The sequence below is a fragment of the Quercus robur genome, chromosome 2, assembly GCF_932294415.1.
Source record: "Quercus robur chromosome 2, dhQueRobu3.1, whole genome shotgun sequence".
Taxonomy (NCBI): Eukaryota; Viridiplantae; Streptophyta; class Magnoliopsida; order Fagales; family Fagaceae; genus Quercus; species Quercus robur.
In genome coordinates this window covers 89587810-89659898 of record NC_065535.1, presented here as the reverse complement: position 1 = coordinate 89659898, position 72089 = coordinate 89587810, and the positions used below count along the sequence as shown (strand labels likewise).

Here is a 72089-nt window from a genome sequence, read left to right as displayed (position 1 = left end):
TTCAATAATTATTACATATAATTAGAGACTTTTTTTTTAATATATATATAAAAAAAGATACAATAAGATTTGAATTCATTTCATCAGGTTAGAACACTAATTAAGTTTAATACAGACAGAATTGACTTGTACATCCCTTATTCTGAGAAGCAATAGATTTTATTAGTTAAATTAACTGAAATTTACTATTGGTTCATTATTTTTGTATATGTATAATTTTGTCTTATAAATTATTATGACGCATGAAGGAAGGAGAGTGAGCAATCAAACTGAATGAATGAATGAATGAAGAGGTTTTCATAATACGAAATTCAAGGAATCATGGCCCTAGAAAGATGATTGATTATATGGACAAGGTCTCGGTGGGACCAGAAGAGGTGGATATTTATTATTTAATCAACTTTGTAAGGTTTAATTAGGAGAAAATCTTGTGGGACTAGAGAAGCATGCGTGCCTATTTTCATATCTTCTTGGTTTAAGAGATTTCTCTTTCTGTAACTCTTTTTGAATGAGTCGTAGCTTAATTTGTGGCATTGTTCTATCATGTGGACTGGTGGGACCTTATTGTCAACGACTAAAATTCGGTTCCCCTGTCCCTTTTTATTATTATTTTTTTCATTAATCTTATGGGCCTATGGCAAAGGTATTGTAATTCACTAATTTGTACAGAAGCGATATATATACCATCCATATAAACGTCAATTTGTGAAATTTTTATTTATTTATTTTAGTATAAGAATTTACTTTTTCCTATTTTACACCCTCACTTTTCAAAATATCATGCATTAGATTATCCATTTTATATTATATTTTATTAAAATATCATATTTTAGTTATTTTTTTAATTGTTTATCTTTTTTTACACGCAATTATTACCATCCACTCTGTTCCTTTATCTTTGGAATACATAAAGAAAGAATAAAAAAAGTAAATGTAAAATGAATAATGTCATCATAATATGGTACTTTTTTCTGTTATATAAACACTAAGCATTTGTATCAGTCAATGCAAAATAGAAAAATGGTTCAGTTTTACACATTTAAACCCCAAAATCACTCACATCAGTCAAACTAAAGTTGTGTAAATTTGCAAAATTGCTATAGTAATTTGTAAATTTACACAGTCAATACTCATTTTGCATTTAGTTTTTTATTCTTTCTTTGATGAAAGAAGAGAATAAATGGTGATTGTTGTGTGTGGAGAAATAAAAACAATTAAAAAAAATTATATTTTAATAAAATGTATTGTAAAATATATAATTTGGTGTGGGGTACTTTGAAAAGTAAATATGTAAAATAAAAAATTAAGTTTTTATGCTAAAATAGATAGAAATTTTTGCATAAGTTGATGTAAATGCTCTATGCAGGTGCTCTAATTCTTGTTTCATTTTTTATATATATAGATCATGGCATCCCTTATGTAAGGACTCGATTTGTAACGACCCAAAACGATACTGGGCTCGCACGTAAATATGCCCAAACAATATAATTTGCAGAGTGTGGGTGTTTAAGAATTAGATTAACTTTTGTGGAATGAAAAGGTTCACCCTCACGTATATTGAAGGCTCAGAGCTTGCACAACAATCGTTTTGTTTTGGTAATCGATACAGTTCTTCCGCTTTTTACGTTCTCCTTCTTCAGTCTATGCTTTTCTTTTTTTCTTTTTTTTTTTTGTTTCCCCCCCTCTCCCTTTGCATGTTCTTCTTTCAGTTTATATACCACCATCTGTGTTCCATCCTCACCACACATGTATAGGTTGGGTTCGGGGGATTTCTTTCTGTCCCATCTAGTACCTCCTAGAACTTCCTATGGGCAGCTGTAAGGCTGCCTCCTTACTGTTCAGGTATCACCTCCACATTAATGCGGCCAGAGAGTTGGTTGAGAGATAATTAATGCAGAGGCAGCTGTAGTTATAGATATTTGTTTGCCTTTTCTTTCTCACCCTTGGTCTGTTATCCCATCTTTAGTGGTGACGTAATTTCGAGGTCCGGTTGTAATAAGACCGCGTCCTGATTGTCCTCGGACGCGTACTGCCAAGGAGTATGGCGTCCTCAGACGAACACGGAACTCTACTTTCTTGATATTGACCATCACCCTCTCTCGGTAATTAACCTTATGACCTGACCTGGCCTCCTCGGATGGGCCGCAGGCCCAACGATCCTGACCTTAATGGGTCTGTTGATTGGTTGGCCCCCACAACTTATATGATCATTTTTTTTTTATCATCATATAAAAAATAATTAATGAGTATTATTTTTTTAAATGTAAGCCGGATTTGATATAAAATCGCTTATCAAGTGACAATAAACTTTACCAACTTAACTTAATTTGATAAACTCTCTTAAATTTAATTTCTATTATTAATCTGACTCTTTCTAGTCCATTGAAATAAAATTTTATTTTGCAAGCATACTCAATAAATTAACTTTACCAACTTTTTTTGAGAGACCAAAATAAAAATTTTAAATTTGAAGAACTAAAGTTGAACTTAACTATCCCATATTTCGAAGATCAAAAGTACAATATACCCTATTTGCTTCCATCAAAGAATTCAAAAGGAAATTTCGTCTAACTTAATTGATAAAATATCTTATTATCAGTCAAGTTTTTTTTCATCAAATACAACTTATGTCAATTAAGAGTATTAAAAAAAAAGTAATACTATAGTTATAAACTATTTTCAACATATTTACAAACTATTTATGTGACAAATTCTTACTAGTTCTCATCAAGACTCACCACTAACATAACCTTTTTACTTACCACTAATTACTAACCACATCAGCAATTTGGAAAGAAGTTTGTAAAATAGTTTTTGGCTTTAACATTTTCCTTAAAAAAAATGGCTATTATTCTATTACGAAAGAAGAAAAGAATAAGAAGATCAAAATGACTTTTTTTTTTTCCTCTAATATGTTCACCCAATTTGGATCAAGGATGAGGATGCATAATATTTATATTTTTTCAATGAAAAAAATTGGCAACAAACTTGGTTGTAGTCTAAGATTAAAATTTCATTTATTATCTTTTTACTAGATGTGAATTTTGACAAATCCACTATTGGATTACATTTTATTCTTATATCCTCCATGTTTGCAAAATTTCTAAAATATCAAAGACCAATAACTATTTTATCACTCAAATGTTTAAATTTTAAATTTTTGTAGTATAAAATTATGCATAAAAAATAAGTTTATAGATTGAATAATAAATATAATCCAATGGACACGAAATTTTACATTAAAAGCATGTAGTTCAACGATTAGATTTTCAAAATATGTAATTATATCAAATTTTTAAGTAGGAGTAGTAGCCGTAATGGTGGGGTGGGTTGCATGTTGCTGTGGTAGTGGGGTGGGTGGTGGGTTTGGCGAGGTGGTGGTTGATTGGCAATAGTGGGTTTATGGGTTTGGGTTTTGTGTGTGTGTGTGGGTTTATTAGCTTGGGCATTGTGTGTGGGTATGAGTTTGCTTGGTGGGTTTGCTTGGTGTGTCTGGCGGTGGCACTATGATCTGGTGGTTATTGATTGCTTAAGAGGAAGAGGGAGAAAGAGAGGAAGAGGAAGAGAGAAAGAAATAGTAAAAAATAAAAATAAAATGGAATATTTAAATAAAATGGCAAAAAATAGAGTTTGGGATATTGAGTGTGTCGTAAAATGGTATAATATAATAGATAAAGTAACTCTTAAGATAGTAAAATGAGATATTGTTTTAGAAACCGGATGCTAATACTCTAAAGAACTAATTTTTTTATATATCCAGCAACCAATACTTGTTGGGTCTAAATTATGTAAGAGTACAATCACTCCCTCGCATGTGTTTACCATCACCTATTATCATTCTCAATGGAATTCCACAGTCACCAGTCAATTTGCATCTTAAGTTTGAATCCTTATATGCATCCCATAGTTTTCTAACTGATATTATGAACGAGATAGCAAAATGAAATATATCGTTAAGTGGTTAAAACAATAATAATAATCTAGAAATAATAGCTCGTTTGAATGATTTTGTTTTCATTAATTTATCTGATTTCTTATGAACTAATTGTTAAAACTTTATTTTATTTATATACTTTTGTAATTTTACATAATAAATAAAATAAACAAATTAAGCTAGTGCATTGGAAATAAGATCATCCAAATGAATATTTAGAACCCAACAAAGTGTAGCTCCAAACCATATTGAAATTATCTCTTTCATCCCATTAGGTGATTTATAAGACTATTTATATGTAAGTAATGTAAGTAGTGAGTTCTAAGTAGCTCAACAGGTGTTTTGATATGATGATAACGAATAATTATAAAAAAAACGAACATCATTGATTAAAACTCTGTCTCAAAAACAAATGTGTAGATCATGTGAGTAAAATTAGATATGAATTATCTCTTTAATCAATATGTAATGAATTTTTTTTTAAAAAAAATCTTTAAATTAGTTTGGAATTAAACATTTTTTCTATGAAACCATAAAGGAGGGATACGCGGTATATTAACAGTTGTGTGATAGGAGGTAGGACCCTAAAAAATGTGTGAGGTCCACGTACTGCAATAAAGTATGACATAATTTAGGGTTAAGGTACAAAAGAAGCTGAGGATTGAGAAGCAAAAATCCAAGCAAAGCAAGTGAGCCAGCCGGGAGTCTGCCCCCGTGATTTACGGCTATCCTTGCAAATGACTTGGTGTCAGCAGCAGTAGTACATGGGAACATGGATTTTATGACTAAAATCCTTGGGTCCACGTCTCCAGTCTCCACGTGCCATGCACATCTCAACTGAAAACATTGCAACCCAAATTAACTTAAACCCCACGCGCTTTTAAAATGGGTTCAAGACATGCTCAAAAACATGACAATATGTTTTCACAAATATATTTTCCTTTTTAACTCCCCCTTAAAAAAAAAAAAAAAAAAAATCTATTCCTAAATCCTAATCCTTCTAGGGCTGAACAAGAACCGATCTATGACTGACAAGTTGAACTAGTTTTGCATCAATCAAATTGTAAAACGTGGTTGTTAACGATGGATTGGACGATGGTCTGAGATTTCGATGTTAGTTAGTATGGTACTTGGCAATGTTTCTTGGATCTCAACAATACCAAATCGATCTTCAACATTAGAAATTATATAGACTTTAAAAGTTTCACTCTTTAGAGCATCTACATCGGTGGAGCTAAAAATTTTAGTATTTAACATCTCAAAAAAGCTATTTTATCTATTTTAAGTTTTAATACACAATTTCACAATACAACCTACATCAATTCTCTCTTTCTTTTTTTTTTTTTTTTCATCAGGCAAGCACTATTTGTTTTTTATTAATTTATTTCTCAATTCCTCTCTCTCCCTCTCTACGACGAAAGCCAACTAAGTGATAAAAAAAAAAAAAAATTATGCCTTCTTGCTACGGTGAATTGCTAGTCTTAGTAGTTCACTATAGCAAAAAGGCAAAAAAAAAAAAAAAAAAAAAAAAAGCCTTTGGCATCATTAACGCTAGGCACAGAATTGGAGTTTGAGGTGGTAAAATAGGTAAAAGCTATTTTACTACCACCAATACTGATGCTTTCAATCTATGATCTTTAGTTAGGCCAGATTCTCAATATCTCAGATCTTCATTTTCCTTAGCCTAGTTGAATGTTTCCTCCTTAATCTTCAGTCATCAAAGGTGAATACTCCTAGTTAGATCTCAAACCTCAAATCTTATCATGTTTAGTTTTAATATTCAGATTTTGGATTTTCATATGTGGAAGATTTTATGTTTTGAATCTTTGATTTTTTTGGAGATATTTTGTGGATTCTCTCTCTCTCTCTCTCTCTCTCTCTCTCTCTCTCTCTCTCTCTCTCTCTCTCTTCTCTCTCTCTCTCTCTCTCTCTCTCTCTCTCTCTCTCTCCTCTCTCTCTCTCTCTCTCTCTCTCCTCTCTCTCTCTCTCTCTCTCGTGACGGTGCTCAGTGGCAATTGACCACCATGTCAAAGGTAAATTGCCCTGATCTTACTAGAAAGTCAATTTAACAATGAATGCGGTGGTTGGCATTTGTAGGATTTCAACAATGCTTGTGTAGCTAAAAAAACCCTCTCTAAACTAGCTACACCAGTCGATAAACACCCTTATATCCTACTACTAATTCTATTATAATTACAAATATATGGAGGAAAATATTTAATTTATGTGAAAACTAATATGTGTAAGGTTGAAATTTGGTGACAAACTTTCTAACCATCTTGGATTGGCTTGTAAGTCAATAACCAATATTATTGCATACTTATAAACCTTTTCATTTTATAAAAATGATTTATTGGGGGTTTTTTTGGGGATATCTGGATGGTGAACTCAATTGAAGTCTCAAATTTATAAAATCTTATTAATTTGAAGCATATGTCCATCTTTGGTTATTCATTTATGTTATTTAGGCTAATTAATAACAGTAGAAAGAAGTTGGTTCCAGTTAGCTAAACTAGTAAAGTCTCTAATGGTTGAATAAGAGATTTGGGGTTCAATTCCTACCTACACAAAAAATTTATTAGTGTCTTGGTTTGAAAATAAAGAGCTATCATCAGGAGCAGATGCCATAGGTTAAAACTCTATCTCAAAAAAAAAAAAAAAAAGTAGAAAGATGAGAAATTATTGATTGAAGTCTACATTTCACCTAAGGCTTGTTCATGTATCAATTTGGTAGCCATTTAACACACAAGGTAGAGAGAGAAAGAATTAGCAAAAAAAAAAAAAGTAGAGAGAGAGATTCTAGTGAGAAACTAACTTCCTGAAAATCAAAACTAGTTACCTAGGTGAAATATAAAGTCTAATCAATGGTGTCCACAGTTACATAAATTTAAGCTTTAGTTGTCCAAATTAAACCCTTGGGACCTAATATAAAACAAGGTATAAAGTCTAGATTTTTTATATAATTTTCCCTACATTAATTATACATATAAGCATTATAAATAACTTGAAGATTCTTTTTTTTTTTTTTTCTCCCGTCATTAAACTGTTATATATTCGTTGCTTTTCTTCTCAATAAAATGCAATGATTTTTTTTTTTTTTTTGGGAAGAAAAATGAAATGATTTTTAGCTGGCATATGATCTCTTCTTTGTTTTCATCTTACATCTAAGAAATAATTATTTGAACATTTCTTAACAACAATAGCTTGTTCTACATGATTATTTGTGCTTCTTCTTCTTCTTCTTCTTCTTCTTTTTTATTTTTTTTAATTTTTTTTATTTTTATGACAAACGAAGTTGAATCTTTTTTTTATGAAATAGAAATTCTACCATAGCCTAATCTAAGTGTATATGTATGTGAAAGCTCTCTCCTCGAAATTTGAACCCCGACCCTTACCCCCCACACCCCACAATTACTTATACTTGTGGAGTAACCGTCACACTAAGGGCGGACCCAGGATTTTAAGCTAGTGGAGGCCGGAGTATAAAGGAAAAAATCATCCAAATAGATATCCATATAGTATCAAAATATTATAAATACTCAAAATCGTTGTTTCTAAATACATTAAGATACAATCATTTGCCAACCAAAGCAAACAAAAACAAAATAATATCTTTTTTTAATACTAGGCTGGTTAGGTTTTTTTTTTTTTTTTTTTTTTTTTTTTGAAATTAGAGAATTCACATTGATGTGCTAGAATTTTTAGCTTTTAGCACTTTAAAAAGTTATTTTATCTATTTTACCACATCACTTTACAATACATCCATTATCAAATGTTCTATTTTTTTTTTTAATAACTTCATTTCAAAATAATATAAAAAATTCATTATAATAATAAAGGAAGCTAGAGAATTTGAGTTTTTTAATTGAAGGAAGAGATATAATCTTAATAAAATATGGTATTTCATTTTTAACAACTTACTACAGTCAATTGGTATTTATACTAGTTTACTGTAGTTGCAAAAAATTTAGCTTTAAATTTAGCTTCTCCAATAACACATAATTTTTTGGTTCTTTGGTGGTAAAATATATATATATATATATATATTTTTTTTTTTCTCTAAAATACAATTAGCATTGTGAATATTTTAATTGTTTTTGTTAAGTTTTTTGGTTGGATAGTTGCTATTTAGGTGAGGCTAGTTAGACTTATTGTGGAAAAAAGGGGCCTAAGGTTTTGGAAGGGGGTCTAACTACAAAAATGAAAAATATTATAACTAAAAAAAAATTGGACCCAAGGGAGGCCCGGGCCCCCACCTAGGTCCGTCCTTGCATTGCACTAAAAGTGTGCGGCGGTGACAAACGAGGTTCAATCTTTACTTTTGAAACATGCATGTTTTGCATTTTGTAAATTTTTAATTTTGGCCATAATTTTGGGAAAAACTTAGATGCAATTTCTTTCTTTCTTTTTTTTTTTTTTTTTTGAGAAAAAGATGCAATTTTGTAATTAATGTACCTTAAGTTCCCTAATTAGATTCAATTAGAATCAGTGATGTGGTTTATTGGTAAATACAGTACAACCATATGATTTATTGATCAATACTGCTTCCTTGTAAGTAGTTACAACCATAAGTCAAACGATTTTATATTTAAGATTTTTCCTAGTTCCTACTAGCTTTAGATATTTTCATTCGGCATTAACAGTAACACAGATATTTATACTTAGTTTCAATTAATTAATCTTTATATATATATATATATATATATATGAGAATGATTAAATCCTGTGAAATATTATAATTGTCCGTAAGAAATTCGTAATAATGATATTCTTTTTCTTATATACTAACTCAAACTTCTTCTCTTCATTTTTAATTTATTTTATCTTTAAAACAAATTTTGTCCTTAAAAAGACATTTTTTTATACATATATTATCTTTCAACTTATTTATAACTCTTTTTTTCTTGCTCTTATTAGCATGTTTACTTACAAGTTACAACTCCTAAAAGTTTTATTTCTTTCCAATAACTATACCTTTATTCAATAAACAAAATAAATTTAAGGAAAAAAATCATTCAAACGCACACTAAGTTGAAACTACAATTTCTTAGATTCCTTAATTAAATTTAAGGATGTGATTAAATTAACCAACACACTACATTTCTGAATTTAATTCTTTTAAAAAAATACAATACTTTTATAACGAAAATATCATTTTGGTCCCTATATTTTAAAGCTAATGTTAATTTTATTCATACATTTTAGTAGGAGTCAATTTTTTCTGTTATTTTTAATTTATAATCAATTTTCGTTAGCGAATTGACAATAAATACTAAATGAACTATAAATTAAAAATAATTACTACCAAATATAAAAATAAATAAATTAACAATAACCCAAAATATAAAGTGAAAAATTTCGGCTATTTTTATTGAACTTCAATACGACCACATGGCCTAGGTTTTAGCCTCTTAAATAATTAAGGCTTAGCTATTTCTGCGGTAGAAGAGGAGTGTATCCACGCGTCTTTGGAGAGTAAAGATTGAACAATGGACAGCACATACGATTTTGACAAAGCACGGCAGAAGTATATAATATAATATAAGATTGTGAGTGCAGAGTGTGAGTGTAGAGGAGGTGCTGCAATTAAGCAAAGCCGCACGCACACACAAACACACGCATGTGCACACATGGATGGGACCCACACTGTCCTAACAAAGGTTTACAGCCCCTACAAAGCTTGAATGATGTGGGTTACCCCCCAAAAACACTACCTTTCCTAGGTCCAAAAGTAGAATTCTAGCCCTCGTTGTCAAACAAACCTACCCTTCTCATTGCTTCGTTTTTCAATTTTCAAGGACTTACATTTGAGTTACAAAAGTATTATTTTTTAAGGAAAAAACTGTCTTTTACGCTCACATTTACCCTGCATTCAAAAAATTAACGAGATAGGACTGCTTAATAGGGTGTTTTAAGTAATAATTTTTAGTATTTAAATAATATTACATATTTTTTTACATATTTTTTATAAATATATATTTTAAAAAAATACAAACAATATTATCAGAACAATATTATTAAACGGTTTCTTTGATATTGAAGCAATAGTTTTTATTATTTAAATATTGAGAAGTATGTGCCAAAAAAAAAGTGTTTAATTGGTAGCAATGATTTATTATAGGTGTTTGAGTTACAATTCTCAAATTAAGGTATTTAAATTATGTATTTAAAAAATTTATTTGTACTAATTTTTAGTTTTCAAGTAACGTTGTTAATGACCTTTTTATAAATAAGTTGAAAATTGTGAGACCAAAACTTTTTTTGTTCTTTTTCTCCCACAGGCTTACCACTTTATCATTCTCTCTTCTTAAATAAAATATTATTTTTTTGCTATACAATCATCACTTGTTTTTTTTTTTTTTTTTTTAAAAAACACATACATACCAAACGTACAATTATATTTTTTCACATTTTAAAATATAAGAAAAGTCTCTTTTGTGAACAGTCTCCCACTTACTTTGCACAATGGGAGGCGTTCTTATTGTTGGCTTATTCAAGAATTGAGAGTCCTTTGAATGACCTTCCTTAATAATATGCACTGGGCTTTTTTCTCAATATATATATATATATATATAAAATTTAAAATATAGTACCAAATATTTTTTTTTTCTATTATGAATACTTTAAAAAAATGTTTTCACAACACTTTTTAAATCATAATTTTTACATCATTTTGACCACAAATAGTTAAACACTACTAACAAACAGACCAAAACATTGCTCATTAATTTATGGCTTTATTAAGCTCCATCGTGTTTAATTTATGGCTTTATTAAGCTCCATCGTGTTTACTTTCAATTTTAAACTATGCTTGATTGAGTGGTTTCTACTTGCTGTACCCACTTAAATTCTATTTGGATAGGATGATGAGAAAGTGGAATGATATAAAATATTGAGATGATAAAATTTTTTTTTTGAGAGGATAGAAAATATGTATGCTTTTCATATATAGAATGATAAAAAATAAATTATTATTATTATATTCTTATTATTAAAGTAAAAGAATGAAAAAGTGGGCATAGTTTAGTATATTTTCTTTTTCTCTCAATGTGATTTTCTCTCCTTTTTTTTTTTCTACCCATTTTCTTTCTTCTCCTTTTCCACCTAAACTAAACGCAATGTTAATTATCGTTGCTTGACATGCTTTCTGTTTCTTGCATAACCTTGACAGTTGAGGAACTTGCATTTGAAAGAAAGAGAGAGAGGGATAGTGTACTAAAAACCAGAATCTTATGGCTGGGTAGTTTTGGTGATTTAATGCACTTAAAAGCATAGGATTCCCATGAAAATTTTTGATTTATATGCTTTGCTTGCTAGTACAAAGATGAAAGTTGTTATGCCTCACATCATAAGTCACATCTCCAAAGGTTGACAACTTTCCACTTCGGGTTTTGTGTAAACTATAAGATACAGAATTCAAATTGAGTAATGTATTCGTCATCTGATTTTATATACTCCAGTTATGTATAATTTTTTAAATTCTCAATTTTATGTAGAATTGTACATTTATATATTTTATTTTTTAAACTAAATAAAATTATAAAAAAAATGCATGGCTAATTGACTATCCCAAACCAAATGCAAACTAATTCATTAGATTATTATTTGTCTAAATGCTTGCTCCACAAGATACATTATTAAAAAAAATGATCTTGTTAATTTAGCTATGAAACTATTTTTTTTCTAAATATATTTATGACAAACATTTTCCAATGGAGAGAGAACAATGACATACATGAGTACACTTAACGTACAGATAGGTTAGGTACGTTAATTCTACCAAATGGTGGAAGGGATAATTAGATCCTAAATAGCCAGGGTCAATGAACAAAAGAAATAGCTTCTAATACAAATCAGTATCGGCAAAGTCCATTATAATAAAACATCATTAGCCATGTGAACTAATTAATTAACAGCATAACCATATATATGTAGTCAATATATTATGTAGTTTTGTTTATTGTACGAACTTTACAGCTAGAATTCCAATAAGGATTCATTTGATTAGGAATATATATATATATTATATGATGCCCATAAATCAAGGACTTTGGTCGCTTCTAGCGCACTCTTGGAACACCCTCTTCTTCTTCAAGCAATTAAAATTTAGCAGTCCTCGCCTTAGAGCATTCACACTAGTGAATGCAAAATACAAAATATGTCCAACTTTGTATATTTAAACCCCAAAATTTTTCAAAATTCTTCTGCATCAATTGGTCTAAAGTTGTGTAAATTTACACAATTGCTACAGTGAACATGCATATTTACACGGTTACTGTAATTGTGTATTTCATTATTTTATATTTTTTTCTCTCACCTTTATTCTTTCTCCATCTAACTTCTCTCTCTCCCTCTTCCTCTAAATCGGACAAAACTGATCAACCACCCATCATTGTCCAACCACTGCAACAGCACCACCCACCACTGCAACCTAGCAACACCACCATCACCACCACAACCCATCACAACACCTTATAATTTAACACAAAATTGACCCAAAATCAACAACATATTAAACTAAAATCAACAAAAAAATCACCCTAAAAAAAACAAAAATACAAACCAAATTCAAAGGAAAATCACAGTAGAATCCTTGCCTCAACCCAAAATACTTGTTTTACCTCGACCCAACTTCATCTCGACCCATTTCACCGTAACCCAAAAAACCCATGTTCGGTTCATGGGTGAGATCAAGCAATAAAAGCTTTCAATCCAAAAAAACTTGTGATTTCGTGTTGTTGCTGATTAGATTGAAAGAGAGAAATGTTGGGGTCTTGGCTGGGTCAGATCGAAAAAAAAGGTAAAGGATAGTGGTGGGTTGATGGTGGCTCAAATTGAGAGAGAGGGAGGGTGAGGATGGCTATGAAAAAGAGCATAGAGGAGCAAGATGTTTGAGGTGAGGGAGCTGAGAGATGAGAGGATGAAGAGAGGAGAGAAACAGAGAAATTAAAGGTAAAAAAAAAAAAAATGATTATTTAATTAAAATGAAGCGTTAAATAGACAGTTTGATGTAGTTGTTTTATAAAATTAATTGTGTAAAATAGAAAAAAGTAGGTTTTTAATATAAAATAGACAAAAATTTAAACAAATTGGTGTGGATGCTCTTAGGCAAGAGAGGAAAAAAAAAAAAAAAAAAATCTTTGACTAAAGTAAATTAATTAATCAAAATGGCACAACTGATTTAGCATATATTCAAATGTAAGAGATGGCAATCCTAGGCAAAAATAAAATAAAAATTCAAGAAATGGCATGTATTATTAATTCGTTGTAACTTGTAAGTGTTAGCTCAACTGGCACCTCGCTTTCTTATAAGTACTGGGTGGAGAATGAGGACTTAGACTCATTGATGGTCCGTTTGAGAATAGCTTATTTAGCTAAACTGAAAACTTTTTGTTGAAAATATTGTAGATAAAGATAAAAGTTAGCTGAAATAGTACAATAAGACTTATGAATAGTACCAAAAAGTGCATTGGGACCCATGAATAGTAGCAAAATAAATTAAATAATAAAATAAGCTGGTTTTTTAAGCCAATACCAAACACAACTTGAGTGTGTGTGTAACTTATCAATAATAATAATAAAACTGCCTAGCTGAAAAATATATTGATGATATTTGGATATTTGGGTAAATATAACTAATTTGTGGGTGTTTCTATTTAATAATTTTTTCTAAGTAATTTTTTTTATCACCAACTTTTATTTAATTTAAGTGATATTTTGGAAATATTATCATTCAGTTTGTGGGTGCAATCGAGTTTTGATGGTTTAATTTCTTTTTTTATTCAGTAAGAAAGTACATATAAAGTAGCAATGTAATATTCATCAACAACATGTTGTGATATTGATGACTGAGAAATAATGGTTGAACTTGCTTACCGATTTCTTTATTGTGTTTATCTGTTTATGTCTGTCTGAGATGTGGCTATCACATAATTTCATTTTAATGTAAATTTCTGAGAGGCCAAATGGAATTTGTTACAATATATCCTAAGTCATTTTTTGTATTCTAAGTTTTTCCTATTCTCTCTTTAGTTTGTCTTGTGAATTGTCACCCATTCGGCTTTGAATGGTGTTTTTCAATTGAAAAATTGCATAATGCGGCAAGATAGCTTATAATGGTAATAATTCTCCTTTAGAGTTGAATTCAGAGGCGCAAGCATGTTTGGAAGTTTTTAAATATCTCTTTGTAAGGCTATATGATCCTCTTAATAAGTTAGGTGCCGTTTTTTCTTAATATTAAACAATCTCATTAGTGTCTTGAACCGATGATAATTAAAGAGCATTTTTTATAAAAAGGGTGTTATAAATTCTAACTATATCATATTTATCAACAAAATGAAAGTTGATTGTATTCAATGTAAATGATGAAAGGAGATGAGGTTGCTGCCAGAAAATTAGCCCAATGCCATGGTGTTTTTGTTCGAATAATATTTATGTGGTTAAATTCATCATTTTTTAAAAACTTAAACATTTTGAAAATTGATAAAGGTATCAAATAAAATGGTTATATATATATATATATATATATATATATACACACACACAAACATATTTAGCGCTCATATTTTACTATCAACAATGTAATAATAATAATCAAATCAAAACAACATAGTTTTATGTTTGTTTAAAAAGAGAACCAAACCGGAATTTGACTGGAATAAATTGGAATTAGCCAAAATGATCTAGAATTGATCGCAATTTAAATTGAGGTGGAATAAGCGTGTTTCTCATTTCAATTTTCTTACTAGTAAGGTATTTTCCAGCCCTTCTGACCTAAAAAAAAATGGAATCCACAACAATGGTCCTAAATTCGAACACTATTTATGTTCTACCTTCTATTAAAAAAAAGTTAAATATTCCACATGTTGGACTGCATTTACTAAGGAATATCCTAGACCCACATGTGAGGGGAGTGTTTAAAATAATGGTTAAGTGATTACAATACATTCATATAATTTCCTAAAGGTTTACATGCTTTTTGGACAATTTGGTAATTTACCAATTTTCTCATGCTAATCTTTTGATTTAGTAAATCTAAGGTCTTAGAAATATATGTCTGGAAAGGAGTTTGACAATTGATGCTTGCCCCTCACCCATGGGTTAAAGGGCACCCCATCCATCAGATTAAGGTGGGTATAGCTCAATATCAAATTGGGGGGTTTCGACTTTCAAACCCCATGGATCAATGGAGATTTCATATGAGCTAGTATAATTCATCTACTATGAGTATATTTTGATTATCTCTCATTCAAATTATTTCACTAATACTTATCAATAAAAAAAAAAAAAAAAAAAAAACTTATTTCCCTAATGTATGAATTTTTGGAATCTCATTAATTTTCAAGTTTTTGGTTCCAAGCCCCACATCCCTCTCCATTACTATCTATCCATCTATAACCAAAAAAAACAAACTCACTTATTTATAGTTACAATTATACTTTTTCGCAATTTTCTTTATACAAAATAAGTCAATTAAAATAAACTCATTCAAACACAATCTACTTTTGCTTTAAAATATCAAGGATCAACTTTTTTTTTTTTTTTTGATAGGAAAGGATCAAGTTGAAATGAGAGCAATTCATTATAAAACATGTGAGAGGGGAAACATTTTTGTCGTATGTGTAAAAATTGATAATAAGAGAAGAAATTAAAGACTTACTTCCAGCCATGATTGTAAGTATTGTATATATATATATATATATATACATATATATATATATATATATATATTTATATATCTCACTTTCTCTTTGAATTTATTTAGACTTTAGAGTGAATTGTTCTAGTTTGTTCCTCAAATTGTTTAATGGAACCTAGAACTAAGCTAGAGACTCAATTTTTTTAAGGTTGGCTAAAAGCACCCGTTAAGATGACTCTTCCTTTATGGGAAATGTTAACCTACGCGCTAAGGGCATTGGTTTAGGAATTATTTTTAAAAACATTTTACTTGGAGAATAATAAAACAATAAATATTGTTGACAGCTTTTTATATTTCCCATAAAAGTAGTTTCAAAACTATTCTATTATGGTTTATTAACAAGGGTCATGCTAACGAGTGCCCTTAGGACACTGGTTAAGAATCCAATTAAAGAAAGTTTTTATGGGAAAAGAAAAAAAAAAAAATTAATGTTTTGACAGCTTTTTTCATTTCCCTTAAAAGTGATGTCAAAATTTTCTTTAATTGGATTCTTAACTAGTGCCTTAAGGGCACTTGTTAGCATTTCCCAACTAACAATTGTCCTAAAAGTATCTGTTAACATGACCCTTCATTTATGAGAAATGTTAACCAATACTTTAATGACATTGGTTTAGGTGTTATTTTTAGAAACATTTTATTGGGAGAATAATAAAATAATAAATGTTGTTGACAGTTTTCTATATTTCTCATAAAAATGGTGTCAAAATTTTCATTTTCTATTATGGTTTATTAACAAGGGTCATGTTAATGGGTGCCCTCAGGCAATGGTTAATAATCTATTTTAGGAAATTTTTGACATTACTTTTATGGAGAATAGAAAAATCTGTCAAAATATTAATTTTTTTCCCATAAAAACTAGGATTGTCAATTCGGATTAGCGTGTCAGGTTCGTGTCGTATCGAGATAGGGGTATTCGACTAAATGGCTCAACCCTAACCCGACCCGTTTAATAATCATGTCATGATCCTTCAACCTTAATCCGACCTGTTAATAAGGCAAGTTGACTTGACCCAACCCATTTGACACGCTTAATAAATGAGTTGTGTTGGGTTAACACGAATGTAACACAACCCATTTCAACCTATATAATATTAAATATAGCATCCATCTAGAAATAATTTTTTTTACATCCCAAAAGCAGTGCATACACTTCAAGGTTTCAACCCACATTCAAAATAATATAATTCAACAAAAATATAACATTCATTTAGAAATAAGTTCTTTACATTCCAAAAGAAGTGCATACACTTCAACCTAAATTCAAAATAACATAGTTTAACAAAAATAAAATAATATAATTCAACAAAAATATAATATTCTTGGAACTTGCCAAATGCTAAGTATCAATATTGAAAGAATTGGAGCAAACAGTAGACTAAAGTTTATAGAACAAAAACCTTATGTAGAAAAAATTACTGCAGAATTTTGAAACACCAAGAAAATGGTTTTCTCAGTAAACACATGAGAGAGAGAGAGAGAGAGAGAGAGAGAGAGAGAGAGAGAGCAATAATTGGTTTGAGATTTTGAGTTTAAGAATTGGGCATGAGACTATAAGATAGTAGAGTGAGTAGTATGGCCGAAATAAAAAATAAAATTAGATATTTATAAGAAAGTTTAGAGATTTAGGGATTATAGAGTTTAGAAATCTAGGGTTTATAAAGTTTCAATTTCCAATTATATCACTTGTAAGTTTTTGTAATTACTCACTTTTCTTTTTAAATTTAAAATATATGTTGGATATAAAAGGTATTTGACAACTCTAAAATAAAATGAATATTTATTTGTTATACGAGTTAAACGAGTTGTGTTAAGTGGGTCATTTTGAGTTGACACAAATAAATTGGCGTGTCAAACGTGTCTATTGTGGGTTACGTGGGTTGATCCGCTTATGATATGTTTCTTTTCGTGTCGCTTTCAGATCGACCCGTTTATAACCCAAACCCATTAAAGCCTAACTCTAACCCGCAAAAACCCGTGTCGGGTTTGTGTCATGTTCGCGGGTTGGATTGAACATTGACGCCCCTAATAAAAACTTTATTTAAATGAATTATTAATCATTGTCCTAAAAGCATCGGTTTGCATTTTCCTATTAACAATTGCTTTAAAGGCACCCGTTAATATGACCATTCTTTTATATTATTTTTCATCAAAGAGCTATTGTTTGTTCGTACTATGTAATAGATACATTATGTGATTTTTCATAACATAGCCCTTTATCATTAAAGTCTTTAATAGGCTCAATAGTTATATTTATTTATGATCCATTAAATAAATCAGTTAAAATATAAAATAAATCCTATATATATATATATATATATATGGTCACATCTTCCTATATTGTCTATAATAATTTGGTAGTCGTAATTTCCTTATCAAAGTGACTATAAAATGGAATTGGAATGACATGTATATCAAAAGTTTGTCACAAGTAGCATACTAATTCTGGGGAAGGCAATAAACGTGAGATCCACTCCACACTGACGGCATTGTTTGGGTATAATTGAGGTGTTTTGGTTTTGATAGATTCTATTATTAAGCGCATCTTATCTATTTCAATGGACATTGTTACGTCTTTATAGTTTAGTAATAAACAGAGGTGTGGATGTCATATTCACTGTGAGGAGAGAGGACCACCATCAAATCATCAATTAGAATTCACTCATGTCTTGAAGTGCCATGCTTACGCATGGGGGAAGATAGTTTAAAGTGCTTTTAGAGTTTTGACTTTATGAACTGGAAGGACCAAAACTCAAAACTTTGGGAGAAAAAAAATTTATGTGTCTTTTTTTGCATCCACCATGATGTGAGATACACTGAAAGAATCAACGAATTTTGAAGGAATCAAACATTAATATCATTCAATTATAAGATTCCTAATTGTTTTTCTCTTTAGTTAATCATTAAAGGATAGAAAAAATAACTAATAGTTATATTATAAGGCCTGCTCTAGACTTATAAAATCAGTGGTTTGAGTTTCATCTTCCAAACTAAGGTAAATGATACTATTTTTTTCACTGTTACCCTAACTAATGCATTCTTTGATTTGTAGAAATAAAACACATCATTAAAATTAGTATAAAAAGCCTATCCTCAGTTCAAATTTTGTGGTTTTGATTTTTGCATGATTGAATTAAATTATTTCAAATGGGGGGATGAAGTAATAGATGGTGATGCTACTTTAGTTGAAAGAGATTGTAGCATTTAATCGGATTGAAGAAAAGAACAAGGATAGTTCGTAAAACCAAGGACTCTCATGAAGAGCTTTCATTAATTGCAACCTTTTTCAAATAATTTCTCCTTTTTGGTGAAATTGAAAGAATATAAGTTCTTAAAAAACTTAGAACATGGAGATCACTAAAAAAAAGGGAAAAACTTAGAACATAATCAAATTAATTAGGGGGTCAGTATTAATTGTTACATTCTTAGCATGCACATGGGAAAGGACTCAAAGGTGGAACATAATTGAAGCTAATTAGACACTTGAACCAAAAATCATCACAATATTTTGGCCGACATACCCTAATTAACTACTGGACCTTATCTTTGGGGTAATGTTTGATTGGTGAGTAATGGATGATAATGTCACATTACCAGCCAGTACTTAACCCATCATGTTTTCTTTTGGGTCATGTCTTTAATACAAATGGGTTAGAACAGCAGCCATCAATCAAATCCATAACAACGCCATTTGTGTCATATTCCACCTCCAACAATTAATGGAGTTAATTCAATTGCTTTCATTTCTTGACATTTTAATTTATGTAAAGAATGTCCTTGTGTGTCTCTGCACAAGCATATTACATTGCATAATAAATGAAAGTAATTAGTAATAAGTGAGTTTTTCACTAACCGGGAGTGGATAGCTAGAATGCTACTATGGTCACGTTCAGGTAAAAAAGTTCCTCTTTACCCATTTTTCTTTAACAAAAAAAGAAAAAGAAAAAGAAAAAAAAAAAAAGCAAGTAATTAGTAATACAACAATGAAGAAATGAAGGTAAGGCCTAATCTGCTGCACCTCAGCTATTTCAAATTGTCTTCGGCATGCATTTATGCTAAATAGTATTGATATTTATTGTGGTAGGGACAAAACTTTTTTAAACCTATAAACTGGAATCCCCTTTCATTTGACCATTTAAAAACTTCTTATATATTAAATTTTATTACTTATTAAAATATTTAAACAAAAAACAATTGTGCTCGAGAATTTCTTTTTTTATTTTTATCTTAAGGTAATTAAACTTTGTCCATAACAAAGTCTTAGTTATAAAATTTATAATAAAAAATTTCTAATCCCATAAAACCAAAAACCTTATGCCACCAACAATAAGAAAAATATATCAAATGTAAAATATATTAAAAGAAGAAAGAAAAACCCATCAAGATTCCCAACTTGATCTTTTCGTTTCATCCATCTTCTACCACCAAGCTCATTAGACAACAAGAGAAAAAAAGAGAGGGTAAAATCTTAGCTTTTATTTGCACATACAACGTAAAATACAAAATATTATTCTTGGTACAAGAAGGTAAATTTTAAACCAAACAACTGCATGCAATATCCCTCAGCCTTTCCACTACATCTCTAATTAGAAGTTGGGAAATTCTTGACGAATTGTTTTTGTCTCCTTAGACCCCATATAAAGTGGAAATATTCTTGAGAATATTCACCTTAACTTGTAGTGAGAGAATGTAATTTGCAATCCTTGGAAACAAGGTTTCCAGATCCATTTCATTGCAGCCTGGAATGATCTTCTGGAGCTGCCTGAGCTTTCTTTGAATGGTAGTGTTTACAGCCGTACTGTTTTTGACCAAAGAAAGTCTCAGCCTTTTCTTCTTTCCCCTCATACGCATGGCCCTTCTTCTCCACAAAGTAGAACTCCTTGTTCTCATTCTGACTGTGTGTGTGTGTGTGTAAGAGAGAGAGAGAGAGAGAGAGAGAGAGAGAGAGATAATTTGATCAAATCAAAGAGTCAAGGTGTGTGTTTATATGGGCAAACATTAAGACCCTACATCTCTCACACGTGTGTATGTGTGTGTGAGAGAGAGAGGGGTTCATAATGGATTGGATTATTCCTATTATTTTCGATTGATAAAAGAAATCTATGAAGACTGTATAATACATATTAATACCTAATCTGGATTCTAGCTAATATCAAAATATGAAAGATTTTTTATACATGCATGAATTATTATCCAATTTTCTCTTCCACCATTTCCAATTCAATGAGGCAATGTTTTGTCTTGACCGTACATGGATTTTTGTGGTAAGATCCTTAATGATCTTGGAATTCATATTATCGTTGTGGGACAGATTGACCTTTGGTCTTACCATGATGTCACGTTTTCCTTGCCTGAATTTGTGCTGATGGGAGGAAAGGATATTGAATTCATCTTGATTATAACAGTAGTCTTTCGTATCAAAAAAAGAAAAAGAAAAAAAAAAGTAGTCTTTATTGCACACACTTAAAAAAGTCACTAAAATTGTAAATTGAAGTAACAATTTCAAAGTAAAAATTGTGACTGCAATCACTACTTGTGTTGTTTTTTGTTATTATTATATGTAAATGTGTGTAACAACTTTTATCCATAGTCTATACCTCCCTTTATTAGTGCTCAAAGGTACATAGCATATTTTTCTCTCATCAAAATAAGCTACATTGAGTGTATTTAAGACTAGGTTATAAATGAAGTTTTTATTTTTTTAGCTTTTATATATAGTTTTTTAAAACTTTTTTTTTCTCATTTTTCAAAATATATAAATATTTTAGCATATTTTTAGCAAAAAAATTTCAGCAAAAAACAGTCATTCCAAATGAGAGATTATCTCAAAATAAAAGTGAAATAAAATATAATTGAGATTTTATTTTATTTTTTAGATTTAACCGTATAAAAATGTAATTTAAAAAAAAAATTGAAATTGAAATGTTTTTATAATATATTTGTTATATTTAATCAGAATCATTAATGAATTTTTTTCATAACGAGAGAACCCCTTTTCCATACAATTTATTCCTTTCGATATCACCATACAAGAGTTCACACGTTTTTCATGTTAAAACATTTTTTTTTTCCTGAGAAATTTCATGTTAAAACTTAAAAGCGTGAAAAGTGACAAAACAGCTTAAATTGTTGAAAAAAGAAATCCAACCTATCGACCAATCATACATTCAATTAAAGGGAGAGAAGTGTTCCAGGTAAAACGCGAAAAGAACAGTTCTTGAACGAGTAAAACCAGATATATGGCCACAGATGAAACCCCAATACATGGGCCTGAAAATTTTAGCTTGCTAGGTCTTGCTTTGGAAAAACCCAAGCATGGAGGATAATTGCGTTTCACAATTTGAATCTGTACGACGCATTTATTAACCCATAGAGGGTCTTTTATGGTTTTATTTATTGTTCTTGTACCCATACAGGTGCTTGTCCATACTTTGTAAATCACATTGTACAATGTTATACAGGGAAGGAGACACCATGATTTTACTATACTCAACCACTGCACTGTGACTTCATTCTCAAACATTCAATTGCAAGACGTCAATTAACATGTAGCAAATAGACCGAATGACTGATAAAAAAATACTAATAGTAATACTTGTTCTTATACACAGTTTTGCACACACTTTATTATTATTATTATTATTATTATTATTTATTGAAACTGTGACTTAGAGTCACAATTTTGAAGTTCAAAGTCTCGATTTTAAAATTTTAAATCATGATTTCATTTTAAAAGTAAGATGTGTGTAACAATTTGTGTATAATAAAAGCAAAAAAAAAAAAAAAAAAAAAAAAAATTTCATCAGACAAGAACAACTTCTATCCATCAAACTTAACAATAACAATTTTCTCTACCCAATTACTTACCTATCTTAAAGTTCAAGATCTTCTTGATTTTATTGATAGTTCTAGCCCATGTTTTTGGTCCACAATTTGTGTCAACAATGTTCCGATCCTAAAACTAACGAAAAATTATTGCATAGTCTAAGACTATACTCCCTAGATCTCTTTCTCAAATAAATGAACCCTATGGTAGGTGGAACCCACCCTTCTATGAAAAAGAGAGAGCATAGTTCCAGACTTTGCAATAATAACCCAAATCCAACAAGCCTTTCCTAGATTAGACAAGACCAACTTCTCATGTCATGAGTATTCAAATATCTTCCCTATCTAATGAAATCATGCTACTAGTTGTGGCCTTTCTTCCTCTCAAGAAATATGGACCACTCCGCCCCCAATACCCGTATTTTTCAGATTCATATGCAATTGTGAAGTATCAAGCAAGGTGACCTTTCTGTCACTCAATTTCTGCACAAAGTAAAATCTCTTTCTGATGAGCTCACAGCTGCGGGCTAAGGCTAAGTTAACCACTCTCACCACAAGATTTGAAAATATGTATCTTCAAATGTCTCAAATATGAGTTTTGTGACTTGGGTGTTGCTACTTGGCCACTCGTTCCATACCCCAATATCTCCTTTTCCTGAGTTCCACAATCCTTAGCCATGAATTTCACCATTCAGATTCGGTCTCCTCTATCACCTCAACCCTGATCCCACACCACAGGCTAATCTTGCACAACGTAATTCTCCTTCAAACAGAGGCCATGGACGTGACTGTGGTTGACTCAGGTTGAGGCCATCTTGACACTTGTGGTGGCCAATATTTTCATTGGGACTCCCACATTCACTATTAAATATGCAATGGCCGGCTTCAATCACACCGCGAACACATGTTATCATCGTTACTCATATTCGTTACACATATTAACACATACTAGCTTATTTTTACCCAAAAAAAAAAAAAATCGTTACTCATATTCAGCACCATATCCATCTGCAAATCTTCAACATTTACCCTTCCATGTGGTCCAAAAAAAGAAACAAAAAACAAAATGTCATATGGATAGGGTTAACACAATTAGTTAGAATGATGATTAAATTATTAAATTTATAGCTTTCCGAAAGCTGAAATTTTTAAAAGAAATTACATCATATTATGATATTAGAGCAATTGGTTATAAGTTTAAAGTTGGTCCCCACTATACCATCTTTCTAAGAATTTAAAAATCTCATATGTTAAATCTCACATATTATAAAGAAGAGTTTAGAGTATTAGAAAATAAATTTTTTAGAAAATAATAAATTTAATTCTTATAGATATTTTAGTAAAAAACATTGGACTAAATAAAATAAGTATAATAATAAATAAATAAATAAGATACAACAAATTCCATATAATAATAAAAAAGATACATGAAAACCCCAATTTCATGGACAAAACACACAAACATACAATTTCATATGAAATTACAAATTGCACCTTATAACTTTGCCTAAAATTCAATTCAATGTTGTAACTTCAATTTTATTCAATTCAGTTTTCTAACATTTAGTTTTATTCAATTTAGTCGTCTTCTTAATGCCCGTTAGCCGTTAGGTGACAACCATTAAGTGTCCAAAATGATGTAGTTTTGATTTTTTTTAAAAAAAAAAAAATTCTTACATTAAAAAATCCATAAAATTAATAATAAAACAATTAGTTTTTGAAAAAAAGCTCTCTCTCTCTCTCTTTCTCTCTCAAACTTCATCCATGGCCGAAATTCACTCAACCACTAGGTTTTTTAGCGGTTGGTCATTGTTAAGAGAGTTTGAATTGATAGCCAGGGCAAGGAACCGAGTCAAGCAATTAGTGCTGCTAGGTGTGGTTTGAGGAGGACTAACTCTGGAGAGGGATTTGGGAGAAGATGAAGATCTTGGTCACTTGTGACCTAAATTTATAATGAAGAAAATAAATCGTGATGTTTAGAGCTCATCTTTGTAAAGAGTTAAACCGATAGTCAAGTCAAGTTAGAACAGTTCTGATTGAGATTGTTGATCATTATATCATGTTGAGCATCACATGTGCACTACACATATAAGTCACACAGTGCTTTTCAATCATATGGTAGATCGTGGATGCGTTGAATCTTTGGAGGTAGATGTTGGTCCCAGCCACAACTACCATGCCCTAGTCAGTTTTCCTCTCAACCTTCTCTCTCTCTCTCTCTCTCACTTGCTAAAATAGGAAATCTTGTTCTGGTTCAAGGAAAATGGAAGAAGAGAAATGACAATCTATCTGTGGATTAATCTTGTTTGGGTTTAGGAAAAATATGAATAATATATCAACAATTTCTTTTATTAGAAAAAGGATTGGTAGATAGTCAACTATAAGAAATTAGTTTTATTTATTTTTTGTTGAAATCTCTCTCTATTGAAATGGGTCTGTCTCTAGTTATTAAACTTTCTATTTTTATTTTTTATTTAATTAAATTAATTGACGGTTTGGTTTTGAGCAGTATTTTTTAGGTTTTGCCATTTTTTAGAGGAGAAAAGCTTTTTTTTAAAAAAAACAATTTTTTTCAAAAAATATTCTTATTAGTTATTTGGATTTTTTAATTTAAAAAATTCAAAAAAAAGAAGGAAAATGATGTCATTTTGGGATACTTAACGGCAGTCTCCTAATATAAGGGAACATACGAGCTAAATAAATTGAAGTAAAAAAAAAATTGAATTAAATGAAATTAAAGTTACAAAACTAAATTGAATTTTAGGTAAAATTAGAGGGTACAATTTGTAATTTTGTCTAAAATAAAAGAAATTCACAATGAATTCGTGGACAAAGGACAAAGAGAGACTTATGCCGGTCGGCTGTCATGTGTAGTTGAATTGTTTTACTTTATAGTAACAAAGAATTACAATGAAACAAAAATTTCACAACTTGTTGAGTTAATGAGTTATGATTAATGTTAAAACTTGTCTTTTTACATAGGTTTGTTATATTGATATTATTTTTTATTGTACATTAGTCATATATAGTATACTATCTCAACATTTGTAAAAGAAAAAAAAAAGTTTGAAATTTTTTATGTGACCATTAATCTTATTGATTCAAAAAACATTTAGAGTTGGAACAAGTCTCATAGTTGTGGGGGAAAAGAAAATCACTCAGAAGGTGACCCACTGGACTCAACAATCCAATTATTCATCAATAATGAAGTTATTATTATAGCTAGGTATATAGGCCTGCAAAGCATTTGAGCTCCTGAGCTGAGGAGTTTCAGTTTTCTAACTGCGCAGTGCATGACTGTATAATATTGACACTTAAAAGGTCTTTTTCTAACGTGGGGTTGAATTGCTTGAAAGAGGCCAAGGCAACCAGCCTAGCCCAGATAAAGATTGAGGTGATATATGAGAGAAAGTGAGGAGTCATTTTCTAGGACAGGGTCTAAATTTAATGCCACACACGTGCATGGCTTGATGGCTACTATAACTATATAGTACTAACATCTTCTTCATGGGTCTGAGTAAGTGTAAGACTGTTGTCATAGGGAGTTCAAAAGTGTTTTGTCTTTGGTTACAAACATATATGTGGTCATGCTTAATTTCTCGATCTCTTTGGTTCAAATGCTACAAAGACTTGCATTATTATGGGCAGGAGATTTACTCGAATAGAGAATTTTATACATACCTAGATGTTGTCCTCTCTCTCTTTATACTAATGCATGTTTTGGATTTTCTATCTCTTCCTCCTTTTTTCCCTACACACAACAATTCACCTCTTTGAGTCTCACACTTCTTACTTCTAATGTACAGTATAACATAATACTGGTGGACACCGATCACTTTTTTGGATTTTCTTAGGGCCCTACTTGATCTCTAACTTTACTTTGAAATGACCACTTTTTTTTTGTTTTTTCCTTTTTGAATCCTAATTTTAGTCATCAACGTGTAATATTAAAATTGTTATGAGCCTTACAACTCAACTAATATATTTGCATGTTTTCAACGGTGATATTTAGGGTTTAAATCTTCATTTCCTTATTAAAATTTAAAAAAAAAAAATCCTATATCATTAAATTGACATATTGATGGTTCTTACAATACCATGGGAGATGCTTCCATGAATAAAGCGCGCTAGACTTTTTACACTTTGTGTAACTTTAAGCAATATTATATCACTCAATATTTTTTAATTGGATGTGAATTTTGACAAATTTACCATTGGATTACATTATTTTTGCATATTCTCAATATTTGCAAAATTTCAAGATGATTAAAGATCAATAGCCCTGTCATTAATCAATTGTTTAAATTCAAGTTTTTGTAATTTAAAATAATGAATAAAAGATGATTTATGAATCAAACGGTAAATAACATCCGATTGGCATGAAAATTGGCATGTATGTTAAGAACATATAAAACATGTAATCCAACAGTGAAATTTTCAAAATATGAATTCAATAACAAGATAATTGATGGTGTAACATTACTTAAAGTTTACCTAATAACTTTTTATTAGATTAATATTTCATAAATCACACCATTGGATTGTATATTCTTTATGTACTTAATAAACACACCAAGTTTAGTGTCAATTGTACATCATTTACTATTTGATCTAGAAGCCCCATCTTTTATGCACAATTTTAGATAAAAAAAGCGTAAGATTTAAACACATGACTGATGATATAGTTATCGATCTTATATCAAAATTTTGCTAGCGCGTAGAATATAAGAAGAGAATCTAATCCAATGATGGTTTTATTAAAATTCACATTCAATAAAGAAATACCGAGTGGTGTTACATTACTTAAAGTTACATCAAGTGTAATTCTAAGCAATATTATACCACTCAATAACTTGTTAATAAGTTTGTAAGAACTTGGTAATTGCTCTACCATGTTGCTACCCCCTTTACACATGTGCACATGTTTCAAGCCATTATAGGACAAGCTTATCAATCCGGCAGCCCATACATATTGGCCACAACTTAACTTTAATTAGTCCGTCCATTACAAGTGGAGGGCTTTATCCATGGTAATTCTACCTCCAAAGTCTGACCACAAAAGCGGCAACCTCATTACCACCTATAGCAACCTAGCCGTGCTTTGCCAAGCATACCACATCCAATGAACATAAGCTTACCCATGGTCTGTGGCTCTAGAAATTTTTTCTAGGATTGTCACTATAAAACTTAAATAATACAAAATCTAATAAAAAAATAACTTGAATATACTAACATCACAAAAAAATCCATGCAAACACACGAAATATTACAATTTCCTTCTACTAATAAAGAGAAAAAGAAAAAAATGAATTGATAAGAAATGAAATGAGAACTGAGAATATTGAGATGTGAGTAATAAAGTGAGAAGTTTGAAATAATAATAAAGAAGAGAGAGAGAGAGAGAGAGAGAGAGAGAGAGAGAGAGAGAGAGATGATACTACCACCAGTATGCAAGCCGAGTCATTGAAGAAAGCAAAATTATTGTGATTGCAAAACCAAAGAGTGCATAGCTACTGCCACCAGCACTACCAAGGAGAACTCATGACCATAATATTTCTCTTTGTACCATTTTTTTTATAGGAAAAATGAAATTAGTGATTATTTTTATGTAATTGATTGAACAAGTTACAAATTTGAATGATTAAAGAATTTTATTTTTATTTTTTGTTTTTGAATAAACTTTTTGTTAAATAATTTTTTCACTTGTTATTTGGCATAGTCTTGTTTTTGTTTGGGTTAATAGTTGTTTTTATAATTTTTATTGTTATTATTTAAGATATATTTTGTTCTATTTAAGGGGTTAAGAATTATGTTTTGGAGCTAGGCTTATTTTTGGAGTAATATTATGTTCACAACATTTTTATAACAAATTTTAAGTGACAAATTGTCATTGGTGAGTAAAAAAGCGATGTCATTATTGGACTCAAATTAGGATCAGTAACAGCTTACCATATAGGATTTGTTATGAAATTTATTGTGAAAATGTTGTGTATGTACCATTACTATTACCAGTGCAAATGTTATCCACATCACTCAAAATAGCTTGCAACCTACTAGGCCAAGACCATGGGTCCAATATAAACATAAAGCCAACCATCTAGCCCCAACTCCACCAAGCCGGGTAGGCATGCACCACACAGAGACAACATAGCCTTCTATTACCCTCATAAACTCTATATAAAGTTGTGATTTACTTAATTTGTTGAAACTGAAAATTTTTTGCTAAAAGTTTTGTAGATAAAGGTAAAAGTTAACTGAAATAGTATAATGAGACCCATGAATAGTACCAAAAAGTACAGTGGGACCCATAAATAGTAGCAAAAATAAACTGAATAGTAAAATAAGTTGGTAAAATTAATCATGCCAAATGGATACTTAATGTAAGGGTTGTATGTGAGAGATTGGTGAAAATTTTGTTAAGATGAAGAATTCGCAACTAGCTCGCGAGTGCCAACCTGTGAAAGGATCACATGAGAAGCACATATTGGAATTTGAAAAGTTTTTGCTAGGATGGATTTTGTGAGTCATTCGTGACTCATGCTAAGTCGCGAGTGTCCTGCAAAACTTTCTGCCTGATGATTTTGAATGCGTTTTTTCACATACCTTTACCAATACTATATAAATCCTCATTACCCACAAAATTGTAACAAGGAGTTTTTCCAAGAAACTTTTGAGAAAGAAAATCCTAGCCAAACACTTGAGAGTTAGAGATTGTTTACCCACAATCCTCTACATCATTTTCTCTGAAGTTTCGTTTACTTCTACCTTTCCATTTACACATCGTTGAGAAGTTCTTAGCCCAAACACTTACCTCACTCATTCTGAGTGTTGAGAGAAGTTTTGGTGCATATGGGAAGTATTGGAAGAAGCCATTGAGTGGCGGATGCAATTTAGAGCTAATTGTGGGATCCAGACAACTAATGAAGACATGGCTCTGTGAAGCTCATTGGTAGTAGGACCTTAGAGGGTTCAAGTACATTGGATAGATTAGGCTTGGAGGGTCTCTTCGTTATTCATCTGCTCCAACTTTATTCACTAGTGGATTGATTTCGGCTTTGAGGGCCGCGGAGAGGTTTTTCATTGAGTATTTCGGTTTCTTCTTCGATAACACGACTTGGTGTTATCTTGTATTTGTATCTCTCTTCCCTACTCTTTAAGATTTACATTTATTGTTTATTGTACTTGCTTATGCCATAGAGTAATGTTCCGGTTTTATTATGTATTATTCACTCTTGTTCTGCACTTAAATAAGTTAAAGTAAAAATATTTTAGCTGTAAGTCTTAAAATTGAGAGTTTAAATAAGTTATAATGTTTTATACTATTTGAACCTTCAGTCTCAAACCATCATGCTAAGTCCATATAGACATTAATTTGTGTGGCTAATATGAGGGCAAGATACCACTCCTCTCAATGTGTAGTGGATATATACAAAGTCTTGTCATGTGTTCTAATAGTCAACTTTTGGCTGATTGTTTGCTAAATTGTTATTTTATTATTATTATTATCATTATTATTATTTTATGCTCATTTCATTTGCTACCTCTCTGCTAGTTTATGTAAATAATATTCTTTGCAAATATATTGCTTGATTGTTAAGTACATCCATAACTTAAATTTAGTGTAGAATCTAAATCAACCAATTGGGAACCAATTTATTTAAATCATACTTGCTCCAAACACACATTCACTCTAATTTGTGAATAATGAGAAGCCTAACCTTAATCCAGCTTAAAAGTTCTACAGCCCGAACAAAGCAAATTAGCCTTTTCAAATTTCATTCTCTCTACCCAATGCTTTTGAACTCAAATATTCTATTTCATCCTTTTCGACCCTGTGATTCCTTCAACATATAAAGTATAAACAACCTACCAAATGATGAGACGTCTGGAATTCAGTGATATAGGATTCCATTTGAGCATCATTTTCTTTTATTCTTTTTTTGCTGAATCTTTTCCTTTATTCTTGATAGGCCAAGAATGTATTGACCTCTTGCGATGAATTAACTAATTAATTAGCCAAGTTAATTAATTAATTCAATTTGCATGCAATAAGCGTGGTAGCACAAACAAATCACCAAATAACTAAATGCAGAGGAAATTAAATTGACACGGTAATTTGTTTACAAATGGAGAAAATCTACACAGCAAAAACCCCCATCGAGTGATTTTAAAGTCACAATTCCCGAGAATTCACTATTATCACAACAAGCAGTTACAAGTAAAGGAATTCCAGTACCTTATATTAACATACAGTTGAACCCTTACCCCAATATCTAATTGGACTTATTCTGTAGTGACAATCTCTTTTTTTAATGCATGGCTCCCAGTACGTGATTAACCAATTTGATGCGCGAATCCCAGTACGCGACTTATACTTACCAACTTGAGAAAGATGTTGGCTACAAAGTCCTTCAGTTTATCAACACGATGAAGATCATGAAACTCCTTGGTTACAAAACCCTACGGTGTACAAATACAACAACTTCTTGAATAGAAAGATGAACTAGGACATATGTCTCCGGTTCACAATATGTTTGTGAAAAACTTTTGCATTGAGTTGCATTTGCTATTCATGGATTGGAGTGAAATCAGCTCTGAAAAACTGATTTATAAACCTCGATAGATAGCTTATCCGTCAAGAAGCTGTCGAGCATTGAGTTTCAGCAGCCTTTTAAACCTTGATAGATACTAGTTGATGAGTTAGTTGTCAAGTTGTCAAGCTTTAAAATCCAGCACTTCTTCACTTGTTTCTTGGACAGACTTGCATAGCTTTAACACTTGATTTTGAAACCTTATTCCTTGAAGCATTAAATACATCCTAGATCAAGTAAGGTGTATTTTGTCAAAGGATTAGCCAATTCTATATTGACATATGTTCCTAACAATGAATCACATATGTCCTAACAATTCTCTCATCTCATCAAAATTTAAGAACATGTATTTTCTCTCATCAGCTTCTGCAATGCACTTATCATAGAGTGACACATACAACAAAGCCTACAATGGCGAAACTATAATGCCCTTATATTATATCAGCCTTTGACGACAAAAGAGTGGGACACCAGAATAAACGTTAAAATTGAATCTTAGTAACCAAAATAAACCTTTTGATTCTCTATATTATGATCATAAAGTTAGTAGAGTACAAACTGAGTTGGACAACTTAGAAACTCCTCTAAGTCTTGTCAAAGTCATTGCAATGTTTACATGTAAATTATTCAAATGACATTCATTTACAAATGCATTATTGGTGAATATGGAAGATATGACATTTGAAGAGACACACACGGTACTTGGTACGTGCAATGAATGTAACATGCAGTGTTTTTATTCTTTTCCTGTACATCTGTTAGTGAGTTCTGGACCAAAACCATAATTGGCAAAGATCATAGACATGATAAGAAAATAATGACTGGCATAAGTAGAACCTTCAAACTGAAGGTAATCACTAAACCATTGATAACCATGCTAGATACGGAATTCTTCCCCATTTGGCACCAGAGAACTAGTTAAATTAAATAACTCTTCAATTGACTTTACACTTTCTAAGGATCCATTACATTGTAGAAACACTGAAGTCACATTATAGATAAAATTCACTAAAACTATGGTCAACTTAAAAAGGTGGATGATGGTTTTTAAATCCAAGGTCCACAGACACTTGACAACGAGATTTCGCAACTTCTAGATCAACTAAAATGACTAATCAAAAGTGAAGGCCAAAACTATTTCATGTAGTAGAGATAGGGTTATCCTCAACAAGAAAAAAGCTGAAACTTATTGAAGAGGGCCAAATGTGACTGTCTAAACCTTCACATCATTGCTATCAGAACCTACATTGATCATTATAGCATGCATTTCTGTTTAGTTCTTGCTTATTTATGCAGTTCAGAACTTCAAATTTCATTCCAATCTCTAGAAGTTGAAAAATACTGAACTAAAGTTAAAAGTCTGATGCAGACCACACGAACTAACAAAACAAACAAAGGACTAAAGGGTAGGCTGCAGGTTACATCGATCCTTGACAAGTACGACTTTACATGTATTAATCTCATGCCATCTTTTACATCTCAAGCTCATTTTCCCCCCTCCTTCTCAACGCATTGCATGTGTTGTCAGTCAGAAAGATTATAAGGCAGGCACACAATCAACACATATTAAACATTGCCTTATATCAAGGAAAGGACTCAATCAGTCCATAGTTCATGTCACCTTGCAGTTCAGTCAAATCACCTAAAGACATTTAAGCATGAAAGGACATGTTCCTTTCAGTCCAAGATAGAGACATGCTTAGGCCCCAATACATGATGTCTCGTCGTTAAGTTCAATCATTCAAAGGATCGATCCCAAATCTATATTTTCCAAAAGATCCAGAATTTAATTACTTTTACATTTTCCTTTCCTAATCTTGTTTTAAGCAAACCTATCTAAGTCAGAAATTGCTATAGTTGTGCAACAAAAGTTCAATTTGGAATCTTCACCTAGTATGGGGGATGAATCTAAGGCATTGATAATTAAAAGACACATGGCTAATTATCTTCAAAGTTGCCTTATATCAAGGAAAGGACTCAATCAGTCCCTAGTTCATGTCACCTTGCAATTCAGTCAAATCACCTAAAGACATTTAGGCATGAAAGGACATGTTCCTTTCAGTCTAAGATAGAGACATGCTTAGGCCCCAATACATGATGTCTCGCCGTTAAGTTCAATCATTCAAAGGATCAATCCCAAATCTATATTTTCCAAAAGATCCAAAATTTAATTACTTTTACATTTTCCTTTCCTAATCTTGGTTTAAGCAAACCTACCTAAGTCAGAAATTGCTATAGTTGTGCAACAAAAGTTCAATTTGGAATCTTCACCTAGCATGGGGGATGAATCTAAGGCATTGATAATTAAAAGACACATGGCTAATTATCTTCAAAGTTGCAAGAACCATATCCAAAGCTTACCAAGTTCAAAGATAAAGCATTGTAATAGTCTTAACTATTGAGAGCAAGAAATTATACAAACTCATGAACAACACACAGGCATAAGTTTCACCAACAGCCTCATTATCCCACTTACAACAAAATACAATAAATAAGTATAATAACTATGATATATGCATCTAAGTACATGATGCATGTATATTTCTAATTACTCAAATTGAGTACACTGATGTACCAGTTTTTCGGTCAACAATGAGCTTCCTTAGCTGCAAATTTGAGCGTTTCCTTTCCTGTGACACAACAAAACCATCTAAATTACTTTCAGAAACCAGAGCTCCTCTCAACCTTGAGATAAAGAGAGCTGCACACAGAAGTAGTCTTTTGGTTTAAAAAGAACTGGAAATAATGCTGGTATAATATTAAAGAATATTCACAAAATCACTTAACAACCAATTTGTTTAAACTGAGACTAGACACAATATATATAACCCAAATGTTAATTGCCATGTGTACTGGTTGCAACAACTCATTTTTAATCAGAAGTCCTTCAAATTACTACTAATCTTCTATTAATTTGGAGGAGAATTTTTATTTAAGTAATTCTGAAATTTGTCTTGATGATCAGGAGGTAAACATGCATCAACATTAACTGTTTGAGCCAAAGTCCTTTTATGCTCTTTGCCAATGAGATATGTTACAAAGAAACAAATACAGCACTGACTAAAGAAAAAGATAAATATCTTGCAGTAATCTAATGTAGGAAAAAGAAGTAACCAAAAAATTAACCAAGGGACTCAGACAACAGAGCTTTTCATGTGACAAGAGTGGGACCTGAAATGGATGTAGAGCGACAGTTTTGGTAAACCATGTGCTTCACCATTTTTCTGTGCCCAAGAGTTTTTTCGGAAATGCTTGTTTCATGAAGCAAGTTCTTGGAACTTTGATCCTTAGCTACTTTATTTGAGGACCGATCTGTTGGTTCCTTGTCTATCATGGTGATTTTCCTCGTTGAAACTGCTGTAGTGACCCTCTTGATGTGCCATGAAGGTTCTGGAATTTAATAAACCAAATATTTAAAAAGATGACATTTTTCTAAAACAAAAGTAACACCGCAAAAAAAAAAAAAAAAAAAAAAAACTCATTACAACCATTTCCATGATTAACTTATGTTCCCCATAATCAATAAGACTACTGGCAGTGGAGGAAATAAGGTAGTGGAAAGTAAAGAAAAAAACAGAAGTGTAAGGACAAGAAGAAGATCAAACCATGATATCTGCTTAAATGAAAATTTAAACATCACCTCACACATGTTCTTGTAAACTTGGACAACTATGGAAATTATCAGACTCTTAGCCCTACATTTTCTTTAAAAATTCATTTTTATTATTTATTTTCTCTCTCTTAATTAAACAAAAGCTCACAGAAATTGTGTTAATGGTATCAAGAAAACCATATCCATAAATTTGTTTAAGTTAGTTCTGGAATTGGACTTTATATGTCTTCTGAGCCAGGAAAGTAAACCATGTACAGCACTCTACATGTCAGGGAGACATGAATTCTGCAAACTCTTTAGTACTGAACAAAAAATGCAAAGTAGAATTACTAGCTTAGAGAGATGATTCCTCTTGCAGCCTGGATTCGCCACTTGTTACTTTGTAACTTATAATTAATGTCACATCTTATGAATTTTTATATTGTCTTCATATTCTTTTTCCTTCTCCAATGGATACCATACCCCCTTTCAATCCTAAAATCATTTCCATCATTCTAGAAAAATTATCAGGTTACTAAGAAGAGAAAAATGAAGGGAGAAATAAGATTTTAAGTAGAGGCAAGTTTCAACCTCAGAATGAAACAACTATCATCAACAGAGTCTCATTGTGAAGCCACTTTATATAAAGCATTCATATGCACGTTTGAAGATAATATGAAATTCAATAACATGAGGGAATGAAAACCATGTTCAAATCATGTTGCCAAATATAAGTAGACTTGCATGGACAAAACCTGTGCATTATTTGGCCCAACCCTAGGTAGACAAGGTGGATAGTTATAGCAATTTATCCAACTCACATTCATATATTTCATATAATTCATCAGATCTGGGTGCACTGTTTTCACATTTTGTCAACATATATCACATGATATGAATACTAAGGGAGAAAAATTCTTATTAACAAAGGACTTCACATTCTAGATTATCCCTAAATCCCTAACTTCTGTGTTTGAAAATCTGCTCTTTGCCTAATATGCTAATGCTCGGGTTGCAATTAGTTTTCATACGGTATAGTTTTTATGGAAGCACCTAAAATCCGACCAAATTTAGTATTTTCCCAGATAAAATCTTGTTTCCTTTCATTCTTGAGTGCCAAGCTGTCCTTCCCTCCACCCCCCAGCCTTTAAATTTTTGTGTGTTGGGGAAGGGGGACAATCTATTTTGTGAATATATATCCAAAATCCTATTTCTAGATATTCTGGGAAATTACAGAGCCTAAAACTTATACTATATGCTTGCAAATAATGAAAGCTGAAAGAAAAACCTGAAATACTGAATATTTCATTCTAGACATAGGAACAATTGATGCAATGTGAGACCTCAACAAAGAACAAATTCCTTGAACCTTTTTTTATTTCATTTAGCAGAAAATTTTCCATATTTTATTCATTCTTCTTATTTTACATTTACTTCTTCAATATCTTGGTTCAAATTACATCAATCCCACTACATAAAAGTTCAATTCCTAAAAATATCAAAGTCAAATCTTTCAACGTATTCATCAATCATAGCTTTTACTAACACATATTGAGCATAACATTCAGTATGGATTAAGCATTCTCAAGATTAGCAACAAAATCAGTACAAGCATCTCCAATTTTCCAAACAACTAGAATTGGAGTCTTGGATCCAAAAGTAACACTGCATTCAATACATAGCTCTCAAGACATTAGCGAACATAACCCCAAATATTTGGATAACACTCTCCGGTTCTCTAAAGCTCTGGTGAGTATTTTACTAACCCTTACATCAGGTTTGTACCGAAAGCCAATGAAGTGCATCTCTGAATGTAAAGAAAGAAGAGCTGTAGAGGTAACCAGCATTAAACACAAGAAGAAAACAAGTCAATTGGTATGATTTGGTCATGTGTAGCCAATACTGTTGAATTGGGCCAGAAAGCTGAAGATGTATGGTTCAAATGGAAGTACGACAAGGACAGAAAATGCCTAAAAATAGAACAAAAAATCTAATAAACATAAGAAATTCCAACCACTAACTTTGCCAAGAGCTCTAGCTCAAACGGGACCTCCCCTTGTAAAAGGAAGGTGGAGGGTGAGATCATGAGCTCAAGACCACCAGGTGTGCGTGTGTGTGTGTAACTACCAATAAAAGAAATATTAAAGCTGACCCAAGCAGAAGGGGGCGCCATTTAGATTTAAAAGGTGAATGGTCACTTATGTAGCTACATTCAAAAGCGAGTGCTCTGTTGAACAAAGTTGTTATGCAAAACCATTTTCTAGAGTATTTGGAAAATATGCATCTGCAGAGACCTGGAATGCTATCAGAGAAAAGCCTTATGGAAATTAGTTTGGTTCTCCATGGCAATCCCGGGACAAACCCTCATGCTTTGGCTAGCATTTAATAACCGACTGTCTACAAGAGATATATATCAATCCAATAGGGACACAATGGTGAAACAGCTTGTGTGTTCTGTAGAAGTTACTTAGAAGTGTAAATCATCTCCCTTTAGAGTGATCATTTACCAGAATAATGCAGAAAGAGGCAATGAGGTACTGTTTGCTTTGCAGGCATTATATGGAATGGGATAAAGTGGTTGAGTGGGGGCTGAAGATCTGGAAAGGTAAGATCCTGAAGGCTGTAATTGGCAAGATAACTTGGGGGAAGGGGGGCTGTTATGTATCAAATCTGGACTCAAAGAAACGTGAAAATTCATGGAGGTCAAGGGAAAACAAAAGAAAGTATTTAGAAAGCTGTTAAATGGGAAGTAAAAGCTAGGATTACTACAAAAGGAAGCCTCAAACTCCACCTAGCCTCCATAGACTCACACATTCCTTTGGACTATATGTGGTATATAGCAGCAATCCAAGCCAATTTGCTGATACCCCATTCTACAATGTCTGCGACCTAAAACTAGGGTTGAGAACCAGTGAACTAGACCGCTTCATGATTTCTTTCCAAAGCCTCATTGTGAAACAACATTCAAAAAACAGGTGATCCTGTCTCTCAACTCCATTTCTACAAGAAAAACACAAGTAGGATCTCCCTGGCTTTTGATAGTCACTAGTCAGTAACTATCATAGGGTATTTTGTAATCTATCTGTTTGTTGGTTGGTGTCAGTATACAGCTTGAGGTTTGGTATTACTTTTGGTCAGTAAATAAAAGTATTTGTTGTTTAGTCTCTTTGTTGGGACTTGGTATGTTGGTAGTTGCAGCTGCAAGGCTGCAAGTTTGAGTTGTATTGTATTTTTTCCTTAATAATATTCTCATTTATCCAAAAATAAAAAGAAGTTTTGAAAACTCAGTTTTGAATGGAGCTCTATGTTGTTCTTTTTGGAATTCCAATTTCAATTTTTTTTTAGAAGTATTTCTAATTTCAATTCTTAACAAGGAATCTAAGAAAATCTCTTGTTAGTAATATTGGTCTTGGATAATAGAATGTTGAGTTTGAAGTGTAGATGACCCTCTAGAGGTGTACTTTGTTATAAGGCACTCTTGTAGTCTATTGGTCAAGAAAGTCTTGTTCATATGTTTTACTGACTTGTAAAGTGGTGTTATAGTTTGATAAAATTTCTTGCTTGCTCATAAAAAAAATCATAAATGACATCTTGTATCAATATAAAATGGCCATAATGTGTTTGTTAATTCAAATATTCAATTGTCACAAAAAAAAAAAAAAAAAAAAAAAAAGGGAGAGAGGGATTCAAACCCTGGTTCTCATTACACAAGAGAACAGGCAATGTCATTAAGCTACAAGGCTACTATTGGCAGCCATAATGTATACCTTTGTTTCAAAATGATTCACCTAAAAAATTAGATTGTACTTCTATACAACGAACTAGTTTCATGTACAAAGGCCAATCCTAGCTGACACTCTTCCCCTAGCTCTAAGAGATACTTCTTCATGGTTAGTTGCACTAGAAAATCCACAAATACAATAGAAGCATTCCAAGATTTCCAAACTCCAACCCAATCATACAGCTTCCTTAAGCCCGTTACTCACTCATGCCTAGAATGCTTTGCTTTATAGAGATTATATTCCAATACTAAACCATTAGTTGAGTCACAGAATGTTCAAATCTACTAATGGCTGCACAAATGTGCAGAAACCAGCATTACATCATTCTATTAAAAAACAGCCAAAACAAACTCTTCTTAACAAAAAATGTCAAAAAAAAGCATATAATTCTTCAAGGACATATTCAAATCCCAAGAATTAATATTTTCAACTTACATTCAATTTAAAATTTAAAAAAAAAAAAAAAAAAAAAAAATTGGAAGGAAAAGTACCTGTAAGAGTAACAATTGATTGAGGAGCAACCAAGGAAGCATACATGTAATAATCAGAAATCAGAAACTCCCCAATCTTCTTGAACACATTCTTGTTGTTGATTTTCTTGATGGGTTCTCTAAATTCCACTCCTAAGAACAAAAATTAAAGCAAATATTGAAAACCCACCAGCGGAAACATGGAGTAAAATCCAAAATTTAATTGAAAAGAACAGAAAAGAAAAGAAAAGAAAAGAAAGCTAGAGTAATTACTTGAAGAAGGAAAAGTGTTGGGTTGGGGAGAGATGAGAGGAGCAAAGAGGTAAGAATCGGAAATGAGATAGTCTGCCACTTTCTTGAGCAAGTTTTTCTTGACGCGCTTAATGGGCTTTCTCTTGTGTACTCCCAGCAATGATTTCTTCTCCATTTTCAGCTTTGGTTACAGATAGTGGAAAATGAATTTCGGAAACACACTTCATGTTGGTGAAAGAGAGAGAGAGAGAGAGAGAGAATTGTGGCGGTTGGGAACGTTAAGAACAGGTGTTCGTTGATGAGAGTGTTTCGTGTCGTTTTGGAGGTAAGGTTTCAAAGACACTGCGACATGTGGCAGAGTGGGAAGCCTGTGAGCTGTAACCGCCGGTTATTTTGCTTTAGCACTAGAGCTGTGTTATGCTACATGTAAAATATTTTCTTTTCAGGTGAAAATATTTTTGGAAATGGAAAATATTTTCAAATATTTGATTGTATTTTGAAGGTTGATTTGAAAAATATTTTCAGGTGTTTGGTTGTATTATGAAAATGCTATTTTTTTACTAATTTCTCACATTTTCTCAGCTTCCAAATAAATTTTATAATAGAAAATTTCAAATATAAACTTAAAGAAACAAAACCATTCATTAAAACACTATCATCCTCAGTCAAACTCAGAGAGAGAGAGAGAGAGAGAGAGAGAGAGAGAGAGAGAGAGAGAGAGACATGGGTGGGTCGATTTAGAGGCAACAGTGATGAGATCATGAGGAGATGATCTGACCCAAATTGTGGGGTTTGCATGTACAACGACAGGGTTATGGGTTGAGGACGATGATTTGGGCTTCATTGGCGACCAATCTCTCTATCCTTCCACTTGGGCTTGCATGACTCATGAGTGATGAGAGTGAGAGTGAGTAGAACAAAATTTTTTGGAGTGTAAATGGTTTTTTAGGTAATATTAGTGTATAAAATATTCTGCAAGTGTGGGTGGATTATTTTATGGTCATATGCATTAATTTTTAGTTTGACTTTATTTTCCTGATTTGCTCGTTTTTCAATTTTCCTTTGCACTCAAAACAAACATAGCCTTAATTTTATTATGTTTTTTTCAAAAATTAAACAAAATCTAGTACAGTGCAACTACATTCTTTTTGCTCGCAGGATCAAATAGGTGACATCTTCGTACAAATTAACCTCCTCGACCAGGCAGCTTCGACATTTTGTCTTTAACTCAAGTTTGTCACATATCACCTAGCATGAGCTTGAGGGGAGGCCATTAGCATACAAGCCCAATAGATGTAAGCCCATTATACTTTCTTTTCTTTTTTTTTGGGAAAAAAAGGCCATTGTACTTTACTTGACTATACGCTCGTACATGATATAACTAGTTATATTAAGGAAGTTTCTTATACAGTTTTGCGCAGAGTTCATACATAGACTTTCCGTCTTTATCGTAACAAAAAGTAAACCTTCGTCATTTTGATTTCATACTTAAGTTAAACCTTAACCCAACATTAAAAAAGCCTTAATGTTGGAATTGGTATTTGGAACAGTGGAACAACAACAATATACTCTAAACCTTTAATCAGATGTATCCGTTAGATTGGAACAGTGGAACAACAGCAAAATAGGTGAAGCCCTATCAATTTTGAGAGAGTGCCACCTCGTCTTTGTTTATCCCATTACTAAATATACTAACATTCAGTCATTAATTGTAATGAAGTTTATCAATAATAATTAATACTAGTCTGTCTATAAATGGAAAGGAAATGTTAACAAATGCTTTAAAAATATTAGTTTATAAACCATTTAAAAAAAATACTTTATAGGAAAATGATAAAACAATTGATTTTGTTAATAGTTTTTTATATTTTACCATGAAAGTGGTGTTAAAACTTTCTTATTATATTTTATTAATAATTGTCATAAGAGAACCCGGTAACATAACTATAGGGATAAGGGCCTAGGATCATATGTTGGGCCTTGGGCCTTGGGCTTTGTTCGAGGATGTTGAATGGTCCAAGGAGGAACAAATAATTATTAAGGGTTCCAATTTAAAGTCTTATGAGTAAGGAATGAATGGAAGGTGGGCCGAGGAGGAACTCCTCCTTGGATATGATGAATGCAGCTCAAGTATTTATTCCAGCAATTAGAATGATCTTCCAAGAAACTCCAATGATAGGGACGTGTCTCATGAACATATGAGAAGGAAGGAAACCCAAAAATATCTAAGGAAAAACTGCTACCACCGCATTAAATGGACTACAACTACTTTTCTCGCCATATTTATGTGGAGAAGACCTTTGAACAGTGCTGTCTTGGCTACTACAGCTCATAGAAAGTCAAAGAGGGTGTCTGATGAGACAGGTACTCAAGTAATGACTCAGATAATCAACAAGTGTAGGATCAAGATGATCTAACGGGAGTTATATAATGTGAAAGACCCTCCATGAGAATGGGATCAGAAAAATAGACAGAGAACACTATAGCAATCCAAATTGTCTTTGTATCCAATTGTGACTAATTTATATAAGTATGACCTCCTCGGACTGAAAGTTCATTGATATCAGAATCTCTTGTTTGTGTTTGATTGTCATTTAATTCAGTACTAGCCATTATCCAACTCATTAGGGCCTAGTTCTTTGATCCATTCTCTACAAATTTATTGTACTGGGCTCATTGGGTTTGGGCTGTAAATCGTGTCCTTACAATTGGTACTGTTTGTGAAAAGAACTTGTGTGATAATGAGTACAACGTCTAAATATGGTAGAATCAGGTTCTCATTGAGAAGAATCTATGGATTCTAGGCAATAGGATGACTTCCTTAACCTTGAATGCAAGCGAGATTAAGAAGGTAGCACACACACCACACATGCTAGTAAAAGTCATTCTTGGGTTAGGAGTCATGTCTCTCAAGAGCAGAATGAAAAAGCCATGCAAAGGGAGATTGACGATTTAAAGAAGAATTTGCGCCATGCACAATGGAAACGAACCCCTTCTAGTTCTGACGTCTCCTCCAATGATGAAGAGGATGCTAATTACAGGCAAAGGTCAAGAACTCCACTAAGCGAGTCTTTCTCCTACGATGAAGAGCACCACCACAGGCAAAGATACAAGAGCCCACCTCGTAAAGGGAAACAACGCTATGATTAAGGCGTCGAATCAAATCTCCAAATCACCTTTCACGCGCAAGATAGAGAGGGCAAAAATGCCTTGCAGTTCCATCAACCCACGTTTACCATTTACAACAGTCGAACGAACCTTGTAGAGCATGTGAGCTAGTTCAACCAGAGGATGGCTGTCCACTCTAAGGACGAGGCTTTGATGTGCAAAGTATTTCCTTCCAATTTGGGACCTTTGGCAATGAGATGGTTCGATGGTTTGAAGGCCAATTCTATAGACTCCTTTAAGGAATTCACCCAAGCCTTTGGCTCTTGTTTTATCATGTGTAGTAGGGTACCTCGGCCCTTGGACTCACTACTGTCTTTGTCCATGCGAGAGGGAGAGACCCTGAAAACGTACTCGAATAGATACTGAGAGATGTATAATGAGATAGATGGTGACTTTGATGACGTGACCATCAGCACTTTTAAGGTCGGCCTCTTGGCCGAGCATGCTTTAAGGAAGTCTCTAACTAGTAAACCTATTACCAGTGTAATCCAACTCATGGACTGGATTGATAAGTACAAGAGGGTGAAGGAAGACCAACAGCAAGGGAAAGGTAAGGCGAATGTTATCCCTCAGGAGATGAGGGATTTTAGGTCAAACTGATTCCATAATAACCGACCTCGGAGAGATTTCGCTGGACACCAACACCCAGATAGTTAATGCGGTATTCCGAGAACTGGTGCATCAGGTTCTAGAGAAGATTAAGAACGAGCCGTTCTTCAAATGGCCGAACAAGATGACTAGAAACCCCATGAGGTGCAACCAGAGCCTTTATTGTCAATACCATCAGGACTAGGAGCACACTACAAAAGATTGCAGGAATTTGTGAGACCATCTGGACCAGTTGGTTCGAAAAGGGAAGTTGAAGCAGCTGTTGCACCATTCTAGTGGCCAAGCGAAGCAGACAAGTTCGGATCCCCGGAGAGACGCTTCTTCGAAACCTCCTCTGGAAACGATCAATGTCATCTTTGTTGCTCCTAGTAGGATCGGTTCTTATCCCTCCAGAGCGATGTCTGTGGTGCGGCTATCCACCGAGGACAACAATTCGAAGCAAAAAAGAGCTAGAGTAGAAATGCCATAAGTTCTAGGCTTCTTGGACGAAGATAAGATCGGAACCATCCAACCCCATGCGATGCTCTGGTGGTCACACTCAGGATATGGGGGTATGATGTGAAGAGAGTGTTGATAGACTAGGGCAGTGCTGTCGAGATAATGTACCCCGACCTGTATAAGGGGCTGAATTTGAAACCCGAGGACTTAACAGCGTACGATTCCCCTCTAGTAAGTTTCGAGGGGAAGACTGTTATTCCAAGGGGTTAGATTAGATTGCCCATACAGACTGATTCAGACGTGGTGGAAGTGGATTTCATTGTGGTGGACGCTTATTCACCCTACACAGCTATTGTGGCTAGACCTTGGTTTCATGCCTTAGGAGCCGTCTCTTCTACCCTGCACCAGAAGGTGAAATATCCGTCAGAGGGCCAAGTTAAATAGATTGTGGGGAGTCAGTCCATGGCTAGGCGGTGCATGGTGACTGCCATCTTACATTGGCCCAAAACTAAGTCCTTGGCCTTTGCTGAAAAGGGGCTTATAGTAATCAAAAACTCTAGTATTGCCCGATAATGGATCAACCGAGGAAGCGAAGTGCGAAGATCTAGAAAAGGTTGTTGTTGGCAATGATCCGAAGAAATTCTTTCAGGTCAGATCCCAGCTACCTCCCCAAGAGAGGGAAGAGCTAATTGAGTTCCTTAGAAAAAATGTGGATGTATTTGCGTGAAGTGCTTATGAAGCTCTAAGGGTGGACCCAAACTTTATTTGCCACCATTTGAATGTCAATCCATCTCTTACCCCAAAAAAAAAAACCTCCTCGACGCTCATCTAGAGATCATTTTGATGTTGTCAAAGATGAAGTGACGAAACTTAAACAGGCTGGGGCTATCAACGAAGTTTTCTATCTTGAGTGGCTGGCCAATATTGTGGTAGTGAAGAAGAAGAATGGGAAATGGCAAGTATGTGTGGATTTCACGGATTTAAACAAGGCTTGCCTAAAAGATCCCTTCCTTATGTCTTGAATAAACCAACTGGTAGATGCCACTGTAGGCCATCCTCGGATGAGTTTTTTGGATGCATTTCAAGGATACCATCAAATACCATTAGCTCTAGATGATCAAGAGAAGACAACTTTTGTCACTCCAATAGAAAACTACCATTACAAAGTGTTGCCCTTTGGCTTGAAAAATGTGGGATTCACCTATCAAAGGATGATGACTAAGATGTTTGAATCCCAGTTGGGCAAGAATATTGAGGTCTATATAGATGACATGGTGGTGAAGAGCAAAGTGGTGTCTGAGCATGTGGGAGACCTCGAAAACATTTTTGAAATTTTTAAGAAACACAAGCTACGTCTTAATGCTTCCAAGTGCTCTTTTGGTGTGGGATCAGGCAAGTTTTTGGGCTATATGGTGATTCACTGGGGAATCGAAATTAATCTCAACCAGATTAAGGCGATAAACAGTCTACAACCACCTCAGAATCCCAAAGAAGTTCAGAAGCTAATTGGAATGACTGCTGCCTTGGAACTGGTTTATTTCTTGGTCAGCAGACAAATGCAGACCCTTCTTCCTATTGATGAGTAAATGGAAAGGATTTGAGTGGACCAAGGAGTGTGCTTTGGGCTTTCAGCAACTTAAAGAATATCTATCTCGGCCACCTATCATGTCTAGTCCTAAGGTAAATGAGGTCCTATTTGCTTATATCGTTGTGGCCCCTCATGCTGTAAGTTTGGTGTTGATATGAGTTAACAGTGGCGTACAATGGCTAGTTTATTATGTGAGCAAATTACTACATGAGGCGGAGGTTCGTTATTTACCACTAGAGAAAACCATCTTGGCAGTGGTGCATGGTACACGAAAGCTCCCTTATTACTTTCAAGCACATACAGTTGTCATCTTGACTCAGCTTCCACTTAGAGCTATATTTCGAAGTGCTGACTACATGGGGAGGATTGTTAAATGGAGCACGGTCCTAGGGCTTTTGACATTAAGTACATACCTCGTACCTCTGTCAAGGGCCAGGTCCTCATGGACCTGGTAGCCGAATTCGTTGAACCCTCATTAGAAGAAGTGACAGAAGCACAACATATGGATGGAAAATCGGTTGGCACAATCTCCCTACAAGAACCTTCTTTCTGGAAGGCATATGTTGATGGAGTAGCAAACCAAAGGGGATCTAGAGTAGGGCTAGTTCTAATCTCACCCGAGATGCTCACCATTGAGAAATCATTAAGATTAGGCTTCTCTGCCACAAATAATGAGGCTGAATATGAAGCTTTGTTGGAAGGAATGTCCATGGTTCAAAGAATGGGAGGAAAGGCAGTAAGGATATTCTCGGACTCAAGACTAGTCGTCGGCCAAGTAAAGGGTGAACTAGAAGCAAGAGATGAGAGAATGCAAGGGTACTTAAGCCAAGTTAGGCATTTGGAATCAGGATTTGAGTCCTTCATCCTATTGCACGTCCTTAGAAGTGGAAACACACATGCTGATTCCCTAGCCACGCTTGCAACCTCCTCAACACAGAGCTTACCTCTGGTTATTCTCATAGAAGACTTGTGCAAAACCACAGAGGTAAAGTGAAAGATGGTCCATGTTTACTAAGTCCGAGTTGGGCCTAGTTGGATGGATCCCATAGTACTATGCCTGAGAGAGGACATCTTCTCGGAGGATAAAATAGAAGCAGACAAAATACGGAGAAAGGCACCTTGTTTCTGGCTATCCGAGGACCAAAAATTATACAAGTGCTCTTTCTCTGGGCCGTATCTACTTTGCACTTATCTTGAGGCATCAGAGCTACTCCTTGAGGAATTACATGAAGAGATCTGTGGAAGCCATACAGGAGGTAGATCTCTATCTCACAGAACCATCTCTTAGGGCTATTAGTGGCCAAATATGTAGAAAGAAGAGTAAGAATATGTGAGGAAGTCTGATCAATCCTAAAGATTTGCACCGAATATCCATCTACCAGGAGGAGTCCTTAATCCCTTATCCAGCCCTTGGCCTTTTGCTCAATGGGGCTTAGATATCGTTTGCCATTTCCCCAAGGTCGTAGGAAACAAGAGGTATTTGCTGGTCGGCATAGACTACTTTACTAAATGGGTTGAGGCTGAGCCCCTGGCAAATATCAAAGACGTGGATGCTAAGAAATTTTTCTAGAAAAACATTGTCACCCGGTTTAGGGTCCCTCGCACCCTCATTTCGGACAACGGTCTTCAGTTTGATAGCAAATCTTTCAGAGGATATTGCTGTGATTTAGGAATTACGAATAAATATTCTACACTAGCTTATCCCCGGGGGAATGGACAAGCCAAGATTGTTAACAAGGTCATAGTGAATTGACTTAAGAAAAGGTTGGACGATGCTAAGGGAAAATGGGTGGAAGAGCTGCCACATGTCCTGTGGACAAATCGATCCACACCTTGTAGGTCGATCAGGGAAACTCCCTTTTCAATGACTTATGGAGGCGAGACTGTTATTCCTTTAGAAACTAGCTTCCTAACGCTAAAAACTAGCTCATTCAGTCCAAGCAGTAATAATGAGTTGCTAGAAAAGAGCTTAGACTTTGTTGAAGAAAGAAGAGAAAGTGCAATGGTTCAATTGGCATACTACCAACACAAACTCAAGCAAGGCTATGATGCTAATGTAAAGCTGGGGCCATTAGTGTCTGGTAACTTGGTATTGAGAAAAGTTCTAAGTATTGTAAAGAACCCAGTATGGGGAAAGTTAGGGCCCAATTGGGAAGGACCATATTGCATCACCTCGGTAGTTGGTATAGGAGCATATTTTCTAGAAGATTTAAATGAGCATGTAATACTACGCCATTGGAATGTAAACAACTTGAAAATGTATTATTATTAATGAAAGTTTCCTTTATCAATATGTTCATTTGTTGTAGATTCATCTGGTCGTTTAGGACATCTACACTCCTTAAGACTCTAAACATATTGGGAGCGCATTGATGGGGGCATAACCTGTGGTTGAGCAGGTAGTCTCTAGTTATCCTACCCATGGGAAGTGTCATTCCTCCCTCTATAAAAACTATCATTGGAACGACAACTTCACCCACCTCTTTATTTGTGAGTACACGGTCTGAGTGACAATATTGAAGGCCTACTCCTTGTGGGATATGGTATTTGGCCCTAAAACCCTCCATGCCAATTGGAGAGTCAACTAAGTGTTTAAACCTACCCATTTGAACAAACTAAGAAGACACAAAAGAAATTTTTTGGAAAGAAAGAAGGCCGAGGGATTAGCCGAGGAGGAGAAGAAGAATTTAAAGAGACAGAAACTTACAAAAGTAAGTGTATTAATCCTGATCCTTTAGAAATGATCTTTCGAAAAGCTTCTTAAGAAAAGAGTTATGGATTCTTAGGAATTTAGAGTGTTTTATGAGTTGGAGTGCTGAGATTCTTTGGAACACTTGAAGATTTGTGAAGTAAAGAAGAAAACGAGTTCCCTCAAGGCTTTATATAGAGGGAGAAAATGAGTGGGAATACTCTCGTTCAAAATTCTAGGAAAAATATCAATCGTTGGATTGGTGCCTCATCATTGGATGCGGGGAACATAACGCCGCTTGGAGCAATTAATGATGCCTCGTGGGTTATGAAGCATCAGTAGCAATTATGAGGCGCGTAAAACCGCACTCCCACATATGTGAGTCAAGGAATCAGTTGGTCTTATCTTTTAAAAATTAAACCCCTACTTTTTTCTCCTCGGATGAGAGGGAAAAACCGGAATTTTGAGGGGCTATTGTAGGGATAAGGACCCAGGATCATATGTTAGGCCTTGAGCTTTGTTCGAGGACGTTGAATGGTCCGAGAAGGAACAAAAAATTATTAGGGGTTCCAATTTAAAGTCTCATGAGTAAGGAATGAGTGGAAGGTGGGCCGAGGAGGAACTTCTCCTTGAAAATGACGAATGCATCTCAAGTATCTATTTCAGCAATTAGAATAACCTTCCAGGAAGCTTCAATGATAGAGACATGCCTCATGAACATACGAGAAGGAAAGAAACCCAAAAATATCTAAGGAAAAGCTACTACCATCTCATTAAATGGACTATAGCTACTTTTCTGGCCGCATTTATGTGGAGAAGACTTTTGAACAATGCTGTCTTGGCTACCACGACTCACAGAAAGCCAAAGAGGGTGTCTGATGGGATAGGTACTCAAGTAAGAGCTTAGATGATCAACAAGTGCAGGATCAAGATGATCTAAAGGGAGCTATATAATGTGAAAAACCCTCCTATAGCAATCAAAATTGTCTTTGTATCCAATTGTGATTAATTTATATAAGTATGACTTCCTTGGACTGAAAGTCCATTGATATCAGAATCGCTTGTTTGTGTTTAATTGTCATTTAATTCAGTACTAGCCGTTGTCCAACTCATTAGAGCCTAGCTCTTTGACCTACTCTCTACAAATTTATTGTATTGGGCTCATTGGACAAATTAAGATCCCATACATCTTGGGTTTGGGCCATAAATCGTGTCCTTACAATAACCATAAATTGAAATATGCTTATGGATTATAATAAAATGAGTTAAAGTGGAATTCATGGTTATCCATTTAAACCCAAACATGGAGTTTTTTTCTTGTTCATCGTTCAGTAATTAATTTTCATAAAAAAAATTGTTCAGTAGTTAATTGTCATTAATTTTCTCCTAAATTATTTTAAGTAAATAGAAATATAGAATATACTAGAAAAAGGAATAAGGAAAAAAGGGCAAATACGAATTGCTGCTTAACTTCCTCCATTAATTAATGAGAGGGATCAATTTACTTGGATATGGTAATAATCATTTTTGGATTCACGGACATATATATATATATATATATATAACTAAACCATAATTCACCACAAGAAAAAAGGCATAATACAACGAAAAAAGTTGTTGCAATAACAATTAATGTTGTTGTAATAGGTGTTATTGCAATGACAAAAAAGTTGATGCAAGCCGTTGTAATAAATTTTGAGGCAATAAGTTTATGCAACACTAAATTTTCGTTGTAATAAATTTCACATATTGCAACAATTTACTTTGAAAATCTCATTGCAATAGGTTGACTAAAAATAAATAATTTTATAAAAATAATTTAAAAATAAATAAATCATTTTTTAAAAAATAATAATTTTTTCATAAACCATATCTAGGAACTATACTAACAAATTAAAGATATGCATAAAAGATGAAAAATTTGAAATACTTCATTTCAATATGTATGTCAAAAAACACAAATATATACCCAACTTGTTGAGTTTACATTCAATCACATAGTTTCAAAAAGTATGCAAAAATCAATACAACATGAAAGAAAAGTTTCTTCCCGAAGGTATTATCCAAGCATGTTTCACGACCATTTCATTGACTTACCACCTATTTTGGAAAAAAAAGAAAAAGAAAATAAGTATAAAGTTGAAAAACATCATATATACAACACAGTGACACCAATATACACCATCATTGATTCTAAAAAAAACATATATAAAACAATACAACTTGAAAACTGTGCAATTAAATAAAGAAAAATCAAATTAAAATTTAAAGAGAGCCAAAAGATTACCTAAAAGCTAGAGAGAAAATCTTTAAATCAAGAAAGAGTCTCTCCAAGCAGGGACAGAGGCATTAATTGACCAGCCGCTCGCCGGGGGGGGGAGGGGGGGGGGGGGGGAAGCAATGGCCCCCCTTAAATTTTTTTCAAAAAATATATTAGTATATATATGTGCATTAAATTTAGCAATTTTATTCTATAAAATTACATTTTGCCCCTTTAACAATATCTTTGATTATTTTTAGAGTAACGTTACAGTTATAAACTTATCTACAACATTTTTTGTAAACGGTTAAGGTACAAATTCTTATTGATTCACATCTGAGCCTATCACTTACATAACTTTTTTACTTACTAATAAGCACTCACTATATCAACAATATATCTCTAGCACTTTCATCATTTTAAAGGCCATTAAAAAAAATTTATAGATCTAAAATTTAAAACAACATATACTAGCCCAAAAACATTTGTGCAACAACAAAAAATCACCAATCCCAAAGCTAAAAAAAATTAAGTCCAATTAATCAATTTTACTCAAACAAACAACTGACCCATTAAAAAGTTTTAAATAGAATAATTTTGCCTTTACCTAGTGCACACATCAAAAACTCAAAAAAAAAAAAAAAAAAAACCCTCAGCGACTAAGAAGCAGCTGAGCTAGAGGTCAAAGTCGCCCTTCTTAACTCAAAGTCCTGGCTCCGTCCCTGTCTTCAAGGAGACTATGAATCATGAGAGACTAAAATTTGAGAGAGAAAATTTAGAATTAGTAGATGTGAAAGTGAGATAGAGATTTGAGAGATAAGTTTTGTAGTTAGTAGATGAATTTGAATTTTGGGATACGCTTAAGAGAAAGAGAGAAAGTGAAATGAGAAAAAAAGAAAAAAAGAAAAAAAAAAAAGAGACGGGTGTGGGGAGAGAGAGAGAGAGAAATTGAGATGAGAAAAACATGGAGATAAATGTGGGTGAGAGAAAGAGGGAAACTAAGATGGGAAAAAAAGAGAGGTAGGTGTGAGACAAAAAGAGAGAATTTGAGATTTTTTTTATTTAAAAAAAAAAAAGAGAGATAGAGTTAGGTGAGATAAAGAGGGAAACAAAGATGGAAAAAAAGAAAAAAAAAAAAAAAAAAGAGTTTGGCGTAGGTGATAGTTAAATTTGAAATGAGAAAAAATAGGAAGATAGATGCGGTGAGAGAAAGTGGGAAATTGAGATGAAAAAAAAAGGAAGAAGTGTGGGTGAGAGAGAAATAGTGAGATGAGAAAAAAAAGGGATAGATATGGGTGAGAGAGAGGAAATTAATGAAAAAAAAATAGCGCTAATTTTCCAAATTTTCCCGCTACTCAATTACTCACCTCTATTACATCAACAAAATTTGTTGTGAAATAAAGATTTAATGTATTATAACAATATAGTTTGATGTGAAATAAAATATTATATATTGCAACAATAAATCTCATAAAATAAGTTTTACCTATTACAACAACACATTATTGCTATAATCTCATATTGATGTAATAAATTTAAATTACTATTACAACAAAAAACAACCTAGAGATGCAATAATATATATATTACAATCTCATATTGTTGTATTATGTCTTTTTTCTTGTAGTAATAGTATATATATTACAATCTCATATTGCTTCTTTCTTTCACTCAAATATTTCCAAACTGCAATCAAATTAAGTTTGGTTGATGCAGCAGAGGATCTTAATCCTGATTATTCACTGGCTTCAAACCGTGTTTTAATGCAGCTTTCCAAACTAGATCAATTCTGTCAACATCAATTGCTCCAACTTCATGGTGAGTCCAACCTTCAAGAAGATGAACCACACCTCCCGCATGGCATGCATGGACAACTCCTCTACCCATGGTGTACTGTTTCAGCAATCATGAAAAAAATCAACCAAATAATTAGGATAACATAAATGATAGCTAAGTTCCTCATATAGAACAGGAGTATGGGGTCTCGTCTGGAAGTGGGTAGGCTGCTATTATGGTCACGTCTAAGGAGAGAAGTCACATTATTTGCTCCTCTCTACCCATTTTCAATTACCAAAATAAAATAAAATAAAATAAATGATAGCTAAAAGAGTTTGAGAACTCCCTGGAAGTCCTATATTTGTAGGGTCATGTTAATGAGTGCTCTTAGGATATTGGTTAACAATCTATTTTAATAAAGTTTTGATACTACTTTTATGGGAAATGAAAAAAACTGTCAAAACATTAATTGTTTTTTTTTCCTTATAAAAATTTTCTTTAAATGGATTGTTAACTAATGCCTTAAGGGCATTCGTTAGCATTTCTTACATGTTTATAGGAAAATGTTAACTGATATCTTTAGGGTATTGATTAACAATTCATTTAAAGAAAGTTTTTATGGAAAAATGAAAAAAAAAAAAAATTAATGTTTTGACAGTTTTTTTCATTTCTCGTAAAAGTGGTGTCGAAACTTTCCTAAAATAGATTATTAACTATCGTTCTAAGAGTATTCGTTAGCATGACCCATTTGTACAACCCCTTCAACTATCCTTGACGTGCAATGCCTTCTTTTGAAACCCAATCTTGAAGACAAAAATTTAAGGGAACTAGTGCAAATGTTTTTTATTCCAAGCAAGAGAGTTAACGCAAACGTTATTCCCTCATCTTTTTATTTTATTTTCTGCACAGAATGCTACCCTACAACGTGGGCATTGTAATTACTTATTTGTATGAATCTGCCTTTATCCGGGATATTTTTTTTAAGGAAAATAATCAGAATATATGTTTAATATTTTTTGCTTGAATAATAAAGTTTGGTGTGGAATTACTAAGCCTAAAATGGTTTCTAGAAATTATACTAATTTGTGAAGAATTAACCATACTATCACACTAGATCACACCCATAACGAAGTTAAGAGTCTTATAATTCAACTCGTTGACACCTCTTAGTTTCTCCAATAAAAACATTTAGGATATATTTCCCCTCTCTCTCTCTCTCTCTCTCTCTACAATTGAATTATCACCAAAAAAAAGACCGTGAAGAAGAATTAAGACTCACCTCACAACATCCAAGCCCCTCGACGTCATCAGGTAATTTCATAGCTGCAAGCTCACCATAAGCGCAATCTCTTCTAAAGGACAAGATTGGAGGGACCACGAATTGATGAAAATGTGTTCCTGGTGGTGCCCAACTTTGTTCTCTTGGTGTGATCCATTTGCCAACAATCCATGTCTACATTTTATTGAACAACAAGGATAACTTAAATTAATTAACAAATAATTCAAATTAATTATGAGGCAGATTTTTTAGTTAACACAATGTAAAAACATCACAAATCATACCTGTGCGACCTCTTCAATTAGTAACCCTTGTGATGTAATTAAGTGCATGTAAAATAAACACTTGGGCATACCTTACAGTTTCGTGCTGCTTGGTATTTTGTCACTTGGACCAGGTAGCTCTGAAATTCAACTGGGGCTTCCTTCTGAATTTTTTCAAATCTTTCCGATGATAAAGTCAGCATCTGTAATTTTTCTTTATCTTATCAAAATTTATGGAATAGATAAAAATGTAGCACATTCATACATCTTGTCTTAGTCATTAATGTTGATTTGTTTTTAGAGAAATCATTAATGTCGATTTAATTATTATGTCTCTGTCTTCTGAGCCGAAGAGGCAGCGAAAAGATATTCCAACAATATATCTTTAATGTCAAAGGGCCCCTTCTTCTCAAAAAAAGAAAAAAAAAAAAGAAAAAAAAAGTCAAATGGCCCCTAAATCCTAATGCTTTAGTTTAAAATTCAATTTATTTTCACTGTCAATTTAGGTATAACATTTTAAAAATTTTATATTTTTTCAGTCACATCAATGTCACATATATTCTTTATTTAATATATTTTTTAAAAAATTAATAAAAATAAACCAGCCAGCTAAAATAGGCTACCCACACATACACCAGTTTGTCATTATATTAAATAAAATAAACTTGACTTAGGTACGATGGCTCGAGTCCAATTGACCCGATCTTTGGCAAACAAAGTAAAGGGTTTTATCTTCAAAAAAAAAAAAAAAGTAAATGGTTTTCTTTTACTCAAGAAAAAAAAGTAAAAGGTTTTATTTATAAACTCTTTATACAGCAATCCACACACTGAGCAAATGTAGCATGGAGATTGAGATCAGATGTAATATTTAAGGTATTGCTCTTTATGTAATTATTATTAATGGTTGAGATTAATAATTGTAAAAAGTAACTTTTAATCTCAATCATTAATTAAAAAAAATTAAAAAAATAAGTTAAGAAAAATAAAAAATTAAAGTAAAAAAAGTAAAAAGTAAAAAAATTCTGTGAAGGAAATAAGTGAATTATACTCGTGCACCGCATCTTAATCCATATGCTGATAAGATGGGCCAGTCATATTTTCAGAGAGGAGACAGTGATAGCTAGCTAATAAACAGTTACCAAATTAAGGTTCAAGATCAAGTCTGAAATTGACGTTACCAAATGATATGTAGGGACCATTAAGAAGAGAAGATAAAAGATTTACTTATTAAACCAAATGCAGTATCAATATGTTTAGCCAAAAAAAAAAAAAAAAAAAAAAGGCTGTATCAATATACCTAGATGGATGGCCATTCACATGTTGGCAGCCATGTGACAAAATAGAGGTATTCGACTGGAAAGGTGTAATTAAACACTATCTATATATTTTCTCAAAAAAAAAAAAAAAAAAACACTATCTATATATTTTTCTAAAAAAAAAAAAAAAAATCTATATAATAATTATATCAAAATTCATGAACCTTAATAGAACAGATTTATTAAGCGAGGGTGGACACAAAGATAATCAAGTTCAACTCGTTAAAAAATGTCCCAAAACGATTAACATGTTATTATATTTTTTAAGTACATTAATTTTCATTAAAATAAATTATAACCTTCATTTCATTTTTTAATTTCTTTGTTTTGGGTAAAAGAGTGAGGGATATTATATTTAAAATTTAAATTTACACTAGATAATATATATATATATATATATATATATTTATATATGGGTTAAACTAGTTCGTTTCCAAATGAAACAACCAGTCTTAATTAACACAAATAATGAACTAGTCAATTTAGGTTGATTGCTGGATAAGCAAGTCAATATGAAATTGATCAATTTATTAATCATATTAAAATGGACCAACTTAATTTAATAGACACTTTGAAAAAAGTTATATGGTATTTGTGGATTGAATGAAACAATGTCATCCTTAGAGCATTCTCATTAAGAGTTTTAAATTTTTTAGCATTTAGCACCTAAAAAACCAATTTTATAGCATTAAACACATCACTTTACAATACACCTAATATCAAAACTTCTATTTTTTTTTTTACCACTTCATTAAAATATTATTTATTTATCATATTCTTTTTGAGAGAGAGCAAGGAGTGAGATTTGAGGGGAGAGAGAGAAGGGGAATAAAAAATAATAAAAAATGAGTAGCAACTAGTTACAGTAGAGTGTTAGTAATAACATCTTACTGTAGTAAGGTGCTAAAAAATTTTAAATTTAGCACCATTGATATAGGGGCTTTTTTAGTGATTTTGTTGCTAAAAATAGCTTTTACCATTTATCCCACCTTTGATAAGAATTCTCTATACCTACTAGTCTACAGCATTGCCTTAAGTCTATTAGTAGCATGTCTGGCTTATTCGTTAATTGGGAGTAAGCTAGGGTTTGCAATTTGAACCTCGTATGGCTCAAATGATCTATTATTGTGAGGGAAATAATATCACCAATTTGTCCCACTGCACCCTAATGCAAAGTCTTAAATCTGCATTGGTATTGTTTTGGATTTATAAGTAAGTATAAGTTATATATTTACAAATTCAATATAATAACTCAAAACATTGCCTAGGTTATTGTTCCAATGTCTTCCACAATATGCATCATTTTTTTTTTTTTTTTAAATTTTTATTATTTTGGGTGTATGGATCTGACGGTTGTGTATGAGAGGAATTGAATGCATGGCTTCTCCTGCCACATCTACTTTGTCCACCCAAAGTAGGTGACTTTAACACTTTATTTGTTTATATCGGTGGAAAATGGAGAGAAGGTAATAAGGTGATAATCCTTTGGTTGGCAGAAGAGAAAAGTAATTGATAGAAATGGAGAGAGAAAATTTATTTCTAGGCTTACCATCTGAGATGCCATCTCTGGTCTGTCCAGATCAATAAGTCTAGACTTTAGAGACATGACAAAATTTACAAGAATTTCGGATGTAACAAGTTGTTTGTAGTGAGTAATTTGAGTAGGGTCAGTAATGGACTATGGACTAACATGAGAATTTTTTTTTTTTTTGATAAGAACTAATATGAGAATTAATAATAATTTGCCAAATTGGATTAAAAATGCTATAAAAAAAAAGGTTAAAAAATAGATTGATTCCTCACCTTTTAGTTTATCAATTTAAATTACTATTTTTCCCTTATTTTACTATCACGTATTAACACTTGGAATTTTTTTTATTTTTATTTTAATGATCACAAGGGCATCAAAATCAAAATATTTCATTTTCTTATCCCTTCCCTTATAAACCAAACAAGGGAAATTTATGTTATTCTATTTTTCACTTTCATTTCCTCCTCACGACCAAACACATCAACCAAAATTTTTTTTTTTTCATTTAAAAAAAAAAAAAAAACGCTTCTCTTTCCCTAGAGCAACCAAATATATTGTAGAATTGTAGACAACACAACAGATGCCTTGGGCCCTTGACTCCCTCAAACTTCATGAGTTCGGGTTCTACCTACCCCTTTGATGGTGACTACTGAGTTGACTTCCCTAAAAAAGAACCATTACCACCGAGTGACATTTACTTAGCATTGGGGGTTGTAAACCCCAATCGCTATTTTACAACCCCAAAGCATAATACTGCAAGTTGTTGAAGGTGACACATAAAGTATACTTAATTTTTTTGTTTTTTCTCTCGACTTAACTTGGGTTTAGTGTTTAGTTGTGTTAGAACATGAAGATGATAATACGTGTCCAAAGGATTTAGTTCAATTGAACATTGGACAAAGTCTCAACAAACACATATTAATCAAGTATATTAATAATGCAATTGACACACTATTTGTTATCAATTTTTTAGCTTTTATCTTGTTTTCTGGTATTAGGAATTTTTGTTAAGATAATAAGAAGTAAAAGTGATGGAAAAAAAAAAAAAAGTTTAGTGTGAGAGTGTACTTACTAGGACTCTGACTCTCTTTCGACAAAGGTAGAGGGCAATTGCTCTACCGAGCTTGGAAGTAGCTCCAGTTAAAAATACCTCTTCCACATCCTTAGGTAGGTCATTGAGAATAACAGCAGCAGTTAAGGTATTCCCATGGACAACTCGAACTCTAAGGTCCGGGTGCTTGTTAACAAACAGTGTTCCACCCCCATTGAGAGCTTCATTCTGCGCATGGAAATAGTAGATTACATCGATGAAACATTGTGAATTTAATCACTCAACAATTTATTGTCAAAAGTCTACATTAAAACTCATGCTTCGTGTTTTCTTGTTTGTTTGTTTGTTAATAGCTGTTCTTGAGAAATATCAAAGCCATTCACCAATTAAACGCAATGATATATTGTTACTGACAGTGAAATTGATGAGATTGACAGCACAGAACCATAAATATTAAATGTTTGAGCTTGATTGGTGTAATTGAATACGAATCAATTAATTGATGGTACTTTTTGTTAACACCTAATAATTTTCCTTCATTACAAAAGTGTTTGGACGTGGAGGTTTCACGTTCATGAATAATTCTAATTTCTTTGCCCTTTAATGATATTGTCGTATGAATGATAGAATAATACAAATTTTACTTGCATAAAATTTGCAAAATAAAACTAATTATAAAAAATAATTTATTTATTATTTTGTTGTGGGATAGAAAGTAAAGTGTATAATACGAAAATAATTATTTATTTCCTTCTCATTTGTTTTAATGAATTACTAAACGCATGAGCAAAGACAAAATCATATTCCTTATGTTGTATCTAATATGAAGAGAGTACATGCAATTTTTGGCAAAACATAATTCCCTTCAGGAAAAGCCTATCATATATACTCTCTCCCTCCCATATTATTGATCCTCCATTCAATATTGGGATATCCAAACTATGATCATTTAAAAAAAAAAAAAAATCATAGAACACAATATTGATAATTTTCCTAAATTAACTTTATTTTTAAAAAACAACATTCTTGTTCCACTAAATTTTAAATTAAAGAAGGTAGTTTTAGAAACTTATATGTACTTTGAAGTTTGAAAATGAAAATGAAAGTGTAATACAAATTTAACTGCGCTAGCAAACTCGCACGAATGTGCAGCACTCATACGAGCGCAGGACAATTTTCATGTTTTTGTGTCTGAGAGATCATAGATTGATCTTTCAGATAAATGATGACACAGAGTAGAGTCCAGTCCAGTCCACAATAGTGCGAGAAGTGAAAGGACCACCTTTTCATTATAGATGTGGAGAGCAAAGAAAAAAAGAAAGAAAGATTAGATGTGGAGCAAGTCTGATTATAAGCGTCTACCTACCTTTCAATTTTCAAATGTTAAATCCTCAACCAACCATGGTCAGTAATCAAGGGCTCCATTAAACTTATGAATATTTTTGGTGAATAAAACGAAAGAAATAGAGTTGTCTAGTTATAGTAGTTAGCATTTAAGAACATAAATAAGAATAAAACAAGTACCCACCTTATTTAATGCAGCAAGACTAATGACTTTAACTCCTAGTCTATCAGCCCTGAGAATGGCCTGCTCAATGTGCTTGTTAATGCCCTCTGTTGCAAATGGTAAGAAATACTGCCAAAGATGACAAGCACTGATGAATTTAACTCTCTTGCAATATACTAGATGAAATAAAAACATTAATTTTAGCAATTAGCATTGGCTATGGCTAAAACTTTTAATGTAAAGTTGTAAGCAGACCTGAAAGCCAAACCTAGGCACAACCCATGTTTGGTGCAGCCGACCTCTAAGTTCGTAGAATGAGTAGACAAAGGTTTTAGACCAAGCCCACATAAGAAGTAACACCACAAGAGTCGCTGGCCATAGCGGTAACAGGAAGATCTTCGTGGAAAATGGCAATGATGCAAATGTTCGGAATACGAATGGTGCATGTAAAGCCGCGGAAACATCCACCACATGGGCTAGGAAAACAAAATCCGGTACCCGTCCATATTTTTCTGCATTTAATGGCCCATGTAAAGTTAGGAGAAAATAAATTTGAACCCTAAATATTTAGGTTAGGAACATAAGTTGGTGCTAATTGAGTTACAAATTTTTTTGCAAATATTCCAAGAATTGGAAACGTGTGAAAATGAATGCTGGTGGTGTGACAATCTTTGTCAATGTTATAATGCAATTGAGATGTCATTTTTATGATTTCAAACTTCCAATAATGCATTGCCTCTCAACCACATAATTTTAGAACGTATAATTGGTTCATTTTGATGAAATTAAACTCAACACACCTTGATTTGAACTTATGCTCTTGTGTAATTCCCATGATTTCCCATTGAGAGTGTTCCATAGTGCATCAAATAGAGGCATGAAGAGGCAGAAATTGGTCCCCATCTCTGTGTGGTGCAAACTGTGGTATCTGCTCAGCATGAAAAAGAAGCAAATCAATGACTTTCAGCACATTAATAACATTCGTAAATATAATTACGAAGCAACAGCTTCACATTTTAAAAGAATATAAAATTGGTTAATAATCTTGTAATTTAACTAGTTGACACATTTTGGTGTTATCAATAAAGAATCAAATTTTCATTTTCTAGTGTAACTATTGAATTATGGATAATAATGAAAAATATGATTCAATAATTCATATTTAGCATTTAGGTGATTTTTTTTTATCATGGATGTTACATAAAGCATTCTCTAACTACCATATTCATGAAGATATCATTTTCAGACAAATTGCACCTACAAACATAATTAGGACCTCTCTTTTGGTAATTAGAACTGGAAATTGCAAGACAACCCTATGCTGGGTCAATTATGGAGTTTTTAACTGGCAAGAGATTTCTAATCAAGGAAGGATTTGCCGATTTGGGAATTGGAATACACTTCAAAAGTATACTTTGGTTGCCCTTATTCAAAAAAAAAAAAAAACTATTTTTGTTTAAAAAAAAAATACCATAATGATTGATACAAAATATCATGTTGATAAAAAGAAAAATTATGTTACCCATCCAAAGTGGCCTGGGTGCAAAATTATTAATTACTTACGTTGGTGTATAGAGAAGATATCTCAGGAAAGGAATTGTCTCGAAAATTTGATGAGGAACAACTTCAACATTGCAATGCCCCAAGCATCTCAGAAAATCAAAGACTAAAACATAGCCATAGATCAAGCATATTGATGCATATCCCATTAGAGAAGCCCCGAGTATCGGGATTCCAATAATCACTGTTAATATAAGATGCTCCAAAAATGTTGCATATCCAGCTGAAGCAAAATAGAAAAACAAGTTACATTAATTTAATCCATAAAAAATATGTTAACCAGTACTAATTTTTGAATAAAAATACTCTATCTTTTGTATTCTACTTTATACTCCATTAATTATAATATGTATGTTATGCATTTGATTTTTCTTTTTCTATTCTAAACAAAGGAAAAAAAAAAAAAAAAAGAAAAAAAAGAAAAAGAAAAAGAAAAAGAAAAAGAACGCTGGAGTATAAAGTGAGAATTCTTATTCCTAATTTTCAATTTGAAGGGAGAAGAAGACAAATTTATGTAGAGATGGCTGTATTAATGTCACCTGTAAAGACCTGGGGTACTGGAGATGAATGGTGAAATGAATGGTAAAGGTTAAACAGATGATGGTTCCCATGGAAGTGTCTGTGCACCCAGTAATAGAGTGGTTCTGAAACAGCCATATGAAGTGTCAGAACAGCAATAAATCCTTTTAGGTTCCAGAGGGGAAGATTTTCAATAAATGGAAACATATAAGACGCCATAAAAGCTATTAATGCTTGTAGTATGATGAAATTGTCCCTGCAAATTAAATACAATGTCAAAAGTTAGCTAACTGATCAAATGTCATTGAAAATTGAGATATTTTTATGGTTCTTGAATCTTGAAAAGAATATTGTACCAGTCCCATTCTTTGTCAATCTGCTTGAAATCAACCCCTTGTCGAAGAATTCGACGATTTCGTGTTAGGAAAAGCATGTTAGTGTAAGTGCTCCATAGCTGATGAACTAAACCTCTAAGTGCACATAAAATCAGAACATGGAGACACAAAATGGTGCTAGCGTTTAGGGCTTCCTCATGAAATCTTGAATACAAAACTTTTGCAACAAAAGGTCCATATAGTAGATACTGTTAACACATACAAGAAAAACCCATTTCAGCACCGAGTAATGCATAAATGAATCACAATTTTAATCTTAAAGAACAAGGAAAACATTAGATTTTCATACCTTGAAGCAGCCCAAGTTCTCCCAAGGCCAACCTGTCGAAGAATCAACCATTTTCCCCCCACAAAACTAGAAGCTCAAATCTTCTTTTTGCTTCCTAGCAAGCCTTTGCCCTTGTCAAATATTTACTTTATTGGTCCTATATGGTTTCTAATGTCAAAACCAGTGTAAGCTGCTAATATATATATAGGCTAACAAACGAAGCTAAAAGGAAGCCAGGTTATTCAAAAGATTGACAAAGGGTCCTGGATTTAGGGAATGAACCAAGGCACAAAGCATGAGAGAGAGAGGGTGAGGTTGCGTTTCCTAATTTGCTTGTGGTTTTTACTACTTATACCTCGAATGGCTAAACCATAGAGAGAGAGATCCTTTATAACGTGTTTCTCTGAATCCTAAAGTCACCTACTTTTATAGTTCACAGAGCATCCAAGTGTTGCATCAAATACACAGTCAGATAGGGCTCTTTCATGTGTCCCTATCTCTATCTCCTATCTTCATAACTACCATATATGTACGTGTATATTATGGGTTGTTGTCTTTCATGATTAGAAAAGTTGCATCCTTAAATGTGTGTTTGGTAAAAATTAAAAAACTAATTTATTTTATTATTTAGCTTATTTTTATTATTATTTTTGGATCTTACAGTACTTTTTGATATTATTCATAGGTCTTACTGTATTATTTCAATCAACTTTTATTTTTATTTATAGTACTTTTAGCAAAAAAAATTTTAATTTCAGTAAAATAAATGAATCACAAACAAAGTTTTGTTTTGATTTTTGATAGTTTCAACGCGTTCTCATTTTTTATTTTTCCAACCTCTGCAAACAGCACAGCTGTTAGGAATGGGCTAATAGCCTAATACTTCCCCCCAAAGAAATTAAATGTCTTGTATGGTTGGGAGTAGGGATGGTATTCCGTGGCAATGGGGGGTCCAATAGCAATTCTAATTTCGTTTTAAGGTCGGTTGCCCCTTTTTTTTTTTTTTTTTTTTTTTTTTTTTTTTTTTTAAGTAATAAAATTGGGCTAAGTAAGTTCGGTTGCCCACAAAAGATGTCATGGCATTAATGGGTATTGCTCAAGTTGAATTAATTGGATACATGGATTAGGTTTAGGTTTAGATTATGGTAGATGTAACTTTAAGTAACGTAACATAATTTAATAACTTTTTATTGGACTAGTATTTTGAAAATCTCACCACTAGATTATATGTTCATTATATTCTTAATACGCATGCCAAATTTTGCATAAACTGAATGTTGTTTACCATTTGATTCATAAATCAATGTTTTACACATAGTTTAAAAAAATAAAAATAAAAACTTGAAATTCAAAAATTTTACAGTTGACATAGATATTGATTTTTTATTATCTTGAAATTTGATATATTTGTTAAGAACATGATGAACATATAATTTAACGGTGAAATTTTCTAAATAATAATCTAATTATAAAAGGTTATTAAGAGATGTAATATTGCTTGAAGTTGTCATTGTGTAACTTAAACTCACTTCAATATGTAATATTTATTTTATAGTTAAAATGGGCAAAGGAATTTAAACCTAGATGATTTCTGTTTAAATGCTAGAAGATGTTAATTGAGCTATAAAGCTCTTAGCAACTTATTGGATACTTGGATTGGATCTAATTATAAGCTGAAGCTTATATTATTTAAAATAAAGTTAAGGCAAAAAAATAACAATTTTTTTTTAGAACTTACAAATGGGGGATAATTTAAGTAAGCGCACACTTATTAGCTTGAACTAGTATGTAACTTGTGCTTACGTACGAGAATGATCAATTGTAGTAATACTATTGGTCAATTCACTTTTATTTTTTATTTATCATGCAAAGGATACCATTAGATAAAACAATGGAAAAAGAAGAAGAGAATATTGAATTTTATTATTTAAGTGATGCTATTGGTTAATATATATATATATATATATTTGGTTTATAATACGGAGGATAGTATTAGATAAAAAAAATAAAAATAAAAGAGAGAGAGAGAGAGAGAATATTGCATTTTATTATTTAAGTGACAATAATGGTCAATTTTTTTTTGTTTTTGTTTATCATACGGAGGATAGCATTAGATAAAACAGTAAAAAAAGAAGAAGAGAATATTGCATTTTATTATTTAAAATATATAAAGGGACATTATTATATATTTTATTGTTTGACAATCTTAAAAAAACATTTTCACCAACTTAAACATTTCAAGATCGATGGAGCATCTCTTGCATGAAATCACAAATTCTTCATAACCATAAGGTTTATGGTTCATCACAATTCCAATGTCCCATTCCACTTTTTTGGCAAATTTGAAAGTTTGGACTTTGATACATGGCAATTCTAGAAGCAAGTAGTTGAAGTGTTGTTCGGCATTTTAGAAGTATATGCTTCCTATGTTCATCATTCAACACTTCCAAAAGCTTACCTATGCCTTTAGGATTTGATTCAGAAAGTAAAATGACTCCATGAATATATGTAGTAATCAAATTACCACATGAAATAACCTCTTCAGTCAATTTTTTGCCTTCAATGATTTCTTGATTCAAAAAGTATTAGTATGTTCCCATTATGAGTAGTGCATGTTGATTTTTTGCTTCATAACATGAAAATATCAAATTTCTTGTATTGTCATCTAGTAGGATTGGGTGACTAAAATACGAAGCCTGACACCCAAATTAAAAAAAATAAAAAATGGACACTTAGTTCATGATTAAACCACAATTAGAAACTAATTTGAATAATATTCTTTCAACTAATATTTATATTAGTTTTGTTGATAAGATTCATTGAGAAAAAAGAAAGGCAATTAGCATTGTGTTTGTTGGAGAGAGAGAGAGAGTTGGCATTAGCCCAAACCACAAGGTAGGTTAGTGAAATTTACCCTTAAAAAAAGAAAAAGAAAAATGGTATACATCTTATATAATTTATTGAGTCCTAAAATTTTCTCAATGAATAATAATCTCTAAAGTCATAGACTACTCATAGATGTATAAGTTAGATGTTGAGGAATGGTAGTCTTTAAAGTTATAGACTCATAGATGCATAAGTTAGATAAAAGATAGTTGATCAAGCTAACAATAAATAATAATTACATACATACCTAAATGTCTAATAGTGTACTGCTAAAGTTATTGTAAGCAAATAAAACATTATATAATTTGTAAAAAGTAATTGGTATGAGCTTTGCCTCCTTCTATTCTATCATCTAGAATGCTACAATAACATGCTTTTTACCATCCGTATAAAAGACATGTCATGTAGATATTAGCCAAGGAGGTGGCAAATTGGAATTTGTGTAGTTAAGAATATTTAACTGAATGAGATAGTCATTCGGTTGTTGCGTTAGTATTGTAATAGTCAATTGGTAAAAAAAAAAAAGGAAAAAAAAAAATACTCTTAGTGTAAAATTATATGATTAGATATATATATATATATATATATATTGAGAAAGTTTCAACCAAATATATGATTAGATATATGATTGTGTATTTTTATGACTCATTTTTGTTGGACTCCTCGTCTTTTACATTGAATGACTCACTTGGAACGAAAATTCAAAAACTTAAATGAGACACATTGTGCAAAATTAGACTCTAATTGAAATCATATTTGAATTCTAATTGTAATGATTTTGCAAGATGGAATCTAAGATAAAATTGAACAGTATGAGAATGAACCTCAAAAGAGAAAAATGTTTAGCTAATTTAATTTTTAAGATGTCTATGAGTGTTTTGCTAGTGTAACTTTCATAGAATTTGTAAGAAGATTTTAACAATTCTTTGTTTCTTCTTTTTCTTTGATTGCAAATTAGGATTACTATTTCAAAAATTCTTAATGAATAAATGGAAAATATCAATTAAACAAAAATTTAAACATTAGGATTCCATTTCCTAATATATCCTCAATGATCTTCCATGCAACCTTACTCCCTTCTCTTGAACAATGTACCTCATCCCTTGTGCCAGCTTCAAAGTTCTGACCATCAAACTTAAATATTACGTATGTGCCACCAAAACACAATTAATTAATACTAAAATATTACGTATGAACTATTGGCACAATGACTTAATGACAAAAAATATATGCCACCAAAACACAATCAATTAATACTTTTGTGGGCATTACAATTTGCTTATGATGAGAACCTTGAGAGAATCACCAAGGGAGCTCTTGATGGTCCTTAGTTTGCATCACCCTGTTTAACAATATTGCATAACTTAGAGATCTTTTGTTTGCTGTAATTTCAGTTGGCTCAAAAGAAAAGCAAATGAGTTAGCTCCTGCATTGGCAACCCTTTTTCCTTAAACCATGTGATGATGATGTAACACGTAGTTCTTTAGCTATAGTCAACATTTGTAGAAAATATTAGAGAAAATGAGGAATATCAAATTAGAATGTGAAATAAAAATATTTTCATCAGATTTTATAAAGGTGCCATTTATCTTGCATACAGACTCACTTACAAATTTTAGGAGTTGCATATAACAGCATGTATAAAAGAAAGCGAGTTGGACCACAATATTTCCACCAGAGCAAGGGTAGCAAAAATAGAAACAAAGACAAACTTTGATCAAATTATAGATTGATACAGTATAAAAGTTACAGTCGCAGTCATGCACATATTGAAAGGGTAATTAAGCCCATACAATTTATTGGTTCTTAAGAATTCACAAGGTTGACATTGGATATTCTTGCCATGTGCTAAATATTGTTTTTAGTAAAATCTACAAAAGGTAGAGGAGGAGGGCTACTATTCAAAGTATGTCACACCAAATAGGTTGAAAGCCATCTTCGTGCAAGATTGATATCTGCAAGAGAAGTCAATTATCAAGCAAGGACCAAAGGATTTCAAAAAATGTTAATATTGACTCAGTGTAGGCGCATACACACAAACCTGTCACTATATCAATCAAGGGAATCAAAACTAAATGAAAAAATCACACAGAAAGATGAATCTTAGTGAGGATGTTTATCCAAAAGATCCATCCACACTTTTGAATCTCAATCTCTATTGGTGTAATTGAAATTCCATAGCTTTAAAAAAAAAAAAAAAAAAAAAAAAAAAAAAAAAAAAAAAAAACATTAGAGTTTTAGTTTTATGATGGGTCATTTTGTAACATGACGGGCATTTGTGTGAAGAAAAAACCTTTGAAGTTGTATGGCTGGAAAAAAGAATTCTCTTCAATCTCTTTTTTTAGATTACGTATTAAGGGTAACGAGAGAGAGAGAGAGAGAGATGGGTTTGTGCGTGTTTTTATACATGCTTCACAATTGTATTATCACGAAGCAGGTCCAATGGGTTTAGATTGGTACTACCGATTCCCAAAGTATGAGTGTTTAATGTGTTATTAATTTCATCTCATTGGCTACTACACTTGACAGCAAAATTAAAAATAATTAGACTGTACACGTGTATAGTAAAATTGGACTCCAATTTCATATTCTAATTGAACAATTGGAAGGATAATTATGGCGTAGTCCCTATATAAATCTAGACACATGACACAAAATTGAGATGCTAATTTGAGTTTCTCTCTGCTTCACCTATTAAGGTCGGTTGCCTTTTTTTTTTTTTTTTTTTTTTTTTTTTTAAGTAATAAAATTGGGCTAAGTAAGTTCGGTTGCCCACAAAAGATGTCATGGCATTAATGGGTATTGCTCAAATTGAATTAATTGGATACGTGGGTGTGGGTTAGGTTTAGGTTTAGGTTATGGTAGATGTAACTTTAAGTAATGTAACATAATTTACTAACTTTTTATTGGACTGGTATTTTGAAAATCTCACCACTAGATTACATATTGATTATATTCTTAATACGCATGCCGAATTTCACATAAATTGAATGTTATTTACCATTTGATTCATAAATCAATGTTTTACACATAGTTTAAAAAAATAAAAATTTGAAATTCAAAAATTTGACAGTTGATACTTGACGTAGATATTGATTTTTTTTATGATTTTGAAATTTGGCATATTTGTTAAAAACATGATGAACATATAATTTAACGGTAAAATTTCTAATTAATAATGTTATTAAGAGATGTAATATTACTTGAAGTTATCATGGTGTAACTTAAGCTCACTTCAATATGTAATATTTATTTTATAGTTAGAATGGGCAAAGGAATTTAAACCTAGATGATTTCTATTTAAAATGCTAGAAGATGTTAATTGAGCTATAAAGCTCTTAGCAACTTATTGGATACTTGGATTGGATCTAATTATAAGCTGAAACTTATATTATTTAAAATAAAGTTAAGACAAAAAAATAACATTTTTTTTAGAACTTACAAATGGGGGATAATTTAAGCACACACATTAGCTTGAATTAGTAGAATTAGAACTAGGTTGGTAGGGATTAGCCAATAAAGTTTTCTTGCATGGGAAAACGGGAAACGCAACGCTTTTAAACGAAAAGTGTTTAGTTTGGATACAAAACGCATTTGCGTTTGTGTTGGCATTGTGTTTTTTGTGTGGAACTTGTTCACTGTTTATGAGACTCATAAGTACGAATTTTAGCAAATTTTTATTTAAAATTGGGTCACACGGCACTATTCACACATTTAAAAATTATTTTGCTATGGTATTTTCAGTTTTCAATAATAAGCGGTATCCAAATAGACCCGCGTGAGTTTGGATACCAATGAAAAATGAAAATTATTTCACTATTCAGCTTATTTTTGCTACTATTTATAGGCCCTACTACACTTTTTAGTACTATTCATGTACCATATTATACTATTTTTGCTAACTTTTACCTTTATCTATAGTACTTTCAGTAATAAGTTTCAGTTTCAGCAAAATAAGCGGTATCCAAACAAATCCTGAATTTCATGGGCCCCATTGAATCTACGTTCCTTGAGATTCTCGCAAATAATGAATGTTTCTCAAAACTTTCCACAACGCCCCTCATATCTTCATTCATTCCTCCCCCAAAATAACAGGATATGGCTACTGGAATGAAACCCCAAAAAACTGGGAATATGGATAAATAGTTAAATAGTCAATGTGACTATAAGGCCATTGGCTAAATATATAGCTAAGCCTCACTAGAGGTGTTTAGTGTTCACATGTTGAATCAAATCAGGTTTGAGATCAACCCAACAATTGCAGGGATATGAGAGTTGAGAGAGAAAGAGGAAGAAAGAATCTAAGAGAGATAAATTTGAGAGACAGTAATTCGAGTGGGTTAATCAATTCATTTCTTAAAAAAAAAAAAAAAAAAGGGTGATGCTAGTAGAATTGCAAATTTATCACAGAAACCTTACAAACTGATTGTTTCAATTTTCAAACACAAATTAAAAAAATTAATTAATCAAATTAGTTACTAGGCAATTTATGTGAACTATTCACATTCATTATTAGGTGAATTTGCAAGTTTCTTTTATAATAAAATTAATAATTCTTTTAGTATTTTCCAAATTAAAAATTAAAAATTCTTAGATTGCAACCTAAATATGCACTCAGGAAAAGTAAACCCTTATATCCGTTTATGTTTTCCAACGTTGAAACTTAGGGTAAAAACTGATTTCTTGATAACTAAGATATGATCAACCCAAATTGCTAGAAAAATAGGAATATTTGGATAAGCAAAATTTTAACCTAAACAAAGCCCGAGTAAGCAGTCTAAATGGAAACTACAATAAGTGACGAAAAAAGTTGAAGGCCATAGGGCACCAAGAAGAGCAAAAAAAATCCTAAAAAATCTAAATGGTATCCAAACTATATAGAGGGCACCAAACAAGTTGAAGGCGGCTCCTCAAATAGGTCACCAAGAATGAGCAAAGTGTTTAGATTTGGTCTCACTCATTTGTTGATTGCATATTTATATCATATCATATTATTATCTATATATATATATATAAAACCGAAGCCTCTGCTGGCATCACAATTTTCCACGTTAGCATAATATTTAAAAAAAAAAAAAAAAAAACATTATAACACCTCAAAACCCTAGCAACCTTACCTCTCTTTCAAGTTAAGAAATATAAAGCCCACATCAGCACAATATTTAAAAAATAAAAATAAAAACATTATAACACCTCAAAACCCTAGCAACCTTACCCCTCTCTCAAGTTAAGAAATATAAAGCCACAATTTCTGCAAACTCTCTCTCTCTCCAAACGTAAATATCAAATTCAACCCCTTTAATTTCTCTTTATATTTGGCTTCTATAGAGTTATAGTGAGTTATGCTAATTTTGTTTTTTGTGTGTGTGTGTATAGATGGTCATAATACTTCGATATTCCAAGAGAAGTTTGTGTTTTCGTTAATTGAAGGCCTTAGAGAGATAAGTGTTGCAGTTTGGAACAGCAATACAAAAGACGATTTCATTGGCAGCGGAAAGTAATTACTTTGTTTCATATTTTTGTTTTTTGAATTGATTTTGTGTGCTTTTTAGACCCTTTTGGATCAATTTTGTTAATTGGGTGTTTTTTTTTTTTTTTTTGATAGGGTCCAATTGGGGAAGGTTCTTTCAAAGGGTTACGACGACCACACTTGGTGTCTGTATACTAATAGTGGGGGGTAAGTGCTATAAATTACTAACCCTTTTAAGTGTATAATCTGTTTCTAAAATTATCTATAATATTTTGTCATTCGAAAATTTTATCTCTTTAATTTTAGTATATTGTGTTTCTTAAACTATAGACTGATTTTCTTTGTTTCTTATTTTCAATAATAAATCATTTTATTGCAATACCGGTAATTGTTTGAGAAATCCAATATGTTCATATCTCTATAGAATAGAGAATAGTAGAAGCCAATTTTATTACAACTACTTAAATTGAGTTGACTTAATTCCGTACAATTACAAAGTATAGCATGAAAGATAATGAAATTAATTGTTGTAATTTTTATTTTCTTTCCATGTTTTGAATTTCCATGTTTTTATTGTTGATGAGAAATTAAGGCTCAATTGCACAATATGTGTAAATTCTTCAGAAGGCTACTTTAAATAGTAAGTCAATGTGTCTCTTACATTTGGGTATTAGTTAGAATTATTTTCAAATGATTGTACCAATAAAAGTGAATGTGTATAAATTTTGTTTAACTATCCCGTGCATCGCACGGGTTAGCGACTAGTTATATATATAATAAAAGTTGGGTTTAGACACCGAGATTGCACCACGTGGCTTCACCAAATTGTAGAAATTTTGATAAATTTTTAGATTTTAAGAATAGATATATACATATTTTTTGGATAAATATGAAATTTGGGCTTAGACACCATGGTTACGTCACGTGGCTTCACCAAATTGCATAAATTTTAATCAATTTTTAGATTTTAAGAATAGATATATACATATTTTTTGGACAAATATGACAAATCAAGTAATGAAAGAAAGTAGTATTTCATTTACAACTATAACAGTTGTATCTATCTAAAATGTTATCAACAAAGCCTAAAATCAATAGAATAGAATTACCTAAGGATAGAATTAAAATAAAAAAAGAGATAAAAAACGTAAAAGAAAAAAAGAACGAATTTGCATTTTTTTTTCCTACGTTTTTTTTCTTTAAAAAACGTAAAAGGAAAAAAAAAATAGAATTTTCATTTTTTTTCCTATGTTTCTTTTTTTGCACCACGTGACTTTATCAAATTGTAGAAATTTTAATAGATTTTTGAAAAATAAATATAATTTTTTTTATGTTCTTATCTTTTTCTCCTATAATTTCTAAGTTGATAAAAATTTTAATTTGAAATCACTTCTTTAGATAAAGTTTGATAGACACAAAAACTCAATAATTTAATATCAACTTAACTTCTTCTCATCCATTAAGAAAAAAAAAAATTCTTAAGCTTCACACTTTCATAAAAAATTATAGATATATATTGGGGGGGGGGGGGGTAAAAGACCAATAGGCTCATGCCAATGTCTACGTTGGGCCAATGGCCCAGCCCAAGGAGAAACCCCTCCTCGGCCATGGGAAGACCCCTTTTCGGCGTGGATGTAGCCGAGGACAAAGGGGGCAACCCGCCACTGGTAATGACACTCCAGATCATTCCACGGAACAGTAAAAGGACTGGAGTAGAAAAGGACAATGGAGAAAAAGGGAAGAGTCTAAAGGAAAGGTTGTCATTATTGCATTCAGTGCCTTGTGCCTGACACAGCCATGCTTTTCTGTCTTTACAATCACTCCCAACAACTAGAGGGAAGGACTGATGGGACAAGTACCTACCCTAGGGACCCCTTTCAGGGGAAAGGAAACTACTATAAAAAGGGAGTAGAGGGAGACAGAAAGGGGGGGGGGGGCGGAGACCCTCCTCCCAACACACCAGAGGCATCAAAAAAAGCCCCCTGAACCGTGCCGAGGACCAATCCTCTCTGGTGAACTCAGTCCACCTCAGCTTGATCATGAAGAACACCGTATTAACTGTTGCCCGTACATTAAAGCCTAGCTCTTTGGCCCACTCTCTACAAATTCATTGTACCGGGCTCATCGGTCTAAGATCCCATGCATCTTGGGCCTGGCCTGAAAAACGTAACCCTACAATTGGCGTCGTCTGTGGGAATAACTTGTGCATTGGTGAATGCGACGGTTAATCACGGTCAAGCTCCAACAGTAAGAGTCCCTCGAGAGGACCATTCTGGTGGTGGTGCAAGCTATGCAAAAGCCTGCAATCATTTCCAAGAACACACCGTCACTGTCGTAACTCAGCCTCCGCTTGGGTCCACGCTTCAAAGTGTTCA

The 72089-nt window shown here is 32.4% G+C and overlaps 2 protein-coding genes across 4 annotated transcripts; both read right to left on the bottom strand.

Moving 5' to 3' along the window:
• Positions 1-30533: 30533 nt before the first annotated feature.
• Positions 30534-39633, bottom strand: LOC126715716 (uncharacterized). Of its 3 annotated transcripts, none has more exons than XM_050416475.1 (5): positions 39163-39633; positions 38911-39042; positions 34217-34435; positions 33621-33675; positions 30534-31252 (listed from the first exon to the last, which is right to left on the bottom strand). In XM_050416475.1, the coding sequence occupies exons 1-4, from the start codon at positions 39314-39316 to the stop codon at positions 33632-33634; spliced, it is 549 nt and encodes a 182-aa protein (XP_050272432.1). In that variant the 5' UTR covers positions 39317-39633; the 3' UTR covers positions 30534-31252; positions 33621-33631. The 3 variants fall into 3 exon arrangements, with proteins under 3 accessions (XP_050272432.1, XP_050272431.1, XP_050272430.1); XM_050416474.1 differs by having other exon boundaries at positions 30534-31272; positions 39163-39632; XM_050416473.1 differs by lacking the exon at positions 30534-31252 and having other exon boundaries at positions 33411-33675; positions 39163-39625.
• Positions 39634-51320: 11687 nt separating this feature from the next.
• LOC126715715 (very-long-chain aldehyde decarbonylase CER3) lies at positions 51321-61757 on the bottom strand. The gene is made up of 11 exons (XM_050416472.1): positions 61380-61757; positions 61052-61278; positions 60716-60951; positions 60180-60399; positions 59417-59544; positions 58872-59128; positions 58638-58745; positions 57131-57337; positions 53304-53414; positions 52949-53122; positions 51321-51786 (listed from the first exon to the last, which is right to left on the bottom strand). The coding sequence occupies exons 1-11, from the start codon at positions 61428-61430 to the stop codon at positions 51619-51621; spliced, it is 1887 nt and encodes a 628-aa protein (XP_050272429.1). The 5' UTR covers positions 61431-61757; the 3' UTR covers positions 51321-51618.
• Positions 61758-72089: the final 10332 nt, after the last annotated feature.

What these genes read in the sequence shown, in the direction of transcription:
- LOC126715716 (XM_050416475.1), bottom strand. Translation starts at nt 39,316, where the DNA reads ATGGAGAAGAAATCATTGCTGGGAGTACACAAGAGAAAGCCCATTAAG. An exon ending in CAACACTTTTCCTTCTTCAA is followed by an intron (nt 39,043 to 39,162) that starts GTAATTACTCTA and finishes TTTTGTTCTTAG; the next exon opens with GAGTGGAATTTAGAGAACCC. An exon ending in ATCAATTGTTACTCTTACAG is followed by an intron (nt 34,436 to 38,910) that starts GTACTTTTCCTT and finishes ATTAAATTCCAG; the next exon opens with AACCTTCATGGCACATCAAG.
- LOC126715715 (XM_050416472.1), bottom strand. Translation starts at nt 61,430, where the DNA reads ATGGTTGATTCTTCGACAGGTTGGCCTTGGGAGAACTTGGGCTGCTTC. An exon ending in ATTGACAAAGAATGGGACTG is followed by an intron (nt 60,952 to 61,051) that starts GTACAATATTCT and finishes TTTAATTTGCAG; the next exon opens with GGACAATTTCATCATACTAC. An exon ending in TGCCTAGGTTTGGCTTTCAG is followed by an intron (nt 58,746 to 58,871) that starts GTCTGCTTACAA and finishes CATCTTTGGCAG; the next exon opens with TATTTCTTACCATTTGCAAC.